This window comes from Lactuca serriola, chromosome 5 (genome assembly GCF_051521515.1).
Source record: "Lactuca serriola cultivar US96UC23 chromosome 5, Lser_US96UC23_V15, whole genome shotgun sequence".
Taxonomy (NCBI): domain Eukaryota; kingdom Viridiplantae; phylum Streptophyta; class Magnoliopsida; order Asterales; family Asteraceae; genus Lactuca; species Lactuca serriola.
The window spans coordinates 256,704,310-256,776,398 of NC_136412.1; the positions used below are offsets into that span (position 1 = coordinate 256,704,310).

The window sequence follows — 72,089 nt, forward strand, 5'->3', positions numbered from 1 at the left end:
AAGTGACCTTTGGATATCCATAACTTGAGGACAAATTATGGACTCCATTAAAACACATAAATGATCAAGAATTAATTCTAAACAATTCAACAAATAATTCCTATCATCTTCTAAATTCATAAGAACATGAACATGATCATCAAAATTTCAAGAATTATATGAACACATAAAAAACATGGAATTTTGATATATGCTATTGTAAATGGATTAGAACAACCATTACACCAACTAAAACAAGTTTTAAAACACCAAAACAGTTTAGGGTAATGTTTCTAGTCCATTTCCAGCAGCAAAAGTCGAAATTTTGCATTCTGATCATTCTACTCGCCGAGTGCACGAACCTACTCGCCGAGTAGGATGAATTTTGCCTTGAACTCGGCGAGTCCCCCCATGGACTCGGCGAGTCCATCAGCCAGACAGCAACAATTTCAACCTTTTTCACTATTTTGCATCAAGTATCAAACAAGCAAGCCTAGTCTCTGATACCACTGTTGGGTTTTGAGCAATCTAACACTTCCTAAGTGTGCATGCAACCCTAATAAACCTTGGATCTATGTTTTCTTCTAAAATACATGCAAATAATAATTTCCAAGGTTTCTTCCTAACTAGCATAGCATAAGGATTATGAATCATAAAAGTACTAGTAGAAATACATACCTTTTGATGATGATTGATTGTTTGGAGTTTGAGAGCCCAGCACCAATAGTGTGAATGCCTCAAATGGAATCACAAATCACCACAAACACTTGGAAAACTTTGAGAGAGTGTATACACATTATAAAATCGGCCACACACAAGCACACACACACTAGTGACCCTAGTGGCTATTTCATGCAACATAAGCATGCTTATATAGTGTACATGATTAGGGTGAAACCCTAATAACCCATGACCTTTCCTTTTCCAAGGATCCATGGGTTAAAAGCTCCATGGACTTCCATATAAGCCTAGCCCATTAACTAATGAGTATTAGCCCACACCATATAAAACAATAGCCCACAATTTAATTAGTCTTCCTTTTAATCTCTAAATTAATTCATAATTAATTTAAGACTAAGACTAATTAAATAACATGACTTCATATTAATATATTATAACTTATAATATATTAATAATCATATGTGTATAACTCTCATAAAATTATCCATAAATAGTTTGGATGAAGTGCAACCCAAATGGACCATGCCGGGTCGGGTCAAGTATGTACCAAATAAGTTATGGACTTAGACACCTTATCCAACAGTTGAGGCTCTCATTGATCTCGATCTCGTCAAGTGGGATTACAAGAGTCTCGTCGGACATACACTTTTTCAAGTTTGAGACGTGGAATGTAGAATATACGTTATTGAGCTCATGGGGTAGGTTGAGTTTGTAAGCTACAGGGTCGATTCTAGCAAGGATCTCGAAAGGCCCTATGTATCTTGGATTTAGCTTTCCACGCTTTCCGAAGCGTATCAAGCCTTTCCAGGGTGAGACTTTCAAAAGAGCGCGGTCTCCCACCTGGAATTCCAAAGGTTTCCTTCGTTTGTCTGCGTAGCTTTTCTGTCAGTCTCTAGAGGCTTTCAATCGTTCCCGAATCTGAACGATTTTCTTTGTCATTTCCCGGATTATTTTTGGACCTGTGAGAGCGCTATCAAGAACTCGTCCTTTAGCTAACTGCGTGTCACCCACCTCAACCCAGCACATAGGGGATCTGCACTTTCGGCCATAGAGGGCTTCAAATGGAGCAGCCTTTATGCTCGTGTGATAACTATTGTTATAGGAAAATTCGACCGGGGGTAAAGTCAATCACACAGGCTCTCAGCATATCTTCCGGTGTTTGTATCGTTCTCTCACTTTGTCTGTCGGTATGTGGGTGGTAGGTTGTACTCATGTCCAGCCTCGTCCCTAGGGAACTTTGTAACGATTGCCAGAACCTTGAAGTGAACCTACTATCTCTATCGGAGATAATGGATATAGGGACACCATGCAGTCGTATGATTTCTCTATTGTAAGTTCTTGTAAGCTTCTCCATTTTTTCAGTCTCTTTGATTGGTAGGGAATGCACGGATTTGGTCAATCTATCGACGATGACTTAAATGGTATCAAGTCCACCCGTTGTCTTGGGCAACTTGGTTATGAACTCCATAGTAATCCGCTCCCATTTCCACTCCGGTATCTCCGGTTGTTGAAGTAAGCTTGATGGCTTCTGGTATTCGACCTTAACCTTTGCTCAAGTAAGGCATTTACTTATGAAGGTAGCAATCTCTGATTTCATGTTAGGCCACCAGTATAGCTTCTTAAGATCCAGATACATCTTATTTGAACCTGGGTGGACGAAATATCGAGTGTTGTGCGTCTCGGTCATGACCAAGTCTCTGAAACCACCGTGTTTCGGTGTCCAGATCCGGTCCATGAGAAATAAGGCTCCGCCATCCTTGACTTCTAGATTCTTCTCCACCCCTCGTAGGGATTCACCCGCCACATTTTCGGGATTCAGAGCCTCGAGTTGAGCCTCCTTAATTTGTGTGGACAGGTGTGAATGGATAGTCATAGTCAGTGATTTGACTCTTCGACCAAAATATTATTTTCAAATTAGGGCGCCTGCTACTACATTGGCTTTACCCGGATGATAACGAATTTCGCATTCGTAGTCATTGAGTAGCTCGACCCACCGTCGTTGCCTCATGTTGAGTTCCTTCTAGTTGAATATGTGTTGCAGGCTCTTGTGGTCTGTAAAGATTGTGCTTTTTGTACCATACAGGTAGTGCCTCCAGATCTTCAGAGCAAACAAAACTGCTCCTAACTCAAGATCATGCATGGTGTAGTTCACCTCATGTGTCTTCAGCTGTCTTGAGGCATAGGCAATGACCTTACCTCATTACATCAGAACACATCCGAGTCCTTGATTTAATGCATCGTAGTAGACTACGAAGTCTTCTATTCCTTCGGGAAGGGATAGTACTGGTGCGGTGTACAAGGCTCATTTCAACGTTTGGAATGCCTTATATTGTTTCTCTTCCCAGTCAAAGGTCACGCCCTTTTGGGTCAACGTTGTATGAGGTTTTGCAATTCGGGAAAAGTTCTGTATGAATCTGCGGTAGTAGCCAGCGAGGCCTAGAAATTGACGAACTTATATAGGGGTCTTCGGTGCTGACCAGTTCTCAATGGCCATAATTTTAGATGGGTCCACGTGGATTCCATCTTCGCTAAACACGTGTCCTAAGAATTCGACCATTCGGATCCAAAATTCGCATTTAGAGAACTTCTCATAGAGCTTCTCCGTTCGCAGGGTTCCTAGGACTTGCCGCAGATGATCATTATGTTCCTCCTCACTTCGAGAGTAGATAAGTATGCCATCGATGAAAATGATGACGAACTGATCCAAGTAAGGATGGCACACCCTATTCATTAGATTCATGAATACTGCGGGCACATTTGTCAATCCGAACGGCATCACTACGAACTCGTAGTGTCCGTAACGAGTTCAGAAGGTTGCCTTCGGAACATCCTCCTCCAACACTCGCAACTGGTGATACCCTAATCTCAAATCGATCTTCAAAAAGAAATTTGCCCCTTGCAGTTGCTCGAACAAATCATCTATGCGAGGCAGAGTGTAACGATTTTTAACCGTTAACTTGTTGAGCTCTCTGTAGTAGATGCACATACGGAAAGATCCGTCTTTCTTCTAATAAAGCCCTTGCAGAGCAGTTCGTTAAGTTGACCTCACAGTTCCTGCATCTCAGCTGGTGCTAGACGATAGGGTGATTTGGCTACTGGGGTAGCTCCCGGAACTAGGTCGATTCGGAACTCGACCTGTCACTGCGGAGGTAACCCTGGTAGTTCTTCTGGAAAGATGTCGGGAAAGTCACATACTACAGGGATGTTTTTCAGGTCTTTGGTTTCTTGGCTCGTATCGACAATGTGTGCAAGGAATGCACGATATTCCTTATGTAGGTACTTTTGAGCTTGGATACTTGAGATGATGCTAAGGCTTGTGTCGGGTTTGTCGTCGTAGATAATGAGAGTTTCGTTAGACGGAAGATTAAGGCGTACAACCTTTTCGTAACACATAATGTCGGCACGATGAAGACTCAACCAATCCATGCATATGATGACGTCAAAGCTTTTACTCGATACCGACATGAGGTCGATTGGAAATGAATGGTTATCTAGAGTTGGAGTACATCCTATGTATATACTACTAGTGCTATCAGTCTTCCCATTAGCCATTTCTATAGTGAATGGTTCTTTAAGTGTGCGTGGTTGTTGTTTAAGTAAGCGTGCAAATTTCTGGTTTACAAAACTTCTTTCTGCCCCACTATCAAATAGTATGCATGCATAAGAGTTTTCAAGGAGAAATGTACCAGTCACCACCATAGGGTCAGCAACTGCTTCTCCGTGGCCTATAGCCAGAACTCTTCCTGCTCCACCAGTATTTCTTGCCTTGGGGCGGTCCCTTTTATAGTGGCCCACTTTGCCACATCCATAGCAAGACTGAATCACACTAGCACCAAGGACCTGGTTGATTGTCCTTGTCGGGGATCTGTAGAAGCAGACAGTCTGTCCCTTCTTGTTGTAGTTGGAGCACTGCAATTCCCGACAGGGTCCATTGTGGTGGAAGCTGCATTTGTTGCACTTAGGCAAGTTTCCAGCATACTGCTTCACCGGAGCAGTAGCAGCAGGTGCTATCGCGGCATGAACCGCCACAACCTACTGCTTTTGGCAGCTTTTTGTTTCTTCTTGTCATCCCAGAACTTCCGCTTGTTGTCAGCGGATTTGGAGGGTTCTGAGATGGCTAGGGTTGTTGTCGATGACGGGGATTGGACTACATGATCGATGAGCCGTTGTGCCAATCATTTGGCACTGTCGAAGGTAGCAGGGTTTGAAGATAAGACATTTCCCTGATACGGAGGCACCAGCCCCCAGATATACCTTTCGATTTTCTTTCCCTCGGTGGGAACCATGTTGGGACAGCGAGCCACCAGTTCGCTGAATCTGGCGGTATAAGCGACTATGTTGGAGCCCTTCATGGTTAGGCTCTATAGCTCCTGTTCCAACTTCTGGATTTCGCCTCTCGGGCAGTATTCCTCGATCATGAGGTCTTTCAGAGTTTCCCAGCCCATGTCATTTGCCACTATGAGAGTTAGTGACTTGACATGGCCATTCCACCATGTCAGGGCTATTTCTTCGAAGGTGCACGCAACAAATTTGACTTTGCTCATAGCAGGGCAGGAGCAAATCTCGAAGATCGAATCCGTCTTCTCGAACCATTGCGAGAGGGTAATGAATCCGCCAGTCACCTTGAAGGACTTTGGCTTGTAGTTAGTGAAGTCCTTGTAGAAGCACTCTCTCGATCGCATAAGGATTTCACCTTGAGTAGAATGAACCAACGTTCCACCTCCGCTGGCACCGCTGGAGTGATATTAAGCCATGGCAGTTGCCACTGCCGCAGCTACTGCAGCATTCAGAGTTGTCGTATCGATTACTAGAGGGGGTGGTGGTGGAGGTGGAGGATTACGCCTTGTTGATTTGCGAAGAGACATCCTTCAACTATAAGTTTACAAAGATGAACGGGATAGTTAGAATCAGTTGTAAGCATAGTGAGAGTGATCCCTGGGCTAAATCGCCATAGTCCAACAGTTGAATGAGTGTGTGTCTTGAAATAGCAGTATAGTAGGAGAGTAGAGAAACACAAGAGTACAGATTTTTCCAACAAATTAGATAACTGTCAATATTACTGGTATTATTGATGTAACAAGTTCAGGAAAAATGACCTAACAGTAGGTCTTACATCAAACCATATGGGAAAAAGGTTGACAATTTTTAGAATTCTAGCTAAAGTGCTTGGAAAGTAGGAATATTTTACAGATAATTTCTCCATAGATTATAGTTAGAGAAGGCTATTCCTTAAGTCAAAAGAAAAGATGTACTAAAAATCTTCTACTGGTGATGGGAATTCCTCGGGCGAACCCTCATATCTGCCAGTTGGCAAACCACTTCTTGAAGGCGTCGCTCTTGAGCCCTCTGGCGAGCTCGAAGTTCTATGACCTCAGCTCGGGAAGCAGCTAGTTGTTGCTGCAGAGTCTCATTGGTTCTCCTGGTCCTTTCCATAGCCTCTTCGAGATGGCGAATGCAGACCATGTTGACACCAGAGTTGGCATCAATTTCCATGATTCAATCGATGGCTGCCCGGCCTTGCTCGACGTTCTGAGCAATCCTACGGACCATGACAGGCAGGACTCGGTCAGCTGAGCCACCCTCGCTTATGTTGTAAAAGCTTCGGTCCCCGTTGTAGGGTAAAGGTTGGCCCTGTTCATCACTCCAGCGATTCAAGTTTGTTGCCCACAAAGGTGTGGCACCTTGAAACGTGGGTCGAGGTTGAGATTTGGGGCTTGACCCTATTGGGGTAGGTTGTTGACTTCTGGCTCTGAGTCGGAACCATCAGAAAATCCTTCTACGAGGTGATCATCTAAAGGGATTGGATGGTCATCTTCCGGCTCATAGTCAAGCCATCCAGCATTGCCTTGATTTGGGAAGTATGGGTCGCCAGGAGGATGGAATCCAGCCATGAAATCTACGTGAGAAAAGGGGGTATAAGAATCTTATATATATATATATATATATATATATATATATATATATATATATATATATATATATAGACGTACTATTTAAGATAATTATAATATAATCTTTATCAGTTACTTCAATACTTGCATAGTGCATACCAGTTATGTGTATTCAAAATAGGATAGACCTTCGAATAAGTGACCCTAACTCTAAACCCACAACCAAACAAGGAACAGGGAGTAAAGCAAAGATCACAGATTTTGAGTGTATGACATCCTAGATACACATAACCTCAGCGTATCCACTTAGCAACTATTGACCTACCAATAAAGACCTTTTTAGTTCTCAGACAATAAATTATAGTAACACAAAATACTCATATAGTATTTAAGGTTTATGTTCTGTTCAAATGTTATCATTGTAGTAGTGTTGGTAAGTTTTTAGACTTGCTGCCATATCACAACCATTCTTGGGCATATGCTAATCACTTCTCGGACCAGCATAGTTGATCAGGTTATGCCACTCCCAGAACTGACCATACATCCCCAAGCCTACTTGTGATATTCAACAATCGTAATACTTTTGTTCTGTCCTAGTGACACTGATTTTAGTATGAATGCAATTTTGTATACTTAGTTAAACATTTTATTATTTAAAAGTATAAACTCTCGGTCAAAGTATTTTAATCCCATTGTGTTTATAGTTAGTATATCTTTTATGGGTTGATATACTCAATTCACTATAAACAATGCTCTAATACCAATCTGTCACACCCTAAAACCAAGAACGAAGGAAACGTTCTGGGGCGGAGGACGTCATGTACAGTATCACAACACAGAATAATAGTAAACAAGTAAACAGCATCATCAATTGCATTAAAAATATAATTTTAATACAAGTGTGTTTTATGGTTTATAAGACACCAAAATATGAATCAAAATAAAAGATAAGTCTTGTATGTTCTCCATCTTCTCAAAAGTTGGCATCAAAATAAAAGTGTGTTATGTCGTCAGTCCAGTATAGATCTATACACGAATTCACACTCTCCCTTTAGGAGACTCTGGATACAAGACGAGCCATGACAGAGATGCCATGCCCCGAAGTAGTGCCTCACATTTATGATATAGTGTGTATGTAGTGTATGTACTAGTGTAGAGTATGTCTCCCATGATTCTCATCATAGTAAGTTCTCTACTATAGTATATAGTGTGTATGAATAGTATGTACTAGTGTATGTTCTCTCTGTCTAGTGAGTAGTATGTTCTCTCTGACTCTCGTTATAGTATGTTCAGTTGTATAATGTAGTGTATGTATTGTTTATAGTGTATATTGACTCATGTATGAACTGACTCTTTGTATGTTTCTTTGTACTAGAAATAGTAAGTAGTATACCTCTAAACTATACCTATTATAGTTTAATAGAATGTCGTGTGTATATTTGAGTGTATTGAAATAAGACAATAAGCTTTTATATCTATACATATATACATCATATATAACTAAGGATCAAACGACACTCGGACAAATAATAGGGTACTCTAGGTCCACAACCAAACAAGGAACAGGAAATAGAGTGTATTATCAGTCCTAAGTCCTTCAAACCTTACTTATATAACTATATATGTATTGGACATGATTTAAACAATATAAGAGTTTTCAAGTAGTTTTGTTGACAAAACAGTTTAAAGTATAGTAAATCCATTTGTATGCTTGTTATTAATCACATGTGATTGATATAATAACTAGTATGCTTCAACTTGTATTCCCCCCATAAAAGCATTTAAAAACATTTAAAAGGTTAATTAAGGGGTATGAACTCACCTGTAGTGAGTGGATAGTATGGAAGTGTTGGACAAGGTGCTAGGTGTCAAGTGAAGACTTGAACATACACAATGATCCTATTAACATAGAAAGACACATGTACACATCTAATTAGTGATTATAACACTAATTAAGTAAGTGTAAACACCCTAAAGTGTGAAAACATGGACCATTGGGTTGCATCAAAGGAATGTAAGGCATTGCATTTGAGTTTACGGCCCAAGGACCACTTCCCTTGGAGTTTACGGCCCAGGGTTTACGGCCCTAGTGGGTTTATGGCCGTAAACCCATGGCAAACTCCATAAACCTGAAGTTTAAGGCCCCTAGTTCAATGTTGGTAGGTTCTAGTCTAAGATCTAAGCATTAGGAAAGAAATTTAGGCAAAATTGCACCCTTATATGGAGTTTACGGCCTTGGGAGATGCCTTGGCCGTAAACTCTCTTCCAACCTGGATTTCTTGATGTTTCTAAAGTCTAAAAAAGTTCATTCAAGCACACAACAGGCTAGGACAAGAGTACTTACAATATAGAAGCTTGTTTGGGTGTTTAAGGTCCAAGAACACTAGTGTGTGTTCTTGGTGTTCTTGGTGTTTTGAAGAACACTTGAAGATCTATGAACAAGTGAAGAATTCATGGATGAAATGATGTATAACAACTAGACGAAGGGTTATAACAACAAATCAAGTGAAGAAACACTTACGTTTTTGGAAGATTGGAAGATAGAGGTTATGATAGTTGAGAGAGAAAATGGGAGTTCTTGAGCTAGCAAGTGAAGAATGAGAGAAATGGAGAGTAAACTCATGCTATATGCATGAGTTTACGGCCAGAAGGAGTTCACGGCCCAAACCCCATTTGTTCGGCCGTGTACACCTAAACAAGGTGTTGGTTGATTTGTTGATGCTCCATAGTCCTATATTATACTTCCTTTTATTCATTCATTTGAAGAGAAAATATTAAAAACACTCAAACGGAATTTAAACCGGCTGAAAATTAGCAGAAAAGTATTTGACTTTTATTTGAATTGCTTGACTGTTGGGTTTGTACGAATGGGAATTTCGGGTTGTCACGGAAATGAAGTAAAACTATGTTAAGAATCATTCGAAAAATATTGGAAGTCTTATAAGATTCCAATCAAAAGACAAATATTGAAATTTAAAGAAAATATAAAATTTGAAATAAGTAAAATTTAATTATTGAAAGTTGTAAAGAATCTTGTTAGAAACACTTAGGCGAAAACCTAATCGAAATCTGAGTTATAACGAAGAAGTTATGACCAATCGAAGATCCGCGACAAAACCGACACGACGCCGAATGACGTAAAAAGTGAGTTTTTGATAAACTACTTTTTAGCCTTAGTGATCTAAATTAAAGTCGTAGTATTTGTTGAACCGAGAATTTTCATTAAAAGAACGTTAAAATCTGACTTTGTATGAGTAAGTTATCATTTTCCTAAGTTTCAGAATAGCAGTAGACAGCTAAAAACTCGAAATAAAGATCGAGTAATTTTTAGCTGACACAACCTAAACGAGAATCGAAGGTCTCGTCAATAGTAGTACAACGGTAAAAAGACTGACAAAAACGGACGTCGGATGAACAAGTTATGAATTTTTAACGGATTTTTCTGTCCCGGTCTGTTAAAAATAATAATATTAAAAATAAAGTCAAAATTAGCCGACGGAGTCTAAATAAAAGTTGTAGATCATAATTTTACCTACGTGTGCATATAAATAACATAAAAAACAGAGTTTGTATGTGACAGTTATGGATTTTATAAGTTAGGGGCTCAATTTCCGAGGAATCTCGCACGAATAAGGTCGGATCTCGCACACGTCACCCGCCCCGTGTCTGATCTCGGAGAGTCAGCAGACGCGTGTCCTATTCAGAGAGTCGTCTGAAGCGCGGTCCAATTGGCGTTCGACGCGTGCCCTCCTCGCGTGTCCGAGCCTCGCACCCGCCACCTGCCTCCCTCGCATATGCGCCATCTAGAGCCCCTCGATGATGCCGTGTGTTCCCCTCTGGCCGAAGACATCCGAGGCTCTCCCCTATAAATAGTAGTTGCGAGATCTCCTGGCTAGATTTAGAAATTCGGCATTTTTCACCCCTAAACTCATATTTTCACTATTTCGATTTCCCCCGAAGCCCCAAAATGATTTCCAACATCTAAATTACGTTCTGAAGTGCCCGAAGACCCCGAAAAATTTATATTTTCGGATTTAAAGCTCAACCCTCGCAGGGCCCGGTTTTCAACGAAGAAAGCTATTTATTATAACGAAGTGCTGCACAAATTGTATGTTATGTGTTATATGTGATATGTGTTTTTCAGTGTTATTATTTCGGGTTACTTTCCCATGTTATTTTTATTCGCTATTTTAATAGCAAAATAATTCCTTTGACCATGTGATCAGTGAAAGGACTTAGATTCACATTGGTACTGATACGTAGCCTTTGGCCATGTAGAGCATGTCTCCGTGAGAGAATGGCTTCTATTCTATGCCATTGGCAGATGGTTAGACAGGGCTATAAGCCTGAAATCTACCAAAATGTTAATCAGAAATTGTATGTCTTCTGTGCCATTTGGGCCGAAGATTTACTGATGTATATAGAGTATGAAAATTGTTATGTCTCATTGATTCTATATCTTTGAATCAAATCATTGATTGATATGGAAAGTTTGTCACATGATTCACATATGCCTTTGTAGTTCCTTGTTCCTCTTTGCTTCTGCCATATTGAAGTATATATATGACATAACGTTATATTGTATCTATTATTGAACTCACTAAGCATCACCGCTTACCCTCTCAATGTTTAACAAATTTGCAGGAGATAAGTAGCCAGTATAGTCATATATTGGTGGAAGGTTTAGAATAGTTGTAATACTATTTTTGTATTTTGTACTCCCATATGTATAAAACTATAGTATCCTGTGAAGTTATGTAATATATAAAACTTTGAAATAGTCGATTTGTATCCTGTCTTATGTAAACAAGTTATCAATGTAAAATATTATTTATGAATAAGCACGTAGCATGTTTTGGAGTAACAATTGACAAGTATGAAAGTTTGGGTCTTTCAAAAATATGAAAGTGTGGGTCTTTCAATCATGGTATCAGAGCAGTGGTTTAAGTGAACTAAATACCACGGATTAGTATTTAGACTTAAACTGTTGGAAGTTCAATATATGAACGGATTCATTAGGAGTATATAGATACAAACCATAGGAAAGAATTAAGGGGAGTATTAGATAATGATAAATCTTAATATTTTAAAAGTACTAAGCTACTTCAAAATTTTTAGAGCATTAGTTTAAGCGAACTAGAAATGGTAAGGATTTCTAGGCTTAAACTTAAATTGCTAAGTAATGACGATACGATATGTATCTAGTATATTTTAGGTTTAATATCTAAATGGACACAAGCACTAGAATATTAAGAGGAGATATGTCTTATATTCTAATATGTGCTAAATGATAAATGAATATAGCATGCCTTAGGTTACTTACCTATATTGCTATTATTTAAGAAAGTTTAAGGTTTGTTGCCGACCTTGGTCTGAAAAGAGAAATTTTATATATTCCAGATTCTAAGAGTTTCCATATTAGAATTGACATGAAACTTTCGAATTGATAAGGCGACTTACGATAGTTGACATCGATAAACAGTCAAAGGATATCGTAAAATAAAATTTATCAAGTGATACCGTAAATAGTGTATTAATACCTGTGGAATGGTATTGTACATTCAAACTATGTTTGATGAAATAATAACACCTTTGGAGGAATGTTGTGGGTTCAAAGTACATTCAAACTATGGTAAGACTAACTTGTCTTATATATATATATATATATATATATATATATATATATATATATATATATATATATATATATATATATATATATAATTATTGAACCTATAATATTATAATAGTATAAGGGTTGAATTTTAAACTTTTAAAATTCTAGTGTTTCACTACTAGAAAAACAGCCTTTTACGACGCGCAATGCGTGTCGTAAAATGCTCAGACGACGCGCAAATGCGCGTCAAGGAAGACTCTGTCATAACGAGAGACGACACGCTTTTGTGCGTCGTAATCTTACGATGCGGATTTACGACGTCCAATGCGTGTCAAGGAAGACCCTGTCATAAAGAAGATGACTCACATTCGTGTGTCGTAAAACGATTCACATTTACGACTTGCATTGTGTATCATTAAAGCCCATGTCATAAAGAAAGACGACACACATTTTTGCATGTCATAAAGTTTAAATGTTTAAATATATATATATATATATATATATATATATATATATATATATATTGTAAATTTACTAATTTTCAATTTACATCACACATTTAATGTCTCATAATAAAAAATAAAATTTCATACACTAAAAATAAAATAAATTCCACAAATTATAATATGTCATACAAATAATCATTCAAATGTTAAACAAAAATAATACATTGCTAACATGGGTTATACATTCCTATAAAACTAACAACCCTCGGTGACCTTGATCTAGATCGAGGTCGCCTTGGATCGATGGCGGCGATTGGATTTTAGATACACGACATGATTACTGACCTTGTGCAACAAGTGAATCCCATGCCCTATATCCACTGGGAATGGATGGCAAGTAATGACCTGAACATTAGTTGAACAAAAAAAAAACTTTATTACTCGCACAATCAAGTTTAGCTACCTGATAGAGTTGTTATATAAATATGTTATTAACTAATTTGATCAGATCAACATAAGATATAACAAATAAATTCAACATACAATCCTATAATGTAAACAAATTAAACTAGGATGTTTTAATAAAATTAATAAATAAAAGTGCATTGCTATTTCTTGCATTTAGCAAATCATTGTATTTGTATAAGATTAGAAGTTTACCCTCTGTGGTAATTCAAGAGCTGGCCTTGATGAACTTGATGGATTTCCCTACAAAAGACAACAAAAATTCCATAAATCAACATAATATTTTACATACAAAATGCAAAGAAACTATCCAACCTTTATTTTGTCGTACCTCCTCTTTTTTAGCAAGTAGTACGTTCAGCAACCTAAACACATAAAAATTAAATAAAAATATAATTTACCTCTTTAACGTCTAGTAGTCTTCCCGTTTGACCGTTTCCCAGAGAACAAATGTTTCGGATTCAATGTCGGAATGACTCGATCGCCCTCCATTAATCATTCCATTATTTCTTGTTCCAACCTGAAAATAGTTCAACTTTAATTTTATAAATATTTAAATTATAAATTATAGGTTATTATCTTGTAAAAACATAATTCATATGAAACTAATTAATTATCTAAAAATTTACATAAAAGGTAATTAACCTCATGGTTGGGTAAGAAAGTAGGATGCATGGCTGACCATGGTGGACGACAATCAGAAATCACCAGTAGACCTGTAAGTGAGAATACAAGCACCTAATAAATCATGTATTTCTTGCTTCTTTATCACTGTCTCCGCATCAAATTCATCCTCAACATCTTTAATCACTTCAATTTCGCTGCTTTCTGTTTTGTCAACTTCTTCAAATGATATTTCTGATGGATGAAGGCTATTATCGGATAAGTTATTTTGCTTTTCATGTTCACCAACTTGGTTGTTGATAATAAAGTCCAGACCATTCCCGTTTTCTTGATTGTGTATTGTTATATTGAAGTCGTTTTCTTGATTATGTATTGTTATATTGATGTTGTCTTTCATGGGGATTTTCCCATGAAAAATTGAATCAACACCATTTGCTTCCCTTTTTGATGATTCAAGATGCAACCCAGTATCTGAAAATATACAACAAATTAGACTTATTTTTAATTTAATATCTTATTCTAAAATCTTTATACACGTCCATTAACACAACAAGTATGCTAAATTGCTAATGAAACTTCCCAATTTACTATGGAAACTTTTATTTGTAAAGATGGCAACTTTCAGACCTTTGTCGTGAATTGAAGGGTGTATACCTTTGGTTTCATGAAACAAACAGATTCTCTGATTATGATTGGTGACACAAGTGTTGCCCTCATAATCCCAGGAGTAGATTCAACATTTCCATATTCCTTCAGTTAAAGAAAAAGGGAAAAAATGCAATTTCTTAATCATCTAAAAGAAGAATCTCCATTAAACATGTGGGTTACCTTTTGCTTTTTGTGAATTCAAAGCTAGATAGGTGAGAGGCTGGATGGAATGTCTAATATTTACGACATCAATTCCACTTACAGAGTTCTAAATAACATTAAAGTTGTATAATTATACTCCCTCCATCCCAAATTGATAGTCCACTTTTGACTTTTGAAGTCTTTTTTCTTCAACTTTGACCTTAAATATTTTTATTTGTGTTATATATTACTTGATAAAACTTATAAAAATGAACAAACATTTAAAATACAATCCATTCATATATTTTGCATCAAGTATTATTTATCAAAAAAAAATATATTTAAGGTCAAAGTTGAAGAACAAAGACTTTAAAAGTCAAAAGTGGACTATCAATTTGGGATGGAGGTAGTATTACTTAATCTGGTCACTACTAAATAGGATATAGAAAAAAATGTTCAGACTATAATCCAATACCTAGAAATCAGTTAAACTTCTCAAGGAATGGAAGCACAAAGAAAAGATAGATAAATTTAAGAGAAAAGAAACCCTAGAATCACCTTACAACTGAAGAATCTGAATATGAAGAAAGAGAAAGGTAGGGTCTTGTTATAAAGAAAATAAACATGGGACACAAAAATGTGGGTCTTCAAGGGTATATAAGATTACAGTCAAAGGTGAATTTGTATAGTGCATTTTCTACATCTTGAATTAAAAAAAGAACTTCTAATAACTACTGTGCTATCAGATCTTCACATTTTTACCTTTATCTGCGTCATAATAAACAAGATACATTAATGTCTGTTGTTTCTCTTTCTCTATATCGCCTTCATCAACCTTTATGCCATTTTCTTGACTTAAATCTTTGACTTCTTCTTCTTTTTCTTGATCTCCATTCAAGACACCAACTGAACCACCGTTGTTGCTGCTCAAATCATCATTGATGCTCGTGAAAATTAGCATTTGTTTAAGATTCTTTCTTCTTTCAATCAAACTCTCCTCCAATTCGTCATACTCTTGGTCCTCCCATCGATGTTCTACCCGAGTAGTTTCCATAACCGTTCTGTAGGGTGATGGAAAGAGGTAGGTAGATATGGTGGGGATGTACTCTTGGTCCTCTCATGATCATATTCATTAGATATCAATGGTTGAATATCATCATAAACAAGATTCACTTCTGAAGGATTTGAAGTTTTAGGCTTGTTACGCTTTACAATTTCACCAGGAACCGAGATTTTACATTTCCGTTTATGAAGAATAACTCTTTTTGTGATACAAGAATTGCAATTTGGACAGAATAAATCATGTGTTTCTTGCTTCTTTATCACTGTCTCCACATTAAATTCATACTCAACATCTTTAATCACTTCAATTTCACTGCTTTCTGTTTTGTCAACTTCTTTAAGAGATATTTCTGATGGATGAAGGTTGTTATCATATCAACAATGTTTAATTATAGCAATCTAGTGTTTTCAAAAGTAAAATGAGAATAAATAAATAAATAAAGTAGAATGCTATAGCTTGATAGATTTACCTGGAGCAAATGTGACACAAGTAGTTGTAGAGAGTTCTTTATGTTCCCTTAAGACATAAGTTAAAATTGCAGCAGTTCCACCACCCAAAGAATGTCCAACAATCTGAATCCAATGTAAAATCTTTTTTTTTAATATATATGTTAAAAGTTGGAATATAAGAAAAGAAAAGATAAAAAGTAAAAAAGTGATACTTGAAGCTTATAATCAGGGTAATCTTGGAATGCTTTAAGAAGAAGAGGAGTTGCAAGCTTTGCAATCCATCGAGCAGTTGCAACCATTCCACAATGAGCATAACCTAATACCAAATTAGTAACTCCTCCTTCATGCACAATTATATGATGAAATGGCACAACTGCCCCTGTTGCAGCTGTTAGAGTGTCCTTGATGCTGTGGGTCCCACGGAATAATAGAAGGAATTTTTTTGTCTTGTGGTTTATTAGTATTGTTTAAGTCGGGTTCAAAATCTGATATAAAACAACCAATCTTTTGACATAAGAATGTAAGGGTAAAATGGTCATTTAGTCAATTAGAAAATCAGCCTCACCAAAAAAAGAAATTGTCCTTAATCCAGCTTTAGAGAGAGAGAGAGAGTACTTACTCCAACTTTGGGTTCTTGAATAAGAACATCTTCAGGTGAAAAGCCTGTCCCATCTAGAAACATGGGAAATGTTTTTTTTGGTGAAATGCCAACAAAGAGTCAACAAATCCAATAGATATTTAAGCTCAGAAACTATTTCAGGACCTATAAGTTGTAGGCTTTCTTCACTTCCATATACACTACTAACATGCAAATTCCCTTGTAGATCAAGGTTATAAGATTCTATCAATTGAAGGAAGCCTCAAATCATGGTGAAATTGACATCATGTTACATGCTAACATGTCTTTTTAACAAATAGCTGATGCCCAAAGCTAAATCTCCAATTGGCCATTTACCTAAAGTTTCTGAATATGTAAATCGAAGAGTTTCTGACAAAGTTGAAATGGTTTCCAACCATGTTACAGGAGCCTGGATTAGTCTATTGGATACTCGTTCAACACCTGAAGGACCATGACTTTGTACAAGGCTATCACTTTCTTCATCATCATCGGGGGTTGTGCAGGATTGTAGTTTTTTGTTTAAAGTATAATATAACAGAGCAGCTGCACCAACTACTGTTGCCATTGTTACTGTCGCCATGAGATTAAGAGCTTGATATCTACTGAAGAAACGAAAAAGTTGTATGAAGAACAATTTCTCTAAATAGAAAAGTCATATGGAATTCTTCAATCGTTTTCTTTGAAGACATTTAATCTCAAATTTGTACAACTTATTTAAACTAAAATTGTAAACAAAGAAATCAACAGACATTTACTACAAGAAACGAATTCCAACAGAAGTCATATAACGATTGCTTAAAAGGAATGAACATTCTTTTGAACCAGTGGCCTTTCTTTCCCTAAATCCAGACCTACAACCACAACTCCTATGCTTCTAACGATCTATAATTACAATTTTCATGAATACGATTTTCTTGAAAATAAAAGGTGAAATGAGGAGTATAAAAAATCCCCTGACAGAAACACAAACTAAAACTATACACACCTTTCTTGTTGATTTTTGGTCTCATGGCTGATGGATCGTACCTGTAAACAACGTGCAAGAAGGGGGAGACGGAAGCGGCTGGAGGAGGAGGCTTCGTCGGTGTCGTTGACTAGAGACCAGAGGCGGAGGCATCGTCAGTCTTATCAATGACTTTGTATTGAATGAAAATTCGATTCAATTTTGACTTTTATGGTCAAATGAACACTCGATTTAAAGTCTCAGAATAGTAAGGTTGTTGGTCAATGGTGACCTAAAATAGTTATGGGGGTTTTGTTATCGGTGTAGTGTGACAGGAAAGAATGGTTGGAGAAGATGGTCGGAGACACTTGGCGGTGCGAGATCGGAGGTTGGGTGGTGGTGTGATGCTGTTATGAAGACAAAGGCTAGGGCTTTTCCTTGCTAATTGGAAGGGGGGGTAATTTTTGGGATTCAATAGGAGGGTGAAATCCCGCCTTAAAAACACGTGTTTCATTAAAATGTTATAAAGCGACACATTTAGACGACGCACATTTTATGAAAGGCGCCCTCCGCATTTTCTTTTTTTCTTTTTTGACACTAATTTTAGGTCACGCACAAATGCATGTTCTTTATCCTTCAAATTTTGCAAAACTGAAATTATTTTTTAGGGCACGCACAAATGCGCATTCTCTATCAACGAGTGTCATTGTTTGCGCATCATTAAAGGGTTGTTTTCTAGTAGTGTTTCATAAGTGTGACTTTACAAACTCCAAAACTTGAGGGCAAGTTTTGAACCTCTTCAAAACTTTTCATTTCCATAACTTATGAGTTTAATGACTTTTAAAGAAAAACTTTTCATTTTCCATAACTTGAGGAAAAGTTATGGAGTTCATTAAAGGCATTTAGATCAATATTTTAATTAACACAATAATCAAATAATTTGTCTATGATCTAGTTAAACTCATAAGTTAAGATAATTAATATAAACAATTTGAAAGAAATTAGCCTAATCATATAAACTAATACAAATCTTGAAATTTTGACAATTATCCTTTAATTGGATAAGCATGATCACTACCATATCAAGAAAACAGATTTCATGTTTCATAAAATAGTTTGTGGTAATAATCTTAATCCAATTCTGGCTAAAAACTCGAAATCCTGCACCCAGAGCCATCAATTTGACGAGTGCATGAACCTGACTCGTCGAGTTGGTCTATTACTGAGTGGACTCGTCGAGTCAGCCAATGGACTCGGCGAGTTCATCTGTCAGAAGCCAGAAAAATCAATTTTTTGAAGTTGGAAATTTAATAAGCATCAAGTATAACAGAAAACAATCTTAGGCTCTGATACCACTGATGGGTTTTGAGCACTCTAACAACCTTATGGTGCACATGCAACCCTAAATGCTTTAGATCTATGTTTTCTCTAATTATACATGCAATTGGATTTTTCAAAGCATTCATCCTAACTAGCATACAATTTTGACAATTGAACAAGATAACTAGTTAGATTACTTACCTCTTAGTAGGACTTGTAGTTCTTGGCCTTCAAAAGCATTAGCACCTTAAATGTGATGCCTCTGATGTGTCATAAACACCAAGTGTAAAAGGAGGCGTGAGAGAATAAATTACTTAGCTCAAAATCAATACACACTCTCCAAGAATGTTGTGGCAACCGATTTTGGCTCTAAAGGGGTCTATTTATAATGTGTAAAATGCTAGAGTTACATCCATACAAACCCTAATGCACCATGACTCTTCATCTTACTTAGGCTCCATGGGTTAACCTCCATGGACTATCCATATTGGTTTAGCCCACCCAAATAACCATGAATCATTGGCCCACACTATAAGAATCATTGATTTACCAAATTAGTCCCTGTATATTTAATTAGTCTATTTTGATCACTAAATTAATTCCAAATTAATTCTTGATCAATACTAATTAAATAATATGATTTCATATTGATATATTATACTTGTAATATATTAACAAATCACAAATAACCTTATTCTAAAAAGTCCACCCTATCAAGTTGCATTGGTGAAGGCAACTCAAAAGGACCATGCTACTCTCGGGTCAAGTACATACCAATTATAGTCATGGGATTAGACACATAATCCAACAACTTTTGCTTTGAGGATGGTTTGTTGATATCAGGGAAATCCGGGTAGAGCTCATTGGATAGCAGCAGAGAATATTCTTAAGTATCTGCGAAGAACTAAGGACTGGGTCCTTGTGTTTGGTGGCAATGATAACTTAAGAGTGACTGGGTATAGTGACACCAATTTTCAGACAGACAGAGACAACATCCGTTCTCAATCTGGTTGGGTATTTACCTTAAATGGAGGAGCGGTAACTTGGAAAAAATTCCAAACATGAGATGGTGGCTAATTCTACCTGGGAATCAGAGTACATAGCGGCAAGAGAAGCATCGAAGGAGGCTATATGGTTGAAGAACTTCATTGGAGACCTTGGAGCTGTGCCATCCACAAAGGAGCCAATGGAGATTTTCTGTGATGATGAAGGAGCGGTTTCCCTGACAAAGGAACCGATAGATCATGGCAAATCGAGACATATCGACAAAAAATACCATTTTTATCATACATGGAGTAGAAGAAGGATACCTCGTCGTGAATAGGGTATCATCAGAAAATAATCTTATAGATCCCTTTACAAAGGGTATGAGTAGGATTAAGCATGTTCAGCATGTAAAGAGCATTGGTCTGAAAAATGATATTAGTTTTAGTAGTTAGATAGGTATTTAGAAACTTGTAACAAAGTAAATGTAATTGGCTTCTGATAAGTAAGTAATGAAGAATTATTTATGAGTATTGTTTACTATCTTTTGTCAATTGTTTATTATTGTGTTTCATTTTGCATGTTTTACTTCCTGAATAATTCAGTTATTTAAACATCCACAGTCGATCATATTTTTAGAAGTAAGTAGTGAATCAAGACTATCATGAATTAGATTGTAGATTGTCTAAAGAGTTTTAGACATAGCAATGGCTTTGCTTCAATATTCATGAGTACTTTAAATGGAGATTTAAGTATTAGATTAACCCACGCTGAGAGAATTAGTTCATGGAATTTATCACGAGTAATTCTGAGACAATGATATCCTATAATCTTTAAACGAAGATATATGAGTTGTGGTTTACAAATCAATTGTGCATTTATAATATGTAAACACATCAGTAACTTGATGTTATAAAACGTATTGTTGTGCGTGATTTGGTGAGTAAATAACACAAGCATATAAGTCAAAGTTTATATGTTCTTTTTTGCTTTAATGGGAAAAATGATATCTTGGGCCGCTCGATGATTTGGTGTTCACTTATGTTCCATGTCATTTGTCCACATGATATCTTGCATAATGAAGGATTATATGATCACTTATCTTAGGACACATAACTGACTAAGTTAGAGTTCGACAGCAACTTTGAGAGTTACAATTTGCTGATCAGTTTAGAAGTTATACTGGCAACTATAATTATTAGACTTATCCAAGTGGAAGAATATTGGATTAGGTGTCTAAGCACATAACTATAATTAATATATACTTGAATTGCTAGTAACACAGTCCTTTTGGGTTGCCCTCAAAACTAGCAACTAGACATGATGACTTTTAGAGATAGTGGTTAAATTTATTATTTGATTAATAAATTGAAATAAATAATTTGTTAATATATTATGAGAATAATATATTAATTAGAAATGCAATATTTAATTAATATTTAATCAGAAATTAATTGGAATTCATTTTAGGATTAAAAGAATTAATTAAAAGTGTAGAGGCTAAAGTGCAATTGTTCAATAGTTGAGCAAAAGGTTCTAGGGCCTTCCTAAGGAAGGAGGTGGATAGCTTTCATATGGATAATCTAAGGTTTCTAGATTATCCCATGTGGATAAATGAGGAGCTGGATAATTACCAATTTAAAATATTAATATTATATTTAGATTAGGGTTATCCAGGACATCCTATCTGCACTATAAATAGACCTCTAACCCTTATGATTTTCGGCCACTTGAAACCCTAGAAGAATAACCGAAATTCTTAAGCATATTTTCCTCTCTTATCTCTCATCCTCTTGTTAGTGTTGGGTGTGATCTACTAAAGGCACGACACTTGTGGTGCTTGCTCTTGAAGCTTCAACAACACCAATGATTTGTATTGTTATTGCCATATAACAATTAAGGTATGTTTTCTTAACCTTGTTAATGATTTTGAAAATATACTAATAGAATTAGGTTTTCCATTTGATGTTCTAAAGTTGTATGTTCAATTAGAGAAAACATAGATCAAGAATTAGGGTTGCATGCACACATAGGTTTTTGTTTGTTATGCTCAAAACCCAACAATCTTCTCCCTCTATGGTTGTTGATTTAAATCTTTCATGTTCATGTAATGTGATCATTTGTCAACTTTTATGATGTTCAATTTTTAATTTTAAGTTTTCCATTGCAAACTCAAAAGTTTTATGTTTTGAAACTGATCTTGAACACCATGTTTCCATCAGTTGGTACCATCCGGCATGTTTAGATCATCCAACTTTATTATGGACCCTAGATTAGATTTACATATTTCCTCACCATATGACCACAATATGGTATATTGCTCTTTCAACTTACTTTCTAGCTCACCAATTGCTCTTTTCTTTGCTTTTTGATACTGACTAACACTAACATTTAGGTTATACTTCTCTTTTATATCCTCTTGCAATTATCTATAACTCAAATCTAGTTTCTCCAATATTTGCTTGGAATAGTTGGTGCCCATCCCGTTATGTGTAACAAGTGATCCAAGATGCAAATTTCTAGAGCAATTATGGTATGGTATCAAGCTTTTAATCTGGAAAGATCTCTCTTTGGTCATCCACGCAGCCCAAACTCTAAATGGACACTATACTTTACTTCCTCTTTTCCCACACCTAACCAATAATCTTTCTTTATATGATTTTTTTACACCACAACCCATAACCATGGTCCACAATATAGTTTTTTAGACACTCCTTCAATTCTTTTGGATCTTTAAACTTTATCCCGAGAAGTGGTTTCATTGACTTTCAAGGCGTAGAAGGATTATGAGTAGTGTATACAATGTCATCAAGATCAACATCAAAAATAGAATCATGTTGACCACTTTCTTTATCAACAACAAACTATGTGCAAAAATGACTAAACACACGTTGATTCCATGATTCAGTGTGACAAAACAGACGCTGATGAGAATCTAACAATCTTTGCCGATGGTTAGATCAAAACACCAAGATCTATCACACGCAACTATCTCTTCTTACCAATCTTACACTGATTCTGTGATTCAGTGTGACAAAACACACGCTGATGAGAATTTAACAATCTTTGCCGATGGTTAGACCAAAACACCAAGGTCTATCACACACAACAATCCTCTCTTTACCTTCTTCTCACTCAGGTTCTAATGATTCAGTAAGATAAACCACTCACTAATAAAGACACAACACTCTGTGCCGATGGTTAGATAATATAACTAGTATCTATCACACGCACCAACCTCCTTGCTAGCCTTAATCAAGCAAGTTGTACATTGAATTGACGGAGAACCATTCTCAGCATGTAACTTTTGTGAGACTGATCTCAGCGCTTCCGCAGACACTGATTGTTGTTTCATCTTCAGTCCAACGGCTCTTTTTACCCAACGACTATTTTTCTGATTTGACAGGTTGTTACAATACGCAGTTACTTTTTGAAGAAGATAATCATTGCCTTTTAAAAGCCCGTTTAGTTCCATATTTAAACCTCTTTCCACCCCTATTTCAAACCTTCCTTCCACAATTCAAATTTCCTTCGCTTATTTTCAAAACCCTAGAATCCTAAAATTCTTTAATGGCGGCATCACTATTCACTTTCTCCTCTACTTCACGAAGGGTAATCCCTGCCCCAAACTCTCCTCCTCTTCCAATATACATCAAAGCCACCAACGTTGTCTTCAATCCTAACATTCCAGATGTTCATTGAGGTCTTGGACTTGATGATTTTGTTAACTTCTTAGCCTCATGCCGACTCCGATACGCAATCAGCGACGTTCCATCATAGTTCTTTCCTGAACAAGTCTGTGAGTTCTACTACACTGCAACAATCAATGATGAAAACAATGTCATCTCCGGGACTATTGGCCGTGGAAGACACCCAGTCTTTATTACTGCTGACCTCCTCAGTGTCGCGCTCCGGTTACCAATTTTTGATCTCTTCTCTGAACTCCCTCCTATTGAACGCTGTCGACGTCTCTTTGATCAACTGGGATATGATCACTCAAAGGCTGGGACTCGATCAGCTCTTATTCTGCGTCAGTGTATGACCCCAGGATGGAAATTCTTCACAGGTGCTCTGTGCAAATGTGTGGGTCATAAGTCTCGAAGTGGTGATCAACTGAGCACTTATGAGCAACAAGTCGTTTGTTCTATTCTTCACAACAAAAGGCTTGATTATGGAGCTTTCTTCTTTGATTAACTTGTTCAACTCCTTCGTGCAAATGTACGTGCTGATCATGTCCCCTTTCCATGCTGGATTGCTCTTGTGTTAGATAAATTTTTCGCTGCAGATTATTACTCACACTCTGGAAACCCCATCCAATGTCCACGCATGTCAACTCGGATGTATCAGGATGATCCGTTGGATACTGACATCGGCATCTCTGATCGGATGAGAGAATGGATTGCAAATCCATATACTGTTCCTTCCCTCACCGCTGATACTGATGAAGGAGCTAATGATAACAATGAAGATCATGCCGATAAAGAATCACAAGATGGTGGACATCCCTCTCCTCAACCTTCTCATCATACCATCTCTGTCACTGAACAGATTCACTCAACTCAGAGGGAGCCATCTGCTCAGGGGGAGCTACCATCTCAGGAGGAGCAACCATTTCAGGGGGAGCAACCTTCTCAGGGGGAGCATCCTTCTCAAGGGACACAACATCAATCCCAACAGCTTCCAGGTCCTCAGTTCATCCAAATCCCATCCTCAGCTTTTAATGAACTTCTTACACTGACTCGAGACATGAGTCAGCGTCTCCTTCGAATTGAAGCTGATGTTCAGCAACTGAAAGGGGTTATTCTGTCCACTCCTAATCCTGGCCCACAAAATGATGATGCTCAAAAAGGGGGAGACACTGATAACGACTCCAACGAGGGAGACTCTAATAATCCAAAGGAGAGAGATACTGAGTCACCACAGCCTGTGCACAAGTCTGACAATGTGGAGCCTGGTAATTCTGAAAAATTCGTTGAAGATAGTGGTGAGCCTGATGATGAAGAAAAATAGGATGATGAGTGTCAGATGTTGGACATGAATTTCATTGATCCTATTATACCAGTTCAAGGAGAAGATTCAGATATAGCCAGTGAGGATACTCAACCTCTTTCTCGCAAGCGCAAGGCAGCAGACACTGCCTTGGTTTCTTCACACACTGATACCTCTCTGCCTAGCAAGAAACCTAAGTCCATAGTCAGCATTTCCAACTTAGCAACTGAATGGAACATGTCTTCTGATCAAGTCAAGCAGATTCTTGATGAAGCCAATCAAGCTCAGCTTCTAAAGAATATTGCTCAAGCTGGTGAATCTCTCATTCAGCATCAACTTCAGGTCAAAGGATCCTTTGAAGCTCAGATGCAGAAATTTTTGGAATATCAGTCAAAATCCAAGTCCTCTCAGCCTTCTCTCAGCTGCAGTCAGTCTACGACTGATAGTGTTCTTGACAGGATTGACCGAAAGAGATTTCAAGACGTTCTTAAACGACGAGTGTGTAGTGATAAAATCATCAAAGTTAAAGCTTCTAAACCGTGTAATGAGAAAATTCTTACACTGCTGATCACTCGTCAAGGTCCTCAACATCCATACACTGAAGTTGTCAAGAGGGATGAGCTGATCAAATATGGATATTCTGAATGGACAGAATTACTCGAATTAGCTTCCAAGCAAACTTCAGTTCTCTCCTCCGAACTAACATGTGCTCTTCATCTCCTGATGAAGAAAGTTCAGCGTTTGGACCTTGTTCCTAAAGAACGTCCACAACATCAAGGCCAAAGTTCATCTATTCCTAGAATCCGAAGAACCAAATTTCAAGTTGATGGTGAAGATGTGTTGGTTCTAAACTTTGGTGCTGAAGGAATAAACAATTCTCTTCCTATCAGAGTTGAGCCGATTCAACATCAATTTATCTCAGTTCCCGAACACGGGATGTTTTATCTCGACAAAAACAGAAAAATGTGTTTTCAGCGAACTGCTGAGATTCCAAGGGCTCCAACAACTCATCTCGTTGGCTTAAGGCAAATGTGCATGAGTCATCAAGATCTATCCGGAGAGTTTCACATCCTTATTGCTATGGAGCTGCTGAATAGAAGACAGGAGCTATTGGATAGTCCTTACTGGCCTGTGAAGATAGAAGCTGAAGCTGAATATGAGGAATTCTTGTCCAGAGGTGTTTTAATTTAGTTGGTTTTGAACATCATCATATTGGGGGAGATTGTAAGGTCAAACCTTGAAATATGATGATGTTTGAAGTCTTTCAGCATCAGCATCATCATCATGTTAGCTCAGCATATATATAGCTTTATTCAGTACGTTGTAACAGATCTTGTATTTATCTTGTTTCCTTAGATATCATAGTTTAGTTAGCTGTATATCCCTGATTTGTAGGGATTGTCTAGAATAGATGTATATATTTTTTTGTATCGGTTTGTGTTGACACATGCCTTTCACAAACCCTAATAGCCGCTTTGTGCATACGATAATCTCTTTATGATATTATCTTTCTTAGTGAAAGTTTTTCTTTGTGAAACCTTATTGTTCTTATTTACTGTCATTGTTTGATAAATTGATTGATCTAAGGTCTTTTCAATAGCAACTTCATTTTGTTGAGGAGTGCGAGGAGTTGAGAAGTTTTACCCAATGCCTTTATGATCACAAAATTCTTCAAGAGTTGAATTCCGGAACTCAGTGCCATGATCACTTCTTAGCTGCTTAACTTTGAGACCCGTCAGTGTCTCATTTCTACGAATCAGTGAGATGATTTCCTGTGCAGCATGACTCTTCTTCTTCAGAAAAACCACCCATGTAAATCGAGTGAACTCATCCACAACCACTAGAGTATACTTATTTCCTCCTTGAGAACGAACAGGAATAGGTCCAAACAAGTCCATGTGTAGTAAATGAAGAGGACCAGATATGCTGGAACATGATTTGGGTTTGAATGATGACTTGGTTTGTTTTCCTTGTTCACACGCTGAGCACATCTTGTCTTTTACAACGCTGAATTTTGGGAGACCTCTAACTAGATCTTGATTGGATATTTTGGATAGATTCTTAAAGTTCAAATGAGAGAACCTTTTGTGCCAAATCCAGCTGAGATTGGCTTGAGACTTTGTAAAGAAGCATTGCATTAGCGCCTTGTCACTTGAAAACATATCAAGAACATATATATCATCTTTTCTACTTGCTGAAAGTACAATGTTCTTGTCAGTGTTGACAACTCTTCCTTCCTTCTTTGTAAAGTGAACTTCATAATCAGCATCACACAATTGGCTGATGGAGATAAGATTGTGTTTGAGACCCTTTACATATGAAACGTTTTGAAAAACCACATTATTGCACTTGATATTTCCATATCCTTTAGTGAACCCCTTTCCATTGTCTCCGTATGTTACTACAGGACCAACTTTCTTGACATAATCTTCCAGGAGAGACTTGGATCATGTCATGTGTCTTGAGCAACCACTATCTAAGTACCAAAGATGCTCCTGACCCTGCAGTGCTGAAAAACTAGTTAGAACACACTGACCCATTCGAAGATGGGTCATTCACAAAGTTATATGATAATAAGTTATAACACTCTTTGGGAAGACAGTTTAAAGAATTTGACTTAAGAGTCCATTTTTCATTTCTAACTTTAATATTATCAGCTCTTAAGGATGTCTCATCAAATGAACAGTCACTGATCTTATGAGAGGTGTCACCACATCTGTAACAAATTCTAGTACCAAAGTTCTTCTTGGTGAGCATATTTCTAGACTTAACACATTTAGACTTGTAAGATTCACCAAGTGAACTTTGAGTCCTTTTGTTTATCATTGAATTACAACTGAGTTCAGTATCAGATAAATTATGATCAGTGATAGATGTGGAGCTGACATCAGTATCTGATTTGGACTTATTCACAGAAGCATTGCAATCAGGAAAATGCTTAAGTTGTTCATGAACAGCGTGAAACACTCCATTTGAGATAGGGAAGGCAATAATGTTCTCAGTGAGAGGAGTTGGTCTCACAAGATGTGCAGGGTAAGAGGTTGGATCAATTCCGGTGATTTCAACATCGCACTCAGTGACACCATTAGAGTTAGTAACACAATATTCATCAACAAGACTCTGATTAATAAAAGAGTTACTGACAAACTTGTTTTTGAAATTGTTTTTTATCTCATTCATGGAGTAAAATTCAGATTCTTTTTCTTGTGATTTAAAAACCTTTTCAGCTTTTGCAAAATTACCCCCAAGAATTTTCTCACATGAATGTGGAATTTGAGCATAAATAATTTAATTAGCATTTTTGTGAGATTTTGCCCAGATTTGAAGCACAGTTTGTTCTTTGATCATAAGATCTTTAACATTATCAATTTCAGCAGATAAAGATGAGTTTGACAAACTAGTGATTCTAAGATTTTCCTGAGTGGAATCAATGGTGTTATTTTTTATGGATATTTCAGTTTTAAGAAGATCAAGTTGATTTTGCAAATCTCTTATTGTTTGATTCTTCTTAGAATTAAGAACACCCAAATACTCAAACATTTTGATTTTTTCATTCATTGAATAGGAAACAAAGTTTTTAACCTGATACATTGAAGGAGAGTCAGTGTTGTGCTTCCTGGAATTTTCAACTGCATCAGACATATCAACATCAAATGTACTTGTGCCTTTTTCAGAATCATCAGTGTCTTCTATCTCGACCATCAGCCACTTGACTTCATCATCTGATGACTCCTCATCAGTCTTCCATTTTTCTTCTTCAGCAACAAGAACTTTATGTTCCAAGTTCTCTGATTTCAGTTTCTCAATTAGCTTGTTGTACTTCTGCTTCCAGTATTCATCCGAGCCTTGGGTTCTTTGTTTGCATTATTTTGCAAAATGATCAGTGCTCCCACAGTTAAAGCACTGAGCTTTCCCTTTCTTATCAGTACCATGCTTTTTATCAGCTTCTGATCTTTTTGAAAATTTTCCACCCATCTTCTTCTGAAACTTTGAGAAGTTTCGGCCTGATTTCTCAAAAGTCTTTACAATCAAAGCAGCACTAGCCACAACTTTTTCAAGATCATCATTGTCACTTTTAGAGGAATCAGTGTCTGAATGATTTTCAGTGTCTGACTTTGACACTGGTTTTTTGTTTGAGAACAGGGCTACAGATGATTCACGCTGAGAATCCTTCATCAGCTCCTTTCTCTGAAGCTTGGATTCCTCATAGTATCGAAGGTTTCCATAGAGACTTTGTAAGTCCATAATGTTGATCTTCTCACTGTTTTTCAGCACATCAACATGGTTCTCCCAACCTGCACCCAGAGAATCCAAAAACTTTTGCACTAGAACAGTTCTATGCTTCAACTGATCTAGTCTCCGCAAATCATTAACAAGAGTATTGAACCTGTTAAAGGTTTGAGTCAAGGTTTCACCTTTCTTTGCAAAAAAGTGTTCATACCTTCTGTTTAGGTCATTTATTTGAGTAGCCTTGACTTCTTCAGTGCCTTCAAAAGATACAGCTAGTGTATCCATCATCTCTTTTGCTGAGATGCAATTCTAAACCAGCCCAAAGATATTGTATGGCAAAGCGTAGCTGATTGCAGCCCGAGCACGAACATCCAGACCATTTTTTCTTTTGTCATCTGCCGTCCAGTTTTCTCTAGGCGTTTTCTTCATAGCACCATCAGGAACGTTGTTTTTCAGAGGTTGATACATCGGAACGTATGGACCTTTTTCGACGATGTCCAACATGTCTTCATCTACCGACTCTAAAGCATATAGAGCCTTTATTTTCCACATAGCAAAATTTGTTTCATCAAAAGGAGGAATTTTAGCGGAAGGATGATTTGATGAGTTTGACGAAGAAGAAGATGAAGCCATTTGTTTGATAAAAGAAACCTGCTCTGATACCAATTGAAAAGACCTTAGATCAAACAATGACAGTAAATAAGAACAATAAGGTTTCATAAAGAAAAACTTTTACTAAGAAAGATAATCTCACAAAGAGATTATTGTATGCACAAAGCGGCTATTAGGGTTTGTGAAAGGCGTGTGTCAACAAAACTGATACAAAAGAATATATACATCTATTCTAGACAATCCCTACAAATCAGGGATATACAGCTAACTAAACTATGATATCTAAGGAAACAAGATAAATACAATATCTGTTACAACGTACTGAATAAAGCTATATATATGCTGAGCTAACATGATGCTGATGCTGATGCTGAAAGACTTCAAACATCATCATATTTCAAGGTTTGACCTTACACATGTTGACCACTTTCTTTCTCAACAACAAACTATGTGCAAAAATGACTATCATCCTTACTCTTTAACTTGATTATGTCATCTTCTTCTTCATGGTCAACATATATTCCACCAGACAAAGTATCATCACGTGACTTTACTATTTGATCATCATCTACCATGTATCCTTTTAAATCTTCACCATGAATGTCAACGTATAAACTGATTCAAAACAATATAAGCATGTCGAAGGAATTGTTGGTAATCAAGAACACATTGTAGCTTCCTTAGTCTAGTTGCTATGTTTTGTCTTGGAATGCAATAGTAAACATGTCTACAAAATTCCCCGATGACTTTCTCAAGAATTATAAGAATGAGTTGTAATCCATTAAACCAAAATTAACACCATTTACCTTAATGATTTTCGGATGGTGATACTTCATTGGTTTAAGGACAAAACACCCATGGTAATGTACGTCGACTGTAATAAGCCCATCCATTTAGTTGACTCCACTGTTCGACGTCGACTGGTAATGCATTTCTTACAAGAAATTTGGGGGTTTTATACTAGGGTTTAGAATGTAGATCAAAGAGTTTGCACCGTTTACGGTGCAAGAGCAATTTGGGGGTTTGATGTTTGATTTGGGGAAATGACTGTAAAAAGGATTTTAACGGGTTTGTTTAATGTTCGTTAAGGGTGAAAAGGATTTTTACCGGTTTTACCTTGGATAAGAGCTTAACATAAGTAAAAGGGACAATGTTACCTTCTAAAAACATAAAATCGTTTAACCGACAAATTTAAGACACTATGAATGAAAGGTTACTTGGCAAAGAACCCTCTTTAATATGTATCTAGACTAGATGTCTTTCTTAAAATTCCATACCGTTGGTTTAGCCCTCATATTTCCAGATATTTACAGATGGACCCTCACGTTTCACACACGTGTGCCCGAAGCCCGAAGCTTGGTTGCTTGCGGATTTATATGCCCTGGAAAACACTTATCTCAACCCTCTCTCTGTTTGGCTTACCTCTCTCTCATTCATCCCGCCGTAACCTAGCGGCGATCTAGCCGTTCTCTGGTCGGATCTCCGACTAATCTATCCATACCTATTATCCTTCCCTCTCCTCTCTCTCTAGCTACCTGTACCCATTTCAAAAACAAAACAAAAAACAAGCATCTACAAAAAAGCGAAAAAATTTCTAGGGTTTCTGCGGTGTGTTTTGTTGTAAGTTGAATTTTTATCTGAGTTTCCCTTCTATCTATCTATTAAGATTTGAAATAAGAAGGGGGAGAGGGAAGTTACAAAAGCAAAAAAAAGAGAAAAATACCTGGAAAAGAGAAAATTTTTGCTAGGGTTTTGAGATGGCGGCGCAAGTTCTTCAACCTCAATCGGTGAACGGTGGTGCTGCATCTGGTGGCAACGCTCAACAGTTTGTCCCGACGTCGTTGTATGTCGGTGATTTGGAGATGAACGTCACCGATTCGCAACTGTTTGAGCTGTTTAGCCAACTAGGTCAGGTGGTTTCGGTTCGAGTTTGCAGGGATTTGTCTACTCGACGATCTCTTGGCTACGGCTATGTCAACTATGTGAACCCACAGGATGGTTAGTTCCGCCGAAATCTATTTTCTTTAGTGCAATGTGTATAATCTGTCTAACTTGCTAGCGTTTCGCTTTCTTCTGATAGTACTTGATTTCAATTAGCAATAATGGTAGCTGAAAATCAAATCGAATATGCAAATAAGTAACTGGATTCGTTTTTGATGAAGACGAAATTAAAAACCTAGAATATAGATGCATTGTGTCAAATATTTCGATTGATCTTCAAGATTTATGTCTCAAACTCCATTTGTTATGTTAATGACAGCTGCAAGGGCGATAGAGGTGCTGAACTTCACACCTCTCAATGGAAAGGCTGTTAGGATAATGTATTCCCATCGTGATCCCAGTGTACGCAAGAGTGGATCTGGGAATATATTTATCAAGGTATATCTAAACTTCAAAATCTATCTAACTATACGTTTATTGTCTTCATTACTGATTGATCTCTTGTTTGTTTCTTGAATGTCACAGAATTTGGACAAGGCAATTGACCAAAAAGCACTTCATGACACCTTCTCTACATTTGGCAACATCCTTTCTTGCAAGATTGCTACTGACATGACTGGTCAATCAAAGGGCTATGGATTTGTGCAGTATGACACTGAGGAAGCTGCACAACAAGCCATTGAGAAGCTGAATGGCATGCTTCTGAATGACAAGCAAGTGTTTGTAGGCCCCTTCCTACGTAAGCAAGAAAGAGAATTGGCTGTTGACAAGAGCAAATTCACTAATGTCTTTGTTAAGAACCTGTCTGAATCAACAACAGATGATGACTTAAACAAAGCATTCAGTGAATACGGAACAATCACAAGTGCAGTTGTGATGAGGGATGCAGAAGGCAACTCCAAATGCTTTGGTTTTGTTAACTTTGAGAATGCTGAAGATGCCGCAAAAGCTGTAGATGGTCTTAATGGACAGAAGTTTGATGATAAAGAATGGTATGTTGGAAAAGCCCAGAAAAAGAATGAAAGAGAACAGGAACTGAAACAACGATTTGAACAGACAATGAAGGAAGCTGTTGACAAATCACAAGGGCTGAATCTTTATATCAAGAATCTTGATGATACCATTTCTGATGAAAGCCTCAAGGAGTTCTTTACTCCTTTTGGTACTATAACTTCTTGCAAGGTTTGTTAATCAAGAATCATCAGATACAAACTAATTTCATAAACTGGTGATTAAATTAATTGTATTTGTTTAATTAACAGGTCATGCGTGATCCTAATGGAACTAGCAAAGGATCAGGCTTTGTTGCATTTTCCACTTCTGAGGAAGCTTCTAGAGCTGTAAGCAGATGTTTGTGTTTATTATTTATATAATATTTAAGTTAATTTATGTAAAAAGTTAAAACTTTTGTATATAATTTTATAGCTGGCTGAGATGAATGGGAAGATGATTGCTAGCAAGCCTCTTTATGTTGCACTTGCTCAACGCAAAGAAGACAGAAGGGCAAGATTGCAGGTTTGTTTACAAATTAATTTTTTTTTGTAAACTGAATTTGTGTGCATTTTTTTTATTTATAAAAATTGGTGATGGTTTAAATTGTATGAAAGCAGGCACAGTTTTCACAGATGAGACCTATTGCAATGGCACCTGCTCCTGGTGGTCCCCGCATGCCAATGTACCCTCCTGGTGGTCCCGGTCTTGGTCAACAAATGTTTTATGGTCAAGCTCAGCCTACCTTCATTCCTCCCCAAGTAATTCCAATTCCAATTCCAATTCCAATTCTAATTCCAATTCCATCTTGATTTATGAATTTTTATTGTGTGTGGATACAGCCTGGTTTTGGGTACCAACAGCAACTAGTTCCAGGGATGAGGCCAGGAGGGGGCCCAATGCCGAACTTCTTCATGCCAATGGTTCCGCCAGGTCAGCAAGGACAGCGTCCAGGTGGCAGGCGAGGTGGCATGCCCGGTCAACAGAATCAGCAACAGCCCGTCCCCCTCATGCAACAACAGATGGTCCCACGTGGGCGGATGTACCGTTACCCACCTGGACGCAATGTCGGTGAAGTTCCAATGGGTTCCATTCCGTACGACATTGGAAACGGAATGCCACTTCGTGAGGCCGGAATGGCACAGCCGATTCCGATCGGTGCTTTGGCTTCTGCTCTTGCAAATGCTTCTCCAACGGAACAAAGAACTGTAAGCCCTTTTTTCTTTAAATGTTGTTTTTTTGTTGAAGAATTAGATTTGGATAGGGGGTAAAAGTGTAAATATGATGGATGTGCAGATGTTGGGGGAGAGTTTGTACCCGTTGGTGGAACAGGTGGAGGGAGAGTCGGCTGCTAAGGTGACAGGGATGCTGCTGGAGATGGATCAGACGGAGGTGCTTCATCTGTTGGAGTCTCCGGAAGCTTTGAAGGCAAAGGTGGCTGAGGCTATGGATGTGTTGAGGAATGTGGGTGGTCATGGTCAGGCTGGAGTTGGAAGCCCTGCTGATCAGCTTGCTGCTTTGTCCTTGAATGACGGCATTGTTTCTTAAACTAATCTGATGTCTGAGGTTTTGAGACTTTAGAGATTTATGTTTGGATTTTTATTATTCGGTTTTTGGTTGTTTGACTTGAGTGAGATGTTAGGAGTTTCTTTTGACTATTTAATATTTATGTGTGGTTGAATTTTGAGATGGTTTCTTATCCTCTCTTGCTCTTGGTTGTTTCCATAATATTGATGATATGCTTGTTAGGGACTAGAGGTATTTGAAATATCTCAAGCTAATAACTTCACCTAAAAAACCAATCAGATATACCGATTTTTATGCAGCTTAAAAATCAATTTTTACTTTATGCTTAGAGGATGTTTACATTTAGAAATATGAACAGTTCCGAACTGTTTTACTAATTGATAGCAAGTAATAGGCAGGTAGTTATTTAGTCTTAGTATATAGTTCCCAAAGATTAGAAGACTAGTTAGGTTAACATTAAGGGGTCGTTTCATAGTTACTAATTGGGTTAGAAGCTAGCTGAGTTAGAAGTTCTGCCAGAGTAAATTTTGTTTCATAGTTACTAACTGGGTTAGAGCTAATTGGGTTAGAAGCTGACTGAATTAGAAGTTATGATAGTAAATTTTTGACTGAAATTTGTTGTTACATTTTGCATCGACTGATGGTACAAAATGAAATATTACCCTTAGACAATATCTTTTACATTAATTCCTTTACGTTCACACTTAAAGAAAACTACATACTTTTATTTATTCTCTTATACCATTGTACTTTAAATTTAATACAATTATAGCATTTTACTTTCACAACTCTTTTATTAGTTTATTTTACCATGAAAAATCTAATCATTTATTTCAATGTATAACACTATAAAAAAAAAGCACATAACTTAGAACATTGTAAACTAGTAAATTATGAGGCAAAATGATGTAAGCAACCACTAGCAAAATCTACTAATACCAAACAATGGATATACTTGTTTTATACACATCTGTTATATGGTTATAAACATGGACAAATTGGAAAAACCACTCTTGACCTTGAAAAAGCTTGTCTTTGAGGCTTCAATCTAAATCTAAAAAACAACAGGAGGTGTTTGTCGGTCCAAATCCTTGCAAAACTCTTTCTTGATGTTCTTTGAAATCGAAATCAGGTGACAGAAGGAAAATCGAAATCAAGTGGAAGATAAAGAAAAATTGAAATCTAAGCACATCAACAAGGAAAATCAAAATCAGTTGCAAGATATATAAAAATCAAAATCAAAGCACGTCAACAACAAGATAATCAGAACACAAAACAACAATTTCACCGGTTGAAACCGATTTTGATTTTGTGAAATTGATCCAATTGATAGCCAACATCTTGTTGTTCAAAAACAGAACTCACCTGAGCAAGACGATGGCGTAGAGGAGGAATCCGATAGCATCGGCGTTGGCGTTGGCGGAACAGCGAACGGATAGCCTGAACGATGGTGGCTGGTCTCGTTTCAACGGGCGTATGAGGAAGAAAGGTAATAAAGGGCACTGTTGTCTTAGGAAGAACATAGTGAGGAAGAAGAAGTTGGCTTGCGATGTCGATCTAGCGCCAAAGGGCAAAAGGGGAAGATGAAGATGAGTCAGACGCTTTTTTCCTTGGACCGAGTCCAAGGATTTAGGAGAGTTTTGGACACAGCCAGAGGTTATATAGATGACATCAAACACACGAACTCAGACCGTGTCAGCAAAAACTTCTGACCGAATTAGGTCAGAAGACAATCAAACAACCATTAACATGTGCCTTAGGTAATTCTGAAATGAATTTTGTAATCCAAAACATGAAAAACATGTCCAAAGTATGAAGAACAAGTCTGAAAAGTATAAATAGTCTGTTTCAAAAAGCTATAATTGGCCCGTAATTATCTTCAATGTTGTTTTGAAAATAATTTCTTTTCTCTCTATATGACCGCACTTTTATGGTTCTCTTATAATGTCTTGAAAACCTGTCATTGCCGCATATATTTTTGTAAAAATCAAGAACCGAAACCATGCGGGCTATCTTACGACATACATGTTTCGGTAGGTGGTTAGATGTTCTTGTCGGGGTACAAGGGGGTCATTTGTTTTTACATTACATATTCTACAAAGAAGTTGTCACACAGTCTCGAAGCAATGTAGAGGAAATGGTTTTTGAGATCGGGGAGTACCGGTTGACATTTAGGAAGAGGGAATTTTGCCTTGTCAATTGCTTCCATTTTGGTGATTTTTTTGCAGCCTGAAATTCTAGTCATGCCTTCTGATTACGTGTGTTTTCTATGATAAGATGAACACGTCGGTAAATTTGAAACATGTTATAAATGTATTTGAAACATCTCTTCATGTGTTATTGTAGGAGGATGTGATTGGTGTGTCTTTATTATATCTGTTGGATAAGTGGTTCAACGGTCTGTTGCCTTGTCAGCTTGTGAAAGATGAGTATTTTGGTTTGGTATTCAACTTTGATGAATTTAACAGATATTATGTCGTTAATTTATAAATATAATTAGTCATTAAATTATAAATATCACCAGTAATTTCTTTTACGTAGGTAATTGTGTATATTTTTGTTTTTGTTGGCGTAGATATCTTCCCAAGGGAAGATAATTTGGGAACAACTGTACGGTTAGCTATGAACGGTATTAGGATAACTTCATAAATTTTTTCATCTTGTCAAAGTTAATAAGTTAAAGCCTCAAAAATTGACGCACAACCTAAGCATATTTTATTTATTTTTAGGGTAAAATACATTTTATATCAATATTATCATTTTAAGGTTTTATGTTTGCTAATACCATGATACATGATTTTGTCAAATACGAATTTTGAAGACTTTTTTAGTAACACATTTTGCTTGGCATCAGACAAATTCTGAAGATTTTTTTACAAAATACGCATTGTGATGTGCTTGTTGATGTTGACCGAGTATGGTTATATATATAAAATTGCCATTATCACCCCATGTATAAAGCTTTTAAAATTATATTATGAAAATAATAAGCTTATAGAGAAATTAGAGCTGACATTGGTGTTGCCGGACAGTCTTATAATATTGAACGTGATGCTTTACCTAAAGTACTCGATCTCACAGGACACCGTCTATCACATTATCACCTTGTAGGTCAACTAATTATGAGCCTCAACAAAAGTAGGCACAACAAGATGCTAGAAAAATGTTCATATCCATCAGACCCACAACCACTACCATAATGAAGTTGCAAAAATTGCTTCAAGATTGTTAAAGACAGTTGTTGGCACATGATATACGAATGTCTCGTGTAGACAATGCGTTAGAGGTACATGTAGATTATATCGTAGAGGATCATGGGTATACCCAATAATAATGATACCAGACAAGATGATGGTACCTCACTAAGGTTCGAGGTGCATTGTTATTTAACTTTATGGTATATTTGTTATTGCTTTGTTGATTATTTAATAGTATTGAACCGTTACATTTTTGTAAATCAACAAAGTTACCGTCATAGACATTATCATCGAGAATCATGGTACATCACATCATGATTTTTAGACACATAGGGGTTCTCCGTTTAGATTACCAAACACCAACCTTGGCCTTAGGCACACTTAACGAGAAAGAAAAGACATCGCACACGTATAACCATCATCGTTAGACAATTGTATAAACAATAACATTGGCCGTCTATATCAAGTAGTTAGGGTACCAAACCCACTAATGTAATTCCCCATTGAGAGTTTACACTCACCATTGTGAATGGTACCAACGCATCACAGCAATCTGTCGATAAAAAGGATTGTGAAATTTTGTTATGTTGGCTTTTAAAGAGAGTTAATCAATATTATGACTTGGGCCAACTAATATCGATCGGAGATTTGTACAATATTGCATTATATTATTATTCCCATATTCCCAATTCACGATATATGTCCAGTTTTTCGCAAGGCATGTTTGGATACCAGTGACGGATGTCTTTAGGGGCCAGGGGAGGCGATAACCCCCCTGATTTTTTAACCTGTTAATATCTATTTTTATACTGAAATTGTTCGTAAGTTATGCAGGAAACTAAAAGAACAATCTGCCATAAAAATAAACCTATAATTTTTCAGAATACATATAATTCGTGATTTGTAGGAAACGCTACTACCAAAAAAAAAATTTAATTACTATCTATTTTTATAACCTTAAGAGAAGAAAAGAAACTAAACAATGTAAAAATAAAACTCAAAACCTTAACCCTTGACCATCATACGTCGGTGCCGCTCCTTTCACTCCCATCCTTTCCCGTTCATTTTCTCCGGTCTCAATATCTTCATGATTCATTGAACAATCTCACTGGTCGCGATCTCATCCTCTCCGGCTGGGGTGGGCTCACTTTTCTACCTTTTCCTCCCACGATTTAAGGATTGGCTCAAGCAACCTATCTTACTAATAAGAAAGTGGCTGCTAGTTGTAGCGCCCCTTTATAAAAATGATATTCTTCTGCGAGACTCCATCCAACCAAATCCCATTTTTGAAGGATGTATTCTCGGAAAACATCATTGCGAAAGCTTTCCGGTTGGAGGTGAGCTAAAATGGAATGACGGGGATTGAATGGCCTGGAAAGCTGGTAGGGTTTGGGGCGAGCTGTGGGCTACATTAGATATGGGTTGAACATCCCTATTGTTTTTTTATTTGAACGGAAGGAAATTCCCAAGCAAGAAACTTGGTTACCTGCATACTTGGCTCCGTTTTCTTCGAATAGAAAGCAGAGACAGCAATTTAAACATCGTTAGCAATCCTCCGGTTAGGATCACGAGGGAGAATAAAGTCTCCATCAAAAACAGCTCGACACCTCCAAACCCAAATATTCCATGCTATCGCACATAAGGTCGTACGCCACTGGCAATGATTGATTGAGCACCTACCCGCTTTGGTTTATAGGCCTCCACATCTTGCTTACATGTAAGTTCACACAAGGCGTTCTCTTGATCATGTTTCTTCTTTGTTAAAGTGCTTTAGGGAATTAGGGTATTGAGTTTTATCTTTTCTTGTCACACTGTTACAAAAAGGGTACAATATACAGTTGAGTTTTGCACATATAGGGTTAGACTTTTTTGAAGATACAGACTATGAAATTTAACTTTTTACCCAGACTATGAAATTTAACTTTTTACCTAATGCACTATTTTCATGACCTTTCATTATTGATATATTTTTATTTATATTTATAGTTGCTTAGTTGCTTTATTGTTTAGTATCTAATTATAGATTTTAGGAGACATGAATAAATAATTAATAATAACATATTTTTGGGAGGGTGAAATCACAAAATAAAGATGATTTCAAAAAATAAAATGTGCTAAATGCATTTTTGTCAAACCAAAATTTTCATAAACCTAGTTTATAACAGTTAGTAAACCGATTTATAGCTATATAAATATGGCTATTTAATTTTGTTTTGATCTTTGGGTTTCGGCCCCCCTAATACTATTAGTCGTGTTCGGCCCTTGTTGGATACTTTTGGAGAACACGCGATTCATTGTAGAGAGCTCCCTGGTTTCAAGTATAGACATGATGTGGTTCGGGATGTTCTCTTTGATGCTTGTCGGCGTGCTGGTATTTCTGTGAAGAAAGAAACGTCATTGAACTTTTTGATGGACCCGCAGGATGGCATATCCACACTTATACCGACTGACATTTTGATTTTTGGATGGATAGGAGGGAAGCATGCGTTCGTGGATCTTACTGGGGTCTCTCCTCTCGTTGGTTTGGGGAGAGGGGGTTCACAACTGGGCATGACGCTTTGAAAGCTACTGCGTGTAAAGTGGTAAAGCACGAGAATGCATGTAGAGAAAATCAACATGTGTTTGTCCTTTTTGCACTCGATACATTTGGTTTTCTCGTACTAGAGGCGGTGGAGCTCCTTAATAGAGTCCAACAAGTCATGCATTCTAATGTCATATCTCCTAGATCTACAAATGTTGTTTTCAAAAGAATTGATTTTGCCAACCAGAAAGAACTAGTGGTGCAGCTTGTTGCCCGTTTGCCTTCAATTGATATGTATTGTACTATAATATAGAAAAATGTCAAAATTCTTATTTGAACATATCTGAATTTTTGTAATTACAAAATTTTGCATTAGATTTTTTGTTTCATACAATTCCAACATTATATTTTTCGCAATACATGTTCTGTTTCATTTGAAAAAATGAGTTATTTTCAGCATATAAAGTTGGAAAAAACACTAAATCATAATTAAACACTTGGATACATAGTTTATTGGATACATAAATGATCATATGACCAACCAACCAGTAATCGAAATTAACATAAAACAAAAATAAAATAAAAATGACATTCCAGAAACGCTAGTCCGGAATTTCGAAATCTTCTCCTAAATGCGATGTTACTGACAATGTGATCCTTTTACCCAAAAAAAAAATGATTACTTTTGTCAAAAAGAACATTTATATTATGATCATTTTATTTTGTTTTGTGTTGCATTCCTGAATGTGTTTTCACTTTTCAAATAAACATCAACACATGTTTGACATTAGTTTAAGGCTTGATTGGTGGGATTTATGTTTACAATTTGCAAACTAATTTCATTTTCAAGGCATGGTAAGTTTGGATTTTTGGTGGTATAATCTTTATTTCTTTATCTATAACATATGCATATCAATCAGCCCCTCACCAGATAAAATTAAGAAGAAAAAAAAAAGAAACAATTCATCAAATGGGTATTGTCAGCAGCTTCGGATCATGTTATTGACACGACTCAGAAGCTTTGAATCAGAAGCTCTACACTAATTCTTCTAATAGATCAAATCCCTTTTCAGTTTTATTATTGTAAGATTTGTTTATCCGAGTGGGTTGTGTTTATGGATGCAAATGAGGTTATATTAGATAACAAAGAGGGCAAGAGATGTGGATCGATGAAAGCAAATGCATGGACTCATCATTTGGATCCAAACAGACGTCTAAAATCACGAAAATTAACAACTACCCTAAACTAATTCACCGGACAAATTGGAAAATAAATGGATCAGATTTCTGGCTTGGATTCTCCTAAAAATTTAGAAGAATGTTTAAATAGCGCACAGTATAATCAAATTCGATCATCTGGGGAAATAATCATCAATTCCATCCCTTTCTAAACCTAATAAATCAACTCTGAAAATTTTTCATCTTGAAATACAAATCATAAGTTTAAATCATTGATCAGATAATTGTAGTCTGGAAGTATTTTTAGATCGACATTATGTTTTCCGACAACTTTCTCATCACCTCAATGACAAAAACTAAAATCAATTGCATATATTGAATAAGAAAAGATAAAAACACAGAGAAATACATGGTAGAGGATGCTCAGAAGGATCCATTGGTTGTTTCTAATCACAAGGAGAAAACCAAGTTTTCCCTCATAAAATAGGTAGATTTCATCATCACAGCATCTCTTACTTCTATGTCTCCTTCGATTCGATTCGATTATTAACTAAAAAAACGAAAACGAAAACCAATTTAAAAAAGAGCTACCTTGCATCTGATCGGCGATGGGGGATTTTGATTCAATCGGTTGTGTGCATTTATAGTGTAATTTATGCATACGGCGGCTGTAATGTGTAGCGATAGGGCACAAAAGAAAAACCAAGTTATAGTTTATGACCTTGAAATATTAATGTTTGCTTTACGCCCCTTTTATTTTTCTGGTTATCCACATTTCACTCCCATCAATATTTTCTATTTCAAATTCTCTTTTGAACCATAATATATTTTTTTTCTTAAAGAAATTATTGTAGAACTTAAATAAATTTCAGTTTATATCCCCTACTTTAATAAAACAGTACCTCTTAAGCCACGTGGCATCTGTTCAACACCTTCTATCTTCAACTGAAGTTCTTAAACTACCCTTGTGCTTCTTTATGCTCCTTTACCATTAATCCGTTATGTGCACCTCTATTAAGTGAGTTCCTGATTTTTCTGCATATAATTTGAAACAAAATCAAAATCAATCCCATAAAATTAGGAGGTTCCTATTCTTTTTTATACCGGATTCAATCACACAACTGTTATTCATCCCTAAATCTCGCCAAAACGCTTATATCACTCAATGCTCTCCAAATACAAATTATGAAATCCCCGGATACCTACTAGCTTCATCGATTCTCCAATAACTTTTTTCATTATTTTCCTTCAAATTCGAAAAATACATGCTCCAGTTTCAACTTTCGTCAGTCTGTTGTGGTTGGTCTGGAAAACATATCTACATATATGGATATGATAGTTGGGGGAAAGCACAAAGTCGACCGAAAGATGAGAAGTGAATCCTTTGTTAAAGTTCATCAAGGTTTTAAGTTTCCTTTTTAGTTTTTGTTGTTCTTGCTTATTAATCGGTAATTATTGTTGAATTTGAACTTGAGAGATTTAAGGGGTTTTCGCCTTTTTGTGCAGAGAAGAATGTTGATATGCTTGAAATCGTCGGCGTCAAGATCATAGGTACTATATGCAGAACTGAAATTTCTTATCGACCGAGTCTTTGAGTATAATTTTATCAAGTTTAACAAGCTTGAAGTTTCTTAGTTTGGTTTCGTTAGGAATCTGGGCCCAATTCCTTACAATATAAGACTGAACACATTTGAGTACATTGATTTGAATGCTTCCAGGGTTGACTTAATTCCACCAACTTTTTTCAAGAATGGTGAGTTTTCAAAGTGTTAATCTTGGGGGGAATTTCTTGATTTCTACCAAACAGGGTTGATTTATTATCAAAGGGGGAATTTCTTGATTTCTACCAAACAAGGTTGATTTATTATCAAATTTGATCAATTTAAGCTTTAGCGAAAATGATTTTTTTGGTCAATTACCAGATCTATTTGATTTGGTAAACACATTTTTATCTCAAAAACTATTCTTTTTTTTTCTGGTCAAATCATGTTCAGATATGGTTAGCTCAATCATCTTCAAATGCTCAATCTTTCATTCAATCCACTCTTTGATGTCTCGCCATTTTCTTTATTCTCACTGTCATCCATTACTTACTTGAATCTAACATCAAAAAAAGTTGTATGGATGGGAATTGCCTCATGATTGATGTGACAGGTCAGGATCTAACTACTTATTAAGTAGAAGAAGCTTGACGGGTAGAAATTGAGAACTAAAGGTTTCAAAGATTCTTAACATATAAGGAATCCAGTTATATTTATATTAGCATCTAAAAAGCTTTGTGCTCAAGGTGTATCAAAACTGAAATTGTTACATAAATCGGTACAGGATTACTCTTTTACGGGCTACTCATCTGAACATTTAACCAGTTCAAGTAAGTATGGTATGCGAGTTTCCTTTTTACTTAATGTACTGAATGGGTACAGATGAATGTATATAAAAATTTTCTTTTTTTCCTTGATGTATAAAGAAACTTTCGTTAATACTTAATGCATTGAGAATTTCTTAATGAGCATTAAGTGAAGGAGGGGATCTTTAAACATCTCAATAAAACTAAATTTCCGATTATACCCTTGTGCTCCTATATTTGACTTGTCTTTTTTTGCCAACAAGCCACCACCAAGTTACAAAGAGGTACTATTTCTCACCATATTTTTGTCTTTTTTGCTTGATATTTTTATTGGGTTCTTTTCTCTGTTTCAAGTATTAACTAAGAGAAATTGCTTATATCTAAAGACAGTTATTTTGGCCTACCCCAACTCTTTACTGGCATTTACTATTTGATGGCTAATATATTGCGAGCTTTTATCTTATATCGTTGTGATTATTTCCTAAAGCAATTAAAATTTAAAATGAACTCATTGTAGGCATGGGATCTGGTAAGAGTTGCCAAAGTATAAAGAAAAATTGGCGAATTATGAAGAACAGGGGTTGAAGTTGTGATGACAATAGAATTTCCTTCATCATTCTAAAGATGAATATGCACAATTTTTCTTGAAAGTTCAGGTATTGAGTTTATAATTTTGGAATATGACCATTATGTAAATTCTATATTGATCAGAATAGGCCTACTAACTACTTTCGTTCTATATACAATGAGTTCTTCTATGTTTTCTTTTTATCAAATTTTGATTAAACACTCTTGATGAGTTCTTCTATGTTTTCTTTTTATCAAATTTTGATTAAACACTCTTTTGTACTCACAGATGCTTATAGAATCAAGAGTGGAAGTGATGGAAATTTGGTTGCTAGAAGGAAGACTTTAACAAATGGTGAACAATTCTTCCTTTGTATGAAACATTGATTTGCTTATGTTAAATATAAAGTAATATAAAATCACATTTTGTTTATGATGGAAGGAATTGTAAAGCTGTTAAGTGGCTATTGTAATCCTGGAACAAACATTGACTTACTTATCAAACAATAGATTGGTAGAAAGATAAGATTTTAGATCATAAACTTTGATATCTTTTTTTTTATTAGACGATCAAAATTATAATTCTATTTCAAATGATCAACCGTGGAATTCCACGGGTTTAAACCTAGTTTTAATATATCTAACATTCTCATTTTTTTTTCTTTCTAATGCTTAAGATGCAACTTGTTACGTTTGACATGAGAGTTTTCAAAGTTAAATAGTTTTGAAAACATAAACTTTTTCAACCTATCATCAATACACTTGCTTTTGTTTAAAAAAATTACATTGCCAAATTGTTTAAATTGTAATCCAAGAAAGAATATAAAAGATTATATATATATATATATATATATATATATATATATATATATATATAAGGAAAAGGGAATATACATTACAACCCCACCTAAGCTTAGGTACTAAACCTCTTGAAAATACATTGTTTTACTATATAAAGATTACGGTTAATGGATTCACGATTAATACTTCAAGATGTAAATTCAAGATCGACACAATAGGGTTTAGGGTTTAGAGTTTAGGGTTTAGGGTTTAGGTTTATGTTTAGGGGTTTAGGGTTTAGGATTTAGTGTTTAGATTTAGGGTTTAGGGTTTAGCTTTAGTGTTTAGGGTTTAAATTTAGGGTTTAGGTTTAGGTTTAGGGTTTAGTAATGTTCACTTGGATGAAGTAATAAACAATAATTGAGGAAAGAAAACGGAGATGATAAAACGATAATGAAAGAAAGAAATGTTATGGAGAATGATATATTTACCAAGTGAAACCAAACCAGGTATATTTAGCATGTTAAAACGATATATTTTAGAAGTTTAGTACCTAAGTTTAGGTGGGGCTGTAATGTATATATAGTATACTAGTTGACTTGGTGTAAGGATTTAGTAAGAAAATTATAGAGGTTTAGATATTTAAGATTATTGAAAATTGCATTGAAAGTTAAAACATTAGTCGATGGATACTTATAATTAAATAGTTATGCTTAACTAATTCGCACCAAAGGCGGTGTAGCTCCTCAACAGAGTCCAACGGGTCATGCAATTTAATGTTATATTTTTTAGATCCACAAATGTTGTTTTCAAAAAATTAACTTGTTGTCGTTTGCCTTCCATTGATATGTATTGAACTATATACAATTAATTAATGAAGTACCCTATTGCTTCAATGTTTAGGCCATTTAAGTGATGTTTGGAGTCCAAGTGCAAAGATTCAATAAGATGTGCTCTTATCCATTTGAAGAAGATCTTACTTTTATCATATGATATATTGCTATTTAGTATTTACTAAAGTTGCATTTGCTACATAATGAACATAACAAGGCTTTTTCAACAAACATTTGGCATGGAGGAGACCGTAACAAAAGGGGTCGTTGACCAAGTCCAAAGGGACCAACTCTCCAAAATTAATTTCATTCAAAAAGTTGGAACACAATGAAATAAGAAGCAAAATGACCAAAAACACCCTAGCCCCACTCTCATCTACCCTCCAAACGACCTTTCATTTTCCCCATATTCTCTACTCGTTTTGTTGTGATAGTTTATGACATCTTTGCATTCATGTATAAAAACAATGGATATTATAAAAAATGATGCTTGTAGAATATAATAAGAGTGATCACGGTTTATGCACACCAACACCAAAACTCCAACCTAACTTCGATTGACACAAACGTGTATATGCTGCTGAAAATTTCCTCTTGCTATCCGTCTTTATTTGGTTCAAGGAAAACATATGAAAATAATTCAATCATCGATGGATAAAGTGTATTTGTGGTGATCAATCAATGATTTTGATGCTAAAATATGAAGGCATGTGACGATTAATTGTCATTAAATTGATGTCTAAAATAGAAATTTACAGTTCTTTACGCATACTTTAGGCATAGAAGTGAAATTTACAAATTAATCGGTTGTCTGAAATATATTATTTCCCCAAATGTTGAAAATAATAAAAACACTCCAAGAAAAAGGTATAGAGAGAGGTTCGTTTGGTTGATACATACAACAATGGTTGTGGATAAGAGAGGGACGAAGAACATGATAAAGAAACTCATGGATGATGATGAAGCTACATGGAGAGAGAGAGAGAGAGAGAGAGAGAGAGAGAGATTTGTAACTTTTAATATTGCTTTCTGTCATGTCATGGTTTTAACAAATGTCCTGATAAGACTTGTTATGTCCAATCCCGTTCTATCTCATCCGGTTCTGGTATTAAGCATTACCTAATTACTAAAGTTTCAATTATATACTAATTTTTGAAATACCGAAAGCAAATTGGTATCTATGACATGATAAATGATGGTTTTGACCATTGAAAAATTGAGTTTCTATTTGTAACCAACTTCTAAGCCATTTGACAAAACGATCCATATTTGGTCCCATTTTGGATTTTGTAAAAAACATTATTATTGTTTTTCGAAAGCAATTAAATGTTTGTCTTCAAGTTGCAAACAACGGGAATTTTATTTTTTTAAAGTAAAAACTCATTTTTTGTATGTTTACAAGCTATCTCTAGGTTAAACAAATCAACTATCCTTCTTGTCATTCTCATTGCGAAACTTAGGACAATCCTTCACCGAATGGTCCGTTCATGATAGTAATTACATGTCACGATTTACCTTTAACAAAAATATCTTTAGTGGGCTTTCTGCAAATTAAAACTAGAGGTGAACAAAAGCGATCTTGGACCTGTCTCAGAACAATTTGGAGAACAATTTGGTTTTTTCTTGAGTGGTTTCGGCGTGTATTTTTTTGAACCATTCTTTTTCCGGTTCTTGTTTTAGACCGGTTCAATCTTAGTGTTTAGTCTTGATCTTTTTCATTACTGGCCTATTCGTGCATGTCTAATTGGAATGCCCATGAGTCCTCTTTCTTCCCAACTCATAGATGCCAAAACATAGTTCTACCAGGCACAATTACTACCATTATCAAAGGAGTCATCACTAAACCAACATATGCTCTTCAAAGCCTCACTATAGATGTCAATCTTCGTATCACCTTGATTACCTTGCTTAAAGAGTAATGGGGGAACAAGTAAAGTGAAAGAATAAGAGAGAAATCACAATCCATATCCCTTCATTAACGGTATTTAAACCTCAAAACTCTTCGTTCTACTCTCCTCACTCTCTTGGGGAGAAGAGCAAAGAACTGAAAATGAGGAAGGCACAACCGCACAGGAATAAAAATGTAATATTGTCCATAAATCACAAATAGATAAAAGGACACCAGGACCTACAAAACTCATACTACTTCAATAACTTGATTTTAAGCGTCTACACAATCTAATATGAGGTCATGTAAACATGTAAGAGCCAACTCATTCACATTCACACTGTAGATCGTGAACAACTCCACCCTCCTAACTACATAAGTATGTTGCCTGATGTAGATGACCACTAGAATGCACAACACGAATTACAACAATGTGTAGTAAGAACAGCAAACATATCAATATATACTAAACATTAATGGCAATCAAATTACAAATTATTTATTAGACATCAAAAGAGACTTACGACAACTACAAGTCTACAAGAAGGAAGGTGGAGACTATTACAGTCAATGGAATGGCACGCAGATAGGTCAATGAACGAATAAGTAAGAAGATAGTTTGAAGTTACGCATAAAGAAGTTGGCTTTTATTATAAGAGGAGTTGACATATCAAATTAAGGCAATATATTAGGCTTAGATGCCTGTTGGCATCTACTTAATTATGTAGATAATTACTTTTAGTAGTATTCATACTTTTTGAACCATATTCTTCTTAGTCGCACTAAAACTTCATTAGCAAACGTTTAGCTTGACTCAAGGAATCAAATCCCACGGATTTAATCATTCAAATGTTACAGATTATAACATGAAACAAGTCTATCATCCTAAAAAGTCCCATCAGTATGCATCTCATCTGATGATGCAACACATGTCATATATTTGTGTCAACAAACATTGATCAGACAGCCACCCATATATATGATAATATGATATGATTGACACCTCACCTTTACCTTTTACCAATTACCACACTGCTTCTGCTTCTTCTTCTTCTTTTTCTTCTATATACTTACTTAACAATTAACAATCTCCCTACAAATAATATATATTTAGTATTTACACAAACACCCCTCCAGCCTCCAGGGGTACAACATTTCCCCCTCTAACCCTATGCCTCAACCCTACTACATCATCACCTTCACTACCCATCTCACCATTACCAACCAACAACTCATCATCTTGTCTCTCTGTCTCTTCCCCAAAGTTATGAAGTCTTCTCCCAATCAAATACCGATCATCCCTTATCGAATTATGCAAATTCCTCACCCACACATGAAACCTCTTCCCACAATAACACACCAAACTAAAACTCAAACACCCCACCCATGCAAACCTGTAAACAGCCGAGTTCACCACCAACGGGTACCCAAATACCGGAAATACCCCTCGTGCCAGCACATAAGGGAAACACAGAGCCGTTAGCAGCTTCATCATGATTGGGATCACAATCTCCCGCAGCACCCAAACTCCCTGCAGCCGAGAGAACCCGTTTTCTCTCACCCGCTCGAATTTCACCCGCCAGCTGTCGTCCACCAGTGGCGCCATCTGGTCCAGCATCACCAACTGTGTCCAGATTTTAAGGAAGATTAGCCCAAAAGCCCAGTCTTGGTACAATAAGAAAACCGGGCTTTCGTCTACCGGGACCCGCATTGGTACAATCACTAGAAGCTCAAACAGTAGCCCGATCATCACCGGGATCACAAAAATCTGTAAAATGAACAACAAACTGAAAAAATGGAAAAAGAGAAATTTACAAATAAAATAAAAACATAAAATATATTATTTTTTTACCCATATCGATAGTAGTATACAGCTCTTGACAACAATGGAGCACCATTTCCAGATTTGACCTAATAAAACTGTGGCTCGCTTTGTTTTGATTTGGTCAATCGCATATCGGGCACCAGCTAGTCCGGTTGAGATCACGTAACTTCCGATAATGAAGGCGTATAGATCTAGAAAGAAATTGTTGAATGTTTGATGATAAATATAAAATAATGATTTTAAAAAATAAAAAGAAAATATTTTTTTTTAACTATTACCATTGCATTTGATGCCATGTGTGATTGGGAGAAGTGGGACCGCGTTAAACAACGCACGTCCAAGTGAGATAGGGATCACAATTAATGCGGAATTGAAGATCAAAAGTGTCATCCAAGCCGCCAATAAAAGCAACACAATGCAGATCACAAATCCATACCTCCTAAAAAAGTGAAGAAAATTATCAAATATTAGATAACCATGTCCAGATTAAGTGCTTAACCCATTAAGTTGATTCAGTCAAAAAGAAACAACCACTTACTCTGAATCAGTTCGTTCATCAGCATCAGCTTCTGGAGGATTAACATTATTATCTAAGGGAGGAGGAGCCACATGTCCAACTATGGCCAGATCCTGCCTTACTGGATCCCGATTTCCATTTGCTGCTGCAGGTTGATATTCAGGTCCGGGCAGTAAGAACTCAGTCAGCCCAAGTGCCCAACCCACTCCAGTAAACCAATAATGTAGAAGTGATTTAATCGTTGCCCGAAGCTTAAAATGCTCAATAGCAAATGGAATGCATATTTGAAACAGAAGCATGTTGGCTGGGATCTCAGTAAACGGGTCCGACACTCTACAATACCAAAAAAAAAAAAAACATATAAGCAAAATAAGTATAGCAAATAATACAAAAAAAAATGTTTCTTACGTGATATCAAGAGGAAAGATGTTAGGAGCCATTCTCATGGCAAGTTTAACTGGTAGAAATACAAGCATTACTATTAAGCTTCCATACACCGCAACTGACAAAAGAACCCTACGTGCATGTTTGTGAACCGGATCATCTATCAGATCTCTAAACGGGTTGTAATTAGGATCAGCCGGATCACGCAGAAAATACAAAACTCCATGGCGTAAAACCTGAACAAATAACATGTTAATCACAAGGGCAGAATGGTAATTACATTTACAGTATTAGACTTTGGGATCAGACATATATACATAATATACCCACCCCTCTGAGAAGGCTGACGAATATGGATATCTGTAACATGTACACGATTCCTACAGCCCAATGAATCAACGAGCTTGCCAATGGAGAGACTGAGAAAAAGTCAACCCGTTGACCGATTGATTTTCCAAACATTTTCAAAGTGCAAAAATCCAGCCACCACCCACACATGAGAGGGAAAACCCCTAACTCAACCACCAAAAGGAACGCGACTTTTATCATAGTCATTAAATGCTTGACAGCTGTCACAAACTGTTTGAAAAGAGAAGGGATTGTTTCTAGAACCGAAGCAATCCCATAAAACCTTCCCATGATCAAAGGCTCCCCTTTTGTATACCTAATAAGCGCCACTGTTGCAAAGTAGAAAACTATAAGAGAGAACACAAAGATATAGCCGACAGCAAGAGTTGTAACATCAGACACCCATGATGACGTGGCGGATGTTGTTTCTAGAACATTATCAGGAGAAAAGGGAGTAGTGACATTCGTTTGTATAATCTCTGAGCTGTGGCTGTGATCAGATGTCAGATTTGCAACTGCAGTCAAAGTGTTTTTCAATGTGATATTCGCTAGGGAAAGTGCTTGTTCTGTGAGGGGTACAACCGTCATTAACATCGGGGTTGTAGCAGATGATAAAAGCCATGATAAATGATGGAGTATAAATCGTCCAAGATGGAAAGGGACAAGTATCATAACACCAAGAAATATCATGTTGCTAGCAAGAACCTAAATTGAAAAATTAACAAATATTAAAAAAAAAAAAAACATATGAACTAATAATAGTATAATACTTACAGTAAATGCATTTTCAACCAAATGAAAAAGAGGTCCTTGCATGCCAACAAGTTCATCAAAGGGAACATCTTCAGCACCTTCTCCATCATCCAAACCATCAAACATTTGTTCCACATGTGCTTCCAAACGAGCTGCTTGCATTTCCCACCTGGCAGCAACATTTTCAGCATTTCTTCTAATTATCTGACCAGCGCCTGCGATCCCCTGTGCTGCAGCCACATCATCACCTACAACGTTTCTGTTCGGTTGTTGGGCTTGTCTTCTAGCAGCACGGGCCCCGTTTCTATCTCCTTCATCGTCAACATTACCATCCTGCCCTCCGATTTCTCGTAAATGGCGAAAATAGTCCCTGAGTGAGGTGGCACCAAGGAATATGAAGACGATGCTTGCAGAGAGTAGGAAGCCATGGAGACAGTCAGTGAGGATGATGGTGGTGGAGATGTGGGTTAGGAAGAGTTTTTGGGCTTCAGTGAAAGTTCTGACAAATGAGAAGCGCCATATCCAGAATGTAATGAAGGGGATGATTACAAGCCATACGGAAAGGACAAAGGTGAGGCGTAAAAAGAACTGTAATACATGACATGCTTTCATTGACATTCCCACTACAAACTCCTGGAAAGGGAGCTTTGCAGGGGCGTTTTCGGCATATACTGGTGAGAATGAAAACGGGTGTTTGCAAACCTGTAATACATGTTCAGAAAACCAGTTTAAATTTTGTTTTACAAAGCTATTTTGTAAACTTGTGTTCATAGATGGTTTAGCATTAGAGTATAATTTAACAAACAAGCATTGCTTAGTTTATCAATGTCATAAGTCCATAACAATCTCTTTCCTATGGTCAATATGTCCAAAAATCATAAATGAGCAAGGAAAAGATTGGCGAGCATGATATGTAGGATGCCATTAACACACAAGATAGGTTCCTTTGGCTACACCACTAGGATTGTTCACATAAAGCCTAAAATCACATACAATGGATAATAAATCCAACCTAAATCCTTCTGAGTTCTAATCACATGGAGGATGTCTCAAGTACAGTTCGTATAATAATTGAATCAAAGGACACTGTTGCACTATAGATGGATAGCTTGTATACATTAACACCGCCATAATTCCTACCCATTAAGACCTTAAAGGCAGCTCCAACTACTTTCCAGTGATTTGATGATCAATACAACGTTCCACCATATATCAAAATGACAAGATTCTAGCCATTTGGGCCATAACCTATGGAATAGAAATGGTTTTTTTATTGATATGCATCATTGTAATCTATGGTTACACATGCATCTAAGCTTGACAGAAAATAAAATAACAGATTCGTTTATAAAGAAAAATGAAACACAAAATAATTGCACATAGAAGAAAAATTATTCAACAAACATCAAATCAAACGAAAGAGAAAGAACCTCGCACTGCCGAGCGTTGCTGTGATTGAGCCACTGGAGAAGGCAGTCTTGATGAACAAACTTGATACTACCGCTACAAGCACAAGGATACCGTAGAGGATTATCGGCGTCTCCCGGATTCCGGCAGATCCGGCAAACATCCCCCTCTTCGTCGTCGTCGTCGTCGTACATGGTGTTCGACGTATTCTTGCCGCTATTAGCATTATCCGAAACAGTCTCTGATGTCAAAACCGAAGCAGAAGAAACCGATGATGAAGAAGATGCAGAAACCGGAGCATTAACAGCGACGTCTCGAACTGTGTCGTCTGCCGGTAGAACCGCTTGTTCGTTCGCCATCTCTTGGCAGACGTATGTAAGATTTGAGGCGAGATTCCCTCTCCTCTCCTCGAGATCCTCTCCCTGTGATGGCGATGGAGGCTGGAATCGGAGCGAGACGGTTACGAGAACGAAAGTTGTGGATCGATGGCGGATGGGAAATGTTTTAATTAGGTTTTATGCCCTTATCTTTTTCCCCTTTTTTTTTAATTATTATTTTGATCTTCTGATCTATAGGTACCTTGGTTTGGCAAATTGTTACGCTTTTCCGTGTTCAAGATATTTATTGAGTTTGACGAGTTTAAATATTTTATTTATTATTTAAAAATATCATAAAATCTAATTACAAGAACCCAGTAATATTCAATGTTGACGTGGTCTCGTTCGGGCAAAGTGTTTGAGGGGTACGATTCAAGTCTCGTACGATTGAAATACGATAATACTATTGAAAAAACAATATATTCATTTTTTTTTATAAATTGTTTATTGACAAAATTGCAAAAATGTCTCTGTGGTATGTATTTTTTTTGGGTTTTAGTCCAAACTACGACTTTTTTGGATTGGTGGTCATTTTAAGCTAGTTTCCTTGCATTTTTGGTCCATGTTCAAACTAAAAAGACTATTATATTCTTAATGAATTTAATTTTCATTTTTCTTTCACTTTTTAAAATTATTATTATTATTAAATATAAATTTGGGCCCACATGTCCTCTCTCTCTCTCTCTCTCTCTCACACACACACACACACAAAAAAAAAAAATAGTCAGAGCTGTTGTTTCCACCCTAACTAGCTAACCACCATGGCAGCCCTCCCTCTCTTCCTGTTAATAACGATCGATCCACCCTAATGGTTGCTTTCCATTCCTTCTTCCCTTATTTCAATCAAGTTCCTTTGTTCCAAATCAATTGCAGATCGGAACCAGAGATGCCTTCTCCCTCTTTGCAATTGACCAACTTCTTCAATTCCTCACTTCTTCCTCTTCTTGATTGTTTTCAATAAGCTCCACCGGAGATGGAGCAGCATCTTGCAAAACCACGAGGTTGTCAAACATCAAACCCAAAAACCATTTTCCTCTTCAGCGTCTTCTTTCTTCTTCTGATCCAAACGGCCAGCAACATACGAATAAGGAATAAGGACTTCGGTCCTCTGCCTTTGTCTGATCGAGAAGAGGGACCCGATTGGAAGCAACAGCAGATTGAGGGGGATGTATGTGGGTGGTGATCGTTCGCAGAAAGGGGATGAGGAGGAGGGTTGGGAGTGGGTTTCTCCGGTCCTTGTCTGATCTGAGAAGAAAGAACTTGGACAAAAGTAGAAAAGAAACACGAGGGCAACAAAGAAACTTGGTCTTGTGGTGGTTCATCTATGGTGGTTACACATGGAGGTCTTCGATCCTCTGTGGATCCGAGAAGAAGGAAGCATTAGCGGAGCCGACAGTTGGTGGCGAGGGAGGTGTTGGTGGCGGTGATGGCAGCCCCTTGGCTCGCCGGTGGAGTTGTTGTTCTTGATGGTCACCGGAAATGCATCCACCTCCAGTGGTGTTTTACCATAAAAATGAAGAAGTAAAGGAAGAAATAAAATTGGGAGAGAGAAAGAGAGAGAGAGAGAGAGAGAGAGAGAGAGGTGGGTCCAATAATTTTTATTAATAAAACTTTAAATTAAATAACAAAAACCATAAAAAATGTATCAGAAGGGCATTTTAGTCTTTTCAGTTTTCTAGGGGACCAAAAGTGCAAGGAAACTAGCTCAAAATGACCACCAATCCAAAAAAAATCGTAGTTTGGACTAAAACCCCCAAAAAAATGCATACCATAGGGACCATTTTTGCAACTTTGTCTTGTTTATTTTACGAATGAATTCCATGAATTTTTTTCAATATATTGTCTTTGCAAATTTAGTTATTTTTTTTAGTAAAAGTAGTGTTATTTTGTGAAAGTAATATTATTTTTGTGAAATAAAAAAAAAGGGTAAATTACATGGATGGTCCCTGTGGTTTAGGTTAATCTGCATGTTTGTTTGGTCTCTAAAAACTTTTTTTTAACTCGGTCCTCATTTTATAATTTTATTGCATGATTGGTCCCTTTCCATTCTAAAAAGACCATTTTACCCTCATCTTTTTTTAAATTAGTTTTTATTTATTTATTAATTTATTATCTATTTAAATATTATTTATAATTTAATAAAAAATAATTTTCCCACACCTATTGAAAACGTTTGTCTAACTATGTCTCCCTCACTCCCTCTCCTTCGACCTTCATGTCCAAGCTCCACAACTAAATCACGTTCGGTGACCACCGTAGCTTCACTTCGACGACCACCACTACTTCACATTCAGCGTTTGACGATCATGAAAACCAGCGATTTTAGATACCCAAACCCCCACCCTCATAATCATCCCCTTTTTGAAACCATCACCAATGAAATCAAACTCGAATTCGCCAGCATCATCGGCCTCGTCATCTACTTACCCCTCATTCATACCTGATAATATATATTCTTTCTCTTTCTTTCTTTCTTTCTTTCTCTCTCTCTCTCTCTCTCTCTCTGCAAGAAAACAACACCAAAAAACATGAAATTCTTGTATCCTCCACTACCAAAACCAGCATCAGACCTAAAACTTTCGACCACCTCACCCCTCATTTTGGTTTTGTTGATAAAACATGAAGATGACATATATGGAATAAAATGATTTTGCTTTTGGGTTTGCTTATTTCTTGACATTTTTGGTTTTGATGAACAAAAACCCAATTCAACCATGGTAGATTTCTTGATAAATTTGGCAAAAATATTCATATTTATAAAGAAATCTGAGAAGCTTTTGTGTTTGTCCGATAATATTCTCCGACCACCTTCATCTTCACTGCCGATTACATCTCATCCCTCTTCCCTCATCACCATCGACTTGAATATATTTCTTTAAATTAGATGGTTGTAAGGAAGATAGTACTGGAGGCGGAAGGTATGGGTGAGAAGAAAACGTGGGAGATAATGGTGGGCTACTGATGTTGTCGGCACGATTGACGATGATGATGCCACCGGTGGTCGGGTTCCGCTGATCTAGTGTTCTTTGGGGTTCTGAAAACTACGTAATATATATATATATATATATATATATATATATATATATATCGAGAGAGAGAGAGAGAGAGAGAAAGAAAGAAAGAAAGAGAGAGGGAGAGAGAGAGAGAGAGAATCTCCAACGACAATGTGACAGCAAAGGGGGCGGAGTTGGGTAACAGAAGAAATGGAGGTATCATCGGTGATGTGGTCTAGGTTTAGGTTCTTAAAATCTGATGATCAAATGAAGAGATTTATTTGAGATGGTAGGTGTATTTGATTTTCATTTAAAGTTTCGTTAAGGTCTGCAGATTATTGTGTGGGTGTGTTTTCAGTTTTTTTTTTAATAATTAAAAAATAAAAGAAACACATAAGAGTTGGACTGACATTTTCAGTAGGTGTGGAAAAATTATTTCTTATTGAATTATAAATAGTACTTAAATAAACAATAAAGAAATAAATAAAACTTTAATTAAAAAAGAAATGGAAGAGGGTAAATTAGTCTTTTTAGTATGGATATGGACCAAGCGTACAACAAAATTATAAATTAGGGACAATCCGCATTAAAAAAAGTTGTTAGAGATCAAGCACGTAGATTACCCCAAACTTCAGGGACCATCCGTGTAATTTAGTAATTATTCCACAATTATCATATTCTTTTATGGAAACGGAAGAACTTAATGTGGATGAATGATGTAGTGATGATGGTCGTGTTTGGCAAAAGTAGTTGTTAGCTGGAAGCGTGTAGCGGTTAGCTGGTAGCGGGTAGCTGGTAGCGTATAGCTGGTCTTTTCTAGGTTTATTGCTACTAAAAAGTAAGGAATTACAAAACATCCAAAGAACCCTTATGACCACCATGAACATCGACTCAACAATCGAGCGCTACATATGAACCGTCGGTCTAGAATCCACCCAATCCACCACGTTACATATAGAATAAAACACAAGAAGGTCTAGAATCCACCCAATCATTAACTTTTCAAAAATGAGATTTTAAGAAGTTAGAATTTATAATTTTTGTAAACTTTTTATGTAAAAACCAATATTACCTTAAAATACCTTACACTAAGACAAACACTTTTTTTAAAAAACAATTTATTAACTTAATGATTTTTTTCCCACCATAAAACTAATCAAAACATTTTTTTAACAAAAAAAACTATTTTATTTATCACCACAAGTCATGTTGTCTAAAAGTTCTTTTAATAATCAAAATTAACTCCCAAACACCTTTTAAATATTTAAAAGATGACGAAATTAACTCCATCAAAGTCCATCTTCACATTTTTATTTATGCTACTTTTAACCCTTTTTTGTTATCATTTTTGGTCGACTAACATTAAAATCTATACATCATGGCATGCTTAATAACTACTCCGTAAAAAATTCCCTTTAGTTTCAATGGTATCTTCTTGTCACAAAGAACTATCGAGGTTGTCCTCCATTTTAACCAACCCATTTTTGTAGGATGGGTGACGTCTACCTGCACCAAACGTTCCTTATGGATCATGTACCCAAAATAATTGAAGCTTTATTGGGATAAGAGCTTGCTCCCTTAAGCTTTCGTAAACTCCTTCATTAATTGAACCATTAACAAATTACCAAATAGCCTCTAACTTTATTTAAGTTATTGTTTATATATATATATATATATATATATATATATATATATATATATATATATATATATATATAACATTTTAAAACTTAAATAAACTTAAGCGACCATATATATATGTTAAGTAACCAAATAAACATATAGTTAAAATTTTAATGACAAATTTTGATCATAAAAGAACATAAATTAAAAAAGTTATAAATGACATGAGGCGTAACGTGACGATATTGTTAAACTTCAAGTTTTACGAGTCATATCGAATAATAACGTTTTTTAAAGCATGACTTAAGACAAAAATTTATATAAAATATACCAAAATTAAAAAAAAAATACATCAAACCTTATTAATAAGAAGACAAAATTGCAAAAATGGTCCTTATGGTTGTCAAAATTTTATGGTTTTGTTCCAAAAAAGTTTGGTGATGCACCGGTGGTCTAATTTTGGATATCTTGTGTGGTTGTGGTCCATATAGTTGATATTTTGTTGTGCTTTTGGTCCATACCCTATCTAAAATAACAAATATGCCCCTAAAACAATTATTTTTATATATTATTATTATTTTAATTAAAAAAAAACTAAAAGAAATCCCATCCCACCCCCCCTAATTCATCACTCCTACCAATCTTTCTCTCAATAAACACAAACATGTCGTTTCCACAAAAAAAAATCCCACCTCACGACCATCCTGACCGCTACAACCGTCCGCCACCACCACCTTTAACTACCTCCATCTCCACCTAGATTTTAAATGAAATTGTCTCAAATACCATGAAAAATCCAAGCTTCAAGAATAATGTCCAGAAATACAATCAACGGAGTGTTGATTTACAATATTTGAATTCATGTAACAATTTGCCATCTTGGATCCCAACAATAAATTAGGCTAATCCTTTAAGAAACGGAGCTGCTTGATACACAGTTGTTGGAGACCCCTCATCTGAGTCGACATTCACATTCTGATCATCACCGCTATCATTGATCAACACCATTACTCTCCGGTTGTTTGGGATCTATAAACGAACTCCATCACCTAACTAGGGTTTTTAGATCTAACCTTTCTATTTCTTCGGTGAGTTCGATTCCGAACATACTCTTCCCTTCTCCTGTGAGTTCGATTCCACCTATACTTCACCCTCTCTTCCTTTCTCAGACGTGAGTGATGTTGATTTGTAGTAAACTTAATATTCTCTAGCGAGTTCGATTCCGACCATACATCTGTTTAAGTTCGTCCCTTCCATGGGGAAAAGGATACCTGCAACTCTGCATCTCCTTCCTCTGTTCTAAAACCTGCAACTTGAAAAAGATGATGGTGAATCGATTTTTCTTCACGATTTTAGATCCACCACCATTAACCTTCTCTATTGGTTTTAGATCGGCGTATATGGATTTTAGAGTACAAACTGTTTTTTTTTTGTTTCCTCACACAGAGGGAGTGACATGGGAAGATATGGTGTTAATAGCTGAAAGGGGAAGAGGAGGGGAGATGCGAAGGGGGAGATTGCCGACGGTGGAAGGCTTGTGCAGAAGACGTCGATGATATTGAAGGGTTTTTTTATGAAGGTTGTAGACGGAGGAAGGGAAAAGGAATATGGTGGGTCGGTGGGCCTTTTCTTATTCTTAATTAATTAAAAACATTCGAAGAAATAAAAAAATAAAAAATTATTTATAAGGGAATAATAGTCTTTTCAAGCTGATAGGGACCAAAAACACTAAAAAGATTAAAAAATGAACCATTTCTGCACCACCGAAACTTTTTAGATCAAAACTACATAATTTTGACAAGTATAGGGACCATTTTTGCAATTTTGTCCAACAAAAACTCAATAATATAACGTCCAATAAAGAAAAACACGCAGAAACTCAATAATATAACGTCCGATAAAGAAAAACGTGTTTTCGAAACATTGTAATCACGCGCTTTTGAGCGTATGGTGCGCCTTTTTAGAACTTGATTAAAAATAAAAATAAAAATGTTTTATTTTTGTTTTTTGTTTTTTGTTTTTGGAGCAAGGTACTGTTTAGAATACAAGTGTAGTAATGCACAGTACATCAAGTCATTTGATACTCATCAATCGGTTCTGTTAAATCTCCATTATCACAACTGACATGTCGCTGGCCCAATTTTATCCCTCTTGTCTCCTCACCACCGCTTCATTGCCACTGCCGTGTCTGTTTTTGCTTTTCTTCAACCATTTTGATCATGACTACACTCAACACTTTCTCAATCTCAGTGGGTTAGATTTGTTTTCAGTAGAAATTATTCACACTGACACCACCCCTTTACTGCCTTCAACCTGTTCGATGAAATGCCGCAACCAACGTCTAACTTGGATCACTTTATAGCCATGCAAAAAAAGTGGTAGTGATCGTTAATACCGATTGGGTTCTTCTAATTTGAGCTGGTTTCACTCCTAATTTCGTCATTTTAGAGGTTTGATTTTCTACTTTTGCTTCATGGGGTTTCTTTTCTGCTTGGATTTAGATGGCATTTTTGTTGGGGGTTTACGTATTGTTCCATTCTGTTGGTCTCATTTCGTGCTTTAGAGTTGGTATGATTTGCCTCTAATCTGGCCATGGGATCGTTTGGTGCATTGGTGGGGGCGCTGTAGCGTCCACCTTTTCACGTATTGTCTCATTCTCATGATAAAAACAAGCTTTTCTTTACTCGGTTTTGGAATGACAATTTGTGGGTGAAGGTCTGCATCAAAGATCATCACTGATTCATACTCCATTTTTGGAAATTAACTCACATATTAGAATTTGGAGATGTGTGGTTTAATTTTACGTAAAACACAACTTTTTTCTGAAATAAACTGAGGTGACAAGATGTTGCCCTTCAATACATTATTCTATAATCCTAAACAAGTTTCAATCGCTTTGATATCCAACTTCATTACCTCTGGTTTGTGCTATATATGCAACTGTGATACCATTACTATGTTACTTTCATTTGTTTATGCTGATTTTTTCATGTGTTGATTGTTGATCAGACCAAAATATGGACCAAAAAACCTCGCTTCATAGGAAAAGATTGGTTGTTGTCAACAATGAAGCTGAAATTTTTGTAAAAGGAAATGAAGAAGAAGAGGTAGATTAAGAATTTCTTGTAGTTAATCGTCTCAAAAGTCAAAATAGTAAAAGAAATGATTTTTAAGGTTGTTTTGCTTCTATTATACAGAATCTTCTCTATGATAAAAAGTCAGCTTTAGAAGAAACTGTGAAAAACCTCCATGAACAGGTAGCTTGTCTTGTGTGTGAGTGTAATGCAAAAGACGAACTCATGGCTGAACATTTGAAAACAGCACAAGAAGCCATAGCAGGTGACTCTTGTAATTTTTCTTTATTTCATTTATATTTAATTTCCATATTTTCTTCATCCTTCAACTTACATGAATTATTTTGATTCTTGTAGGGAGGGAAAAGGCAGAAGCAGAAGTGGCTAAATGGAAACAAGAACTAGAAGACACATTACAACATAATGTAGCTGCATATGAGAGATTAGTTCACTTAAATGCTTCATTAAAGAATTGCAAGGAGCAATTGAGCTGTATAAAACTAGAGCAAGATCAAAGAGTAATCCTTGAGAGGGCACTTAAGAGATTAGAATCAAAATACACAGAAACAAGGAAAAAACTAGCAGACTTAACCCTTGAAAATGCCTTGCTTAATAAAGCCCTTGTTAAAAAAGAGGAAATAATCAAAGATGTAAGTCACCATATTTCCGAAGCAACTTCAGAGTATCTTGTTCTCAAGAAAGATCTCAAGATGAGAACTTTAAATGCTGACGTGGCAAAACAAGAAACTGCAAGTCTAGAAGCCGAACGCCAGAGGCTTCGTTTGTTAGTGAAGAAGCGGGGCCCAGGACATGGAAAGACAAAACAAGTGGATAAAAGTTTGAGTTTGATGATAAAGAAGTTGAGTGAAGTGGAAGAAGAAAACAGGATTCTTAAAGAAAGTGTATGTGAGAGAGAGAATGAAATCAGGATTTTGAAAGGAGAAGTTGGAAGGAATCCAGAAGGAAAGATTTTGGAATTGGAAAACAAAATTGTGTCTTTGGAAATGGAAGTTGAAAGGGTGAATGAGTTGAAGAGAAGAAATGAGGAGCAGTTTGAGAATGTGAAATTAATGAATGTTGATCTTGATCATCAACTTTCTGATGCTAAATTTAAATTAAAAGAAGCTCTTCGGAAGGTATTTGTTTTAGAAATGGAGTTGGAGGATAGAAATCAACAATATGAAGGTTTAGAAACAGCATTACTTGAGCTACAACTTCAACTCGCGAGGTACACTTTTCTTTTTCATATTCTTTCATCTTCATAATTAAAAAAAAATCCTAATTTTTTTGAATATTTTATGCAGTGTTTCCATCAATAAAGAGATAAAAGAAGATCTTGAGCAAGAAATGAAGCTTCTTCATACTGTAAGTTCCATAGTCAATTCAGACTGTGACTGTGACTGTGACTGTGACTGTGACTGTGACTGTGTAGGGATCAGAGATTACAACAGAGTTGAGTCAGCATTCATCTTTAAGGGATCATATGGCAGCAGAGGATGGTTTTCAAAGGGAAGATGTTTTAAGATCTCCCATGATCAAAGACTTTATAAGTGCAACGGAAACAAAAGATGCATATGTTCCATATTGCAATACTTACAGTAGCTCATTTGGAGTGAAAAGTGTGGTACCTCAAGCTTTGCTAGTTGTACCATGGAAGAAGCAATTTAAAGGTACCGAGTTGCTTAGGAAGCTTCTATTTAGAAAGAAGAGGGGAGGCAACAGGAAGAAGCTTTGTGCGTTTGCTACGTATCATGTTTAGTGATAAACAATGATGTTTAAGGTTAGGATTAATGTGAATAATTGATGTTACAAATGATATTTTTATGCATCATTTCACCTCAAAAGAAAAAAAAAACAGTTCAGCCATGATGGTTTGAGTTTTGGTTGGACAATGCACGTATTCTAAAATTACATAATCCAAAACCAAACATTAATATTCAAACACCGAAAGTATGGAATGAAAGCTTAGCATTAATTCACATTTGATTTTCTCAATCCCCTCTAATATTTTGTATTGTGGTACAAGTCTTTTACATTGCTTCATTTTTTGCATCAATTTCCACACACATTTCTTGACATGTGGCCTTAATTTCCACAACTTTTGCATCCATTTTTTCATGCATTTCTTGACATGTGGTCTTGATTTTTTCTTTTTTTGCATACATTTCCTCATGAATCTTCCCGTGTGCATGTTTGTATACAATATGGATATGAAGTTTTGTAAAGTAGAATGTTGTAAATTATAATAGGGCGAAATGAAAGTAGGATGTTATAATCGGATATGTTTTTCAATGTATAATATTGAAATAGGAAAATTGAAAGTAGAATGATATAATGGAAAAAAAAAGTACAATGAAAATGGAGTGATGTAATGAACAAAGAAAAAGCATTGTTACGTCGGAAGGCTAGAATGAAAATAAGATATTATAAAGACCATCTAATGATATGATCAAATAGTACCCATTGAAATCAAATATTTTCTGAGTAAAAAAGAAAACTCAAAATGGAATTAAGAATGAAGAAGAATAAAATCTAGTTTAGTTATTAGGTTAAGGAGTGGGAATGTGGGATAGAGAAGTCGGAGAAATTAGGTTAGGAGAGTGAGGGAGAAGTTAGGGTCTTGATTTAGGAAGCGAACTTAATAGATTTTCATGGGTATGGAAAGAAAATTAATTTATGTCAATTTTGTACCACAATCAGTAACTAAACACCGAGAGGCTCTTATGCAAAATGAATAACACAAATACACAATCAATGACGAATATGCAAGATAACTCTTCAATAAGATTGGTGATGGATTAGTGGGCGCATGAGGCACTTCATCTTTCCATTGGATTTCCATCGCTAAGTGTCTTTATTTACCGATTGATTATTGGGGTAAAGGCGGTACCAACATTGATAGTTTGTTTTCTTTTAACCAGGCCTTACTTCAAAAACCCGGGCTTCGTCCCGGACCGTTTTCTGTGTTTTTTATGAAAAAATATAAAAAATTTCACTGTAAAGATCAAAAATGTCAAAATGGCTAAAGAATTAAAAGGGTTGGAATTAACAAGTTTTTAGAAAAGGGATCTGTTATAATTTCTTAAATGTTACATTTTAACGGCAAAATAATAGACAAAATAGTACTCTAAATCGATTATTTTTTAATTTTTATTTTTGTAAAGTGAACTTCCCTAACTTGGATTTCGAAACTGACTTTCGCAGACCGACTAATCCAATATTCCAATATTATGAAAATAAGGTTATTTTTTATGCCTTAAAGTAACTGTAAACGAACTTACATAATAGTCAAAAGGGCCGAGACTAGAGGGAGTGGAGTGCGTTTTCAACCTACGTGGCATGTGAAACCACAGTGAACACCGCCCCCTTCAAGTTCTTAGGGTCTGATTCGTAACCAATATAATTAGGTGATGTTAATAGATAGATGGAGGTGGCGGCAAATGCTGATAGTGGCAGCAGAGAGACGATTCAATCGCTAACATATTGTCGGTGTTATCTCCTGCGTGGGCAATAGAAGTTCAGAGGAAAAAAACACCACGTAGATGGTAGCTCTGGATGTGAACGGACGTGGAGTAGGTTCAAAGCGGTGGAATGAGTAAATGGATCAGAAAAGAATGGCGGTGCAGAAGGATCGAGAAGGAATGACCGACCCAATACAAATAGCTTAAAAAGGGACGAAATTGAAACTTCAAGAAAAAACCGGGCAATTCCATCGATATGTATTGAACTTTATTTAGTTTAAAAAAAACAAAAAAAAGAAATTCCAAAATGGTTAATATGCAAAATAGAAAGACCAATTAAGTGAAACCCTTTAGTTAAAAAAATCCAAAATGGTTAATAAACAAAATAGAAGCACCAATTATGTCAAATCCTTAGGAACTTTACTGTTCCTAAAGGAACCTAAAATTAATCTATTATATAATTCTTCGTTATGAGTTCAACTTGTCAGAGATATACATCGTGATATTGGCATTTCAGGAACTATCGAGAATGGGTCTAAAATCAATGAAAGATAGATTCAATAGAATTTATTTTATGGAGATCGAGATTTTTTTTTGGATTGGCTCGTCAACAATAAGTTGGTGTGGAATTGGAGACTTGGCATTAGGGAAGGGGCTTAGCATGAGCAAATTCACGTGTCTAACATTCTGACGTCCTTTGTTCCTTCTTTGGGTGTTGATAATGCTGGATCTATATGTTTAAGAATAATTATTAATTGATATTGTTAATGACATATGATCCTATAGGGTCACACTTTAATCAAGTTGATACTTATTGAATTCAATTCTTGTATTTAATTAGAGAAAAATTATAATTTTATGAAAATAATAATAAAAGATAAGACAAACTAGTTATTATATCATATGGTATGATTAATAAGTCATGTATAAATATTTTGAACACTTTGACTAACCATGAATTAACTAGTTAGTTGGTCTTTTAGTTAAAGTGAAGGAACATTTTGATTCATGATTCAAACAAAGATAAAATTCACATGAACACACGAAGTAAATAATATTTCTCTTTTATTAACGAGTAAGACAGAACAATTCGATACAACATAAAGAACTATTCTATGCACAAAACTCTTTTCCCGTTCTTCTAACTAATATCCCTATATAAAGGTTTCACAAGAATATTAAAAATGCATCTCAAGTCAGCAACAAAGCTACAAACTTAAGGTAACAAAAAGTGCGAAATCTCAACATGACTCACACTAAGTAAAGACATTATCAAATACGAACAAATCCATTACAAGTTGACACAAGACAAACTACAAACTCTGCAATCCCCCCTTTGTGTCAATTTGCAGCAGATGTCTTTACTTGCCGTTTCTTCACAACATCAAACACTTTTGGCATCGTCTTCAACAAAATAGAGCGAACACCGATCCACCACTTGATCATATCGGAAATGCATCTCACATCATCAGAAGAATTGCTCTTGAACTTCTCAGCATTTGACAACATTTGATTTAAAGCCACAGACGAATACAAGTGCTTATCTCTCAAATAAAACATGCACTTCTTCAAAACTTCATTTTCTTTCACTTTGAACACCACTCCCCAATATTCGTTTTCAATAAACCCAACCTTCATAAAATCAAGATTTTTAGGAGGATCCATATGTTTAATGATAGGCCTATTGTTTAAAACCGATGAAATATCTATATCCATCTTCGAGATTTCAATGATATACGCCTTAATCAATCTCTTCATATGCGAACAAATGGGTTCATACTTGATGGGTTCGTTTGAAATGATGTTAAGAATTGAGATCCAACCAAACAGATTCATCATTGGAAGATCAGCCAAAGAAAATTTATCAACTTTATGATTGTGCCCACGAACAACTTTGAAGTGAATGTTTCTAAAATCATCAACACCTTAAGATTTCCAACCTCCAGACCAACCATCTTTTTCACATTCCAAGATTTGCATTGAGGTTTAGAATGTTTCGCATAGAAATTGAACAGTTTTCTGTTGATTGTTGTGTTCCCCATAGGCACCTTCTGAATGTTTTCAAAACAACGAAACGAGAAGGCTTTTGCAGTGATGGGCAAGTCCATTTGACATTCCAAATCATTTTCAACTAAGAATGTGGTTTGAGGCTCCACCCAATAAAGATTTGGATTGTTGATTGCTTCATCTTCTATTCTTTCAAGTGACCAAGGAGGAAGCAACACTTTCTCAAAAATCACAAGTAACAATTTATCAACACATATTTCAAAATTGTTTATTACAAATCTAGGATCCTCCAAAAACATATCTCCAGTGCAGATGTGTGTACAATCAAGCCGGTGCCTTCCCGTGATCCTGAGAAGTACTTGGAACACATAACACGTAACACGGTAAGAACAAAGCTTAGTGAGTTCCCCAAAATACCACACACGTCAAATTAGCCACTCGAGGCTAACTCAATACGACCCTCCGGTCAATGTGTCTCAGTGGAGACCCTTCGGTCCCACAACTCGGGTGGACCCTCCGATCCTAACTCAGTAAGCTCATAATAATAATACTCAACATAAATCACAAAGACATAATTTAGAATATCACAATACACAAGTAAGCACATAAGACACCTCGGTCACCTAGAGTCCACTCATGGTAAGTATAGTGAGAAGACTCACCTTATAGGAATCGAATAACCTCGAACTCGAATCACCTATCTAGCCTCCGCCTAACACATACGATAATTACCCCTAATTAATAACGACTCTCAAGAAGCTAGATTAACCCTTCTTCAAACTCACAGAAGGGGAAACGACCATTTTACCCCTCCATGGCCTTAATAGTCCACAAATTGACAAAACCCTAAAAGTCAACCAAAAAGTCAACGACAGGGAGTACGCTGCATGTACCAGCTCTCTATGTTAGGCGTACTCGGCTGCCATGTAGGCATCGGGGATGCTCGATCCCTACGCTGCGTGTACTGGGATTACGCCCAACGTACGTCCCAGTTTCACTCTACTCACTCTTTTGGTCTTAACCAGTTAAGACCTTGGCTCATATCACAGATCTAGACTCCCTAATAGCTCTTACTCCATAAAGTCAATGACTTTAAGCCTTTGCATGGCTGATATGGTCACAAACACACAAAGCATTCACTATCTTATCTCAAAAAGCTCATATCTCATGCATGGCTTGATTCTAACGACCAAGATTGGATTTTTATGACATTACACCACTAAATACACTCATAGGGGTTGCTCATAGTCTCTGGAGCTCAATATCTCATAAAGTCTCCAACGTTTGGGACAAAAACCCTAAAATACTCTACTATGATGCACAAATCAAAAGAGCGAGAAAGCCTGAAGCTTTATACCTCTATGTGAAGCTCCCAACACAGATATGCTCAAATCCAAGGGCCTGTACTCTCACTCCTTCTTCTTCAAAGATTCTTCTTCACTTTAAGAACACACAAAGACTCTCAAAGGCTCTCAAATGCACTCACAATCTATAAGAACGAAAGTTTAGGGCACAAGAGGGTTTGTTGTCTGAGAATGGTAGCCAGGAATGAGGCCATCATAACCTTTATATAGGGGACTCACCATAAATTAGGGTTTTCACTATGGGCCTAGTACGCACAACGTACCCTCTAGTATGCCCAACGTACTAGGTGGCTTCCACATCAAATGCACGCATATGAGTACGCTGAGCGTACACTCGCGTACGTCCTGCGTACTCATTCACCACCTTTTCTCAATGAAGGGCTAAAATGGACAAGTGCTCAAAAGATCAAGGGTTACAAGGTATACATGGACTTGGGATGTTACATTTGTCATTATTCTTTTCCATTGGACCAGTTTGATAAGGATTGTTGATGTTGACTTTTGGAAACACTCATCCTTATCCCCTTGTTACGAAGTAGCCCTGCTACTTGTAACATTTGAAATATCATTCAACTTTGGGAAAATAGGCTTTAGCTTTGCATCCACAAGTTGAGAAATGTAATCTGTGTAAGGAGCGTCTTTCATTTCAATAATTTTGACTAACCGCTGGTTGATATGAAAATTTTGCCCTTTTACCAACAAGAGCTCTTCATTTGTTTTGCCAAGATCAAGAGAAACGTTCTTCAATTGTTCCCTTAGAACCTTGATTTTTGTGGTCAAATAGAACCCAAAGTTTGAGAAATCAGAGATTTAAGTGCATATGTGTGCCAAATGGAAAGATAGAACAAATTAAAGAAAAATTTAGATAAGTAGTGATATCAAAGAATCTTTGATATAAAAGCAGCTAGATCCTGGGCACAAATTCTCTTCCTTCAATAGTCAAGAGAAACTAAGAAGTTCTTGTGTGGTTTTCCTGTTGAATTATGATCGTCAACTTGTTAAGAAGTTACGAACATCATGTAACGACCCGAAAATTCTTCTATTAACAATGTTAGCCTCCGTTAATCGAATAATTATTCTTATAAATGATTTTTAGCTTGTATGTTTATAAGTTAAATAAAAAGGGTGTGAATTGATACCAAAAAATAACTAGCCGATATATATATATATATATATATATATATATATATATATATATATATATATATATATATATATATATATATAGGGTTAAGTTATTTTGTTTCTAGTAACTATTGTGTGCTAGAATGCACAGATCTGGACCATCGGATGGAATATAATCAAAGGCAATGATCTGAGGGTCTATGATAGTAGAATAGGATAACATATACCATATAATCACACAAATTTCAGCATAAGGGAATTTTAGTCAATTAACCTATATTAAAAAAGGAAATTTTCGGATTTTTAGGGATAATTAATTCATTTATTTTAAAAAATCTGAATATTTTAAATTAATTCAAAATTAGAAATTTGATTTTATTCTATCAGAATGGTAGAATGTTAACCATAAACTAGTAAATATATTCGTCGATTATATTCTGTCAGAATGACAGAATGCCAACCATAAACTAGTAAATACATTCTAAAAAGAGTACGCAAAATCAATTCTTGAACTAATAATATCCAAATAATTACATTGTATGATTATGATTCATTGAATAAATAACAACATTCTGAAAGAAAAAAGAAAAAAACATCACAATCTAACAAAAACACTAATATATTCTAATAGAATATTAGTTTTTAGCAACACTTTATATATTGTAGCATAACACATTCTGGTATAATACACTCTCGTTCTCTATGTTTTCTTCCTTCTCCACATCAATGTTAGCCTCTTCAAAATCTAAATCCACAAAGAAAACATAATCAATGTTCAAGCCATTCCTATCACAAAGGCAACAAAAACATCAAAATCCAACAATAAACACTAATTCATTCTAAAAGAATGCAAACATTCTGAAAGAATGAATTTATATAAATAAATTCTGACAGAATACACACAAATCCATTCATACCTCATACTTAATTTTCACATCATAATAGACTAATTTCTTCTAAAAAACAACACCAATTGTTTTTTTATACATTGCAAGAGAGAAAAAGTAAAAAAAAAACACTAATGGTATCCTATTGAGAATTAGTCAATTACCAGGAATTTGGCTTGAAACATCTCTTATGCATTCTATCGAACACCTTCTGTGCATTATCAAATGCTTCTGTGTAAAAGGAAAACCACCAACAAACAACCACATAAGTGTGACCTGATGTGTAATAAAGAAAAGAAACAATAAAAAACAATCAAATTTATTGAAAATCTAAGTGATTTGAAGTCATGAAGAAAAAATAAAATTGTTTAAAAAAATTATAGAACCTGTAAACTGGAGAGGAGGCGTTGTTGGAGAGGAAATCAAAATCGAACTTACAAATGTAGAAATCAAAATCTGACTCACAAATGAACCTAAGTCTATTGGATTTGAAGACCACTCGAAATCACCCTCCTCCACCACAATTATGATGTTTGACAAAGGGCTTTCAACCACCGATACCATTGCTAACACCAATTGAGACTTTCCTACACCACCACCAAAAAGAAAACAAGATAATACATGCGCATACACAGATAGGCAGATACACCAGCAAAGTGACTAAGTGAGGATAAACAAACCATTGCATCAGGCCATAAATTGAAGGTGCGAAAGCAGAGTGCTTTAGAGTTACACTTCGACTTACTTATTACGATCGAAGAAAACAAAATCGAGTGAAAATAAAGTTCAGAAAAGCAATCTATTCTTACTTCTCAGTTCGATATCTATTGGTCATGGCCAAGGGAACAGTACGTGATGCTGATGATCAGAGAATACCGATGAGGGGATGGGGTTGTTAAGGTGCTGGGCGGCGGCTGGAGGAAGACCGATGATGAAGAGAGTCAATTGTTTTTTTTATTATGATTGAAGGGTTTAGTGGGGTAGGGTTTTAATAGGTAAATAAAACCATCAATTCTTAATTTTGGTTATTAATTAATGCACATGTGTAATATTACTAATGTACCCTTATTAATTTAATTAATGATTAAATTATTCCTAAATTCTCATTGATGCATACATGCTCACAATACTTGCTAGAAACATTTGAACCTAGCTCTTTCTCTCTCTCTCTCTCTCTCTATATATATATATATATATATATATATATATATAACATAGAGGGGTTGAAATGTCATTAAAAGAAACTTGATTTATTAAGAAAATGGATATAGGGTTAAACGAATTAATTGGAAATAACTTGGGGGACTAAGAATGAAATTTTGTTATAACCTACATCATATTGAATCGATTCTTCTTCACTTCCTTTTCCATTGAACGTTAATTATGAGCCGATCCAAAAGTCAATTTATGGGCTTCGTTCTTGTGTGGCGTAGACTAGAGGCCAAAATTCATTTTCCAAAAAGTTACAAAAAATTCAGGTTTTTCTGACTTTTTCAAAAAGTTGATTTTTTTTTTTCAATCCAAAATCCAAAAGTTGCTTTTAAAAGTCTTTTACCAAACATCTTTTGGCTTTGATGGTTCTTTTGCATATGAAAAGCTAAGGCCCTGTTTGATATGCTGCTGACCGAGTCAGGTCAGACGCTTTTGGCTGACTCGGTCAGCCGAACCTGTTTGATAAACCTTCTGAGCGAGAAATTGAAGTTTGGCCCGGTAAGAAAGAAGGATTCGACTAACTGAGAAAGGAAGACGTCGTTTCCATTTGTGCCCTTGCGTGTGTATTCGTATTCGTGTGCGTGTGTATCGTATCCCAGCAGGAAGAATCGATCCAACACCCCCTTTACGTCTCATTCTTAATAGACACTCAAAATCGATCATCCAACACCCCCTTTGCTTTCATAAAATCGATCACACCCCATCAAGAATTGCACCCTATCCTTCTCTCCAGATCGATTGATGGACTGCCTCTCTACTTTGGTTCCAATTTAATTGCAGGTATGTGCGTTTATATCTCCAGCAGTAGTAAGAAATCGGACACCCTGCCCCTTCTTCTAAATCGAGTGTGTTTGCTATATTCTTATACTAACAGTTGATAAATTTGGATATAACTAGATATAACCGTTGATTAAATTAGATACAATTGATGATTCACTCAACAAGTTTGATCGGTGTTGTCAAAATCTGATGGTGCTGCTACGTACATGTAAGACGTTGGATGGATACACTTGGATTTGTTTGACCACAATAGCTCTATTACGATTATTACCCTACAATTGATGTGCCCTGGGATATATCACAAAGTTGCTGGTAATTATCTTGATTTTGACAATTTTTCCCCTACACAACTTTTATCTGGAAAAGCCTTTTGCACCCATGTTTAGTACAGTTTGGTTATATTAGAAGACCCATCTATGCAAATGAAACTATTTGAACCAAGATATGATCTATTTTAAATGAGATTTCATTCGAATTAAAT

General features: G+C 36.1%; 3 protein-coding genes, 1 long non-coding RNA gene and 3 other non-coding genes across 9 annotated transcripts; 3 read left to right on the forward strand and 4 right to left on the reverse strand.

Moving 5' to 3' along the window:
* The first annotated feature begins 31,104 nt into the window (after nucleotides 1–31,104).
* Nucleotides 31,105–34,319, forward strand: LOC145054061 (polyadenylate-binding protein 2-like). 2 transcript variants are annotated; one of them, XM_079002186.1, is made up of 8 exons: nucleotides 31,105–31,699; nucleotides 31,962–32,080; nucleotides 32,168–32,824; nucleotides 32,905–32,982; nucleotides 33,068–33,157; nucleotides 33,250–33,393; nucleotides 33,475–33,840; nucleotides 33,929–34,319. In XM_079002186.1, the coding sequence occupies exons 1-8, from the start codon at nucleotides 31,459–31,461 to the stop codon at nucleotides 34,178–34,180; spliced, it is 1,947 nt and encodes a 648-aa protein (XP_078858312.1). In that variant the 5' UTR covers nucleotides 31,105–31,458; the 3' UTR covers nucleotides 34,181–34,319. The 2 variants fall into 2 exon arrangements, with proteins under 2 accessions (XP_078858312.1, XP_078858313.1); XM_079002187.1 differs by having other exon boundaries at nucleotides 33,253–33,393.
* Nucleotides 34,320–41,151: 6,832 nt separating this feature from the next.
* Nucleotides 41,152–41,258, reverse strand: LOC145056202 (small nucleolar RNA Z103). Its single transcript, XR_013685733.1, has one exon. It is a non-coding gene; the product is annotated as a small nucleolar RNA Z103 (small nucleolar RNA).
* Nucleotides 41,259–41,326: 68 nt separating this feature from the next.
* Nucleotides 41,327–41,405, reverse strand: LOC145056215 (small nucleolar RNA Z155). Its single transcript, XR_013685746.1, has one exon. It is a non-coding gene; the product is annotated as a small nucleolar RNA Z155 (small nucleolar RNA).
* Nucleotides 41,406–41,471: 66 nt separating this feature from the next.
* LOC145056204 (small nucleolar RNA R41) lies at nucleotides 41,472–41,569 on the reverse strand. Its single transcript, XR_013685735.1, has one exon. It is a non-coding gene; the product is annotated as a small nucleolar RNA R41 (small nucleolar RNA).
* Nucleotides 41,570–42,103: 534 nt separating this feature from the next.
* On the forward strand, nucleotides 42,104–44,450 carry LOC145051576 (uncharacterized). The gene is made up of 3 exons (XR_013683710.1): nucleotides 42,104–42,458; nucleotides 42,563–44,059; nucleotides 44,260–44,450. It is a non-coding gene; the product is annotated as an uncharacterized LOC145051576 (long non-coding RNA).
* Nucleotides 44,451–48,264: 3,814 nt separating this feature from the next.
* LOC145054062 (putative E3 ubiquitin ligase SUD1) lies at nucleotides 48,265–53,247 on the reverse strand. The gene is made up of 8 exons (XM_079002188.1): nucleotides 52,729–53,247; nucleotides 51,320–52,000; nucleotides 50,528–51,250; nucleotides 50,222–50,433; nucleotides 49,835–50,146; nucleotides 49,575–49,735; nucleotides 49,324–49,487; nucleotides 48,265–49,239 (listed from the first exon to the last, which is right to left on the reverse strand). The coding sequence occupies exons 1-8, from the start codon at nucleotides 53,062–53,064 to the stop codon at nucleotides 48,589–48,591; spliced, it is 3,240 nt and encodes a 1,079-aa protein (XP_078858314.1). The 5' UTR covers nucleotides 53,065–53,247; the 3' UTR covers nucleotides 48,265–48,588.
* Nucleotides 53,248–59,699: 6,452 nt separating this feature from the next.
* On the forward strand, nucleotides 59,700–62,751 carry LOC145054063 (uncharacterized). Of its 2 annotated transcripts, none has more exons than XM_079002190.1 (6): nucleotides 59,700–60,148; nucleotides 60,708–60,805; nucleotides 60,896–61,037; nucleotides 61,130–62,000; nucleotides 62,077–62,137; nucleotides 62,205–62,751. In XM_079002190.1, the coding sequence occupies exons 2-6, from the start codon at nucleotides 60,716–60,718 to the stop codon at nucleotides 62,529–62,531; spliced, it is 1,491 nt and encodes a 496-aa protein (XP_078858316.1). In that variant the 5' UTR covers nucleotides 59,700–60,148; nucleotides 60,708–60,715; the 3' UTR covers nucleotides 62,532–62,751. The 2 variants fall into 2 exon arrangements, with proteins under 2 accessions (XP_078858316.1, XP_078858315.1); XM_079002189.1 differs by lacking the exon at nucleotides 59,700–60,148 and adding an exon at nucleotides 60,175–60,619.
* Nucleotides 62,752–72,089: the final 9,338 nt, after the last annotated feature.

What these genes read in the sequence shown, in the direction of transcription:
- LOC145054061 (XM_079002186.1), top strand. Translation starts at nt 31,459, where the DNA reads ATGGCGGCGCAAGTTCTTCAACCTCAATCGGTGAACGGTGGTGCTGCA. An exon ending in GTACTATAACTTCTTGCAAG is followed by an intron (nt 32,825 to 32,904) that starts GTTTGTTAATCA and finishes TTTAATTAACAG; the next exon opens with GTCATGCGTGATCCTAATGG. An exon ending in CTCCAACGGAACAAAGAACT is followed by an intron (nt 33,841 to 33,928) that starts GTAAGCCCTTTT and finishes ATGGATGTGCAG; the next exon opens with ATGTTGGGGGAGAGTTTGTA.
- LOC145054062 (XM_079002188.1), bottom strand. Translation starts at nt 53,064, where the DNA reads ATGGCGAACGAACAAGCGGTTCTACCGGCAGACGACACAGTTCGAGAC. An exon ending in GCAACGCTCGGCAGTGCGAG is followed by an intron (nt 52,001 to 52,728) that starts GTTCTTTCTCTT and finishes CATGTATTACAG; the next exon opens with GTTTGCAAACACCCGTTTTC. An exon ending in TCGTCAGCCTTCTCAGAGGG is followed by an intron (nt 50,434 to 50,527) that starts GTGGGTATATTA and finishes TTATTTGTTCAG; the next exon opens with GTTTTACGCCATGGAGTTTT.
- LOC145054063 (XM_079002189.1), top strand. Translation starts at nt 60,544, where the DNA reads ATGTTGCCCTTCAATACATTATTCTATAATCCTAAACAAGTTTCAATC. An exon ending in AAGGAAATGAAGAAGAAGAG is followed by an intron (nt 60,806 to 60,895) that starts GTAGATTAAGAA and finishes TCTATTATACAG; the next exon opens with AATCTTCTCTATGATAAAAA. An exon ending in AGCACAAGAAGCCATAGCAG is followed by an intron (nt 61,038 to 61,129) that starts GTGACTCTTGTA and finishes TGATTCTTGTAG; the next exon opens with GGAGGGAAAAGGCAGAAGCA.